The sequence below is a fragment of the Ascidiella aspersa genome, chromosome 2, assembly GCF_963924565.1.
Source record: "Ascidiella aspersa chromosome 2, kaAscAspe10.2, whole genome shotgun sequence".
Lineage (NCBI taxonomy): Eukaryota > Metazoa > Chordata > Ascidiacea > Phlebobranchia > Ascidiidae > Ascidiella > Ascidiella aspersa.
Genome location: NC_139448.1, coordinates 21,483,968 through 21,556,056, shown reverse-complemented (window position 1 = coordinate 21,556,056; position 72,089 = coordinate 21,483,968). Strand labels below are relative to the sequence as shown.

Below are 72,089 nucleotides of genomic sequence, written 5' to 3'. Positions count from 1 at the left end.
GCGTCTGGTGTGAATCTTGCTTTAAACTTAAATCTATTTCTGCTATTTTTTCCGAATCAGAGGCTTTATGGAAAAATTTTGTAAGAGAACTTCGAGAGGAGTTTGGTATTTTATTTAGGTGTTTCTTGGTTTTTTCATGTGTAGAAATGTTGCTGAGCTTTGGCAGTATATTCACTTTGCACATTACACAGTATCCACTTTGCCCGTCATCTGCACATTTTAACCACGTGTAAGATTTTTCCCAAGCTTTATTGTATTTTCTTCCACCTTCATAACTATTCTTCCACTTAGGCATTGTAAAAGGATAAAAGTATAAATCTAAAACACATTGACACCAGCTGCAGTTACAGTAAATACTTGCAGTCAACTTGGATAACCACAACAATAAATGGCTCTTGTCTCGAATTTTACCACAACGCAATTATTTGGGTTTGGGTGGGTTAAACAATATTATTAAATAAAGAATATATAAATACTTGACCCACCCACACCCAAACTCTAACTCGCGCCCTAACCCAATATTATGCGTGATTTAATATTTGTTTCAACGCTGTGGTAGGATTTTAGACCAACGCCGGTTCGGTTAATATAATCTATTATGTATTTTGAAGAGTAAATTAAAAAAAGCCAAATTTAAGGCCAAATCTAGAAAAAGGCCAAATGCATAATTTCTAAGGCCAACAGACTTAAAAAAAGGCCAATCTGGCAACCCTGAGCCGTAAGCTAAATTTACGCACTTTTGGAACCTTTCAAGATGGCGAAGAACCCTTCTAATTGGCTTCAATTTTCAACCACTAGTTGCGCCATCCAGGTTTCATAGAGATCAGTGGTGCAGCTGCAGAGATTTCGCAATTTCCTGAAAGGCGTTTATAGTTGCAAATGTAACATTCTATTTTAAAACGCGTAACCTACGCTACGGGGTTACCTAAGGTTGACCTTAGGCCAAATATTCAGCCAGGTTCTGCCACAGCGTAATTTAGTATTACCCTCACAATACTGGCAGTGGTACATTTGTATGCTTGCAGAATATCGTTTGACCGCTTAAAGTTCTTGGCGCTTGTCTAGAAAACCACAACGACATTGTTTTGGTTAGGGTGCGAGTAAGCGTTTGGGTTTGGGCACCCGATCCGTTAGAAATCAGTGCATTTCTAAGCAAAAAGGTCTACGACAATCAGGGCATCCAATGGCAGAAAAGTCTAGACTTTTAGACCTTGAGGTCCTGGCAATGCACTGATTTGGACCTTTAGGTAAACTCCCGGCGAAGATAAATTAAATATATTCATTAAAAGTTCAGAAAAGATAACAAAAAATATGAGATAGGATTAATAACACTTGACCCACCTAAACCCTAACGCTAACCCGAATCCTAACCCAAATAATGTGCGTTATTTTAATAATTCTTTAAATGCTGGGGAAAAAAGCCCAAACTCGGATGGTTTCTCGTCCATTGTATTTAAGATTATTACGTCACAAATTGAGGAATTGGGGCCTGAAGCGTTATAATTATTAAATTATCGCACATTATTTGGGTTAGGGCGCTGGTTAGCGTTTGGGTTTGGTTGGGTCAAGTATTGTTAAACTTAATCTTCTTATACACATTTGTTAATGCAAATTAGTGCATTGTCCAAGACCTCAAAGTCTAAAAGTCGGACTTTTTGATCCTTTGAATGCACTGATTGTCGTAGACCTATTTGCTTAGAACTGCACTGATTTCTCACGGATGGGGTGGTTTGGGTGGGCTAAGTAATTTATTAAATAATAAGAATTGACCAACCATCACCCTAACCCAGGGGCCTGACTGTAGGGATGTTCAAAGTAGAATCCCAAGGTATTCTAGAATAATAGGTTTCGAATCTAGAATAACGAATCCAGAATAGCGAATCCTAGTATATTTTTATTAAATTATCTAACCTTGGTTTTGTTTGGGGAAGGGATTAATCTTAATCTACCCCACAGAGCCTACAATCACAGCAATAAATCGCCCAAACAATTTGCTAACATGTGTACATTATAATAAAAAAATCTCCCATATGTTTAACATTCTTAACAACTGTCATTTGAAGCAGTTCTGTAAACTGTATTATATCAACTGTCCAGGTTGTTGCCAAAACTTATATTTTTGCCAATAGTGAGTACAATGAAACACAGCACACAGAAGTCTTAAGCAATTCGGTCCTGTTTTTTAAAGCATTGTTGGGTTTTAGTGCTTCTTTTTTGACTAACATGATCTGTTATGCAGTCAAATAATGTACTGCAAAGAATACAAAGTTACTATTGACATAACGAATTCTTGACAATTACGCTGTGCATAACTACATAACCTCGCTGGATATTGGCCTTAAGTAACCCTGTAGCGCATTTTGTAGACGGCCAGCACGTTTTACATCGTAATATTACTTTTGCAACTTAACACATTTAGGGAATTTGCGAACTCCACACCAGACATTACACGTTAGTCGCTCGCCCGATAATGCTTGAGTGACACTTAATTATTAGACAAACGTTATCGCGAGACGCGGTAATTGGTCACCCGAAAAAACGCTGACACTGCACTACCAGGTTACATTTAAAGCAAGCACTATAAATTGGTCGCCGCAGCGACAGGCCAACTTACCACACGCGTTTGTACAATTAGGCGCAACAATCGGCGGTAAAACATTAAATTATATCGGTTGCAATTACCCGAAATAAATGGCAGAATTGGATTCGAATCTCATCTGGATTCGAATCCAAGGATTCGATATTCTACTTTGAGCATCCCTACCTGACTGCATTCCATAATTTGTGGCCGCCAAAGATTTACGCTAAAATTTGTTTTGGCTGAAATCCTACGCCAAAATAGGACAATTATACGCCAAAAACGGCTATTTTTCTTAGTTAATTCACCAACCCGGCGTTATTTCACGCCAAATGACGTCACTGGCATAATTTTGGGCAAGCATTTCACACCAAAGATCTTTGGCGGGAAGGCCGTGGAATGCAATCAGGCCCAGGGGTTTTTAAACTGGGGTCCATGGACCCCTTGGGGGTCCGCGAACTAGTTTTGGGGGGTCCACGAAGGCCTACTTAAAATATTAGTGTATATTTAAGAAGTAATCTTTTTTTAAAGAAAACCGTTTGATTAAAAATAAAACGGTTTTGCACTGAATCCTATTTAGACTCCATTTCACTTTCACATTTTTGAACCAAAATCAGCAGATTTATGAAGTCTATTTGTACTGTGACCAGTGTTCCCTCTAAGAAAATTTGGCGCTCTTTCACTATTGTACGTAAAAATTAATAAAAAAAAAAATTCTTCAAATACCGCATACCACAACACATATTGTTTGGGTTAGGGCGCGGGTTAGCGTTTGGTTGAGGGTGGGTCAAGTTATTATTAATAATAAACATAATATTACTTGACCCACCCTCACACAAACGCTAACCTGCACCCTAACCCAAACAATATGCGTTGTGGTATGCGGTATTATTATTTTTTTTTTTGCATAACTTTTCACGTACATTAGTGAAAGAGAGCCGAAAATTTTCTACTGCGCAAATATTTTTTGTAGTGCGCACTACAAGGCTGCGTTTGCCGCGGTAGATCAATGTTTTTCTATTGGGGCTAGGCGTGAAAATTTTGAAGATGACGTTACAAAGCGTGACGTCATGAAGCAAAGACTTGCGATAAACTTATGTGCAACTGCAATCGAGTTAAATATGTGCAAGGATATGGCAACAAAGCGGTCGCGCGAAATTTTTTTTGAATATTTGGGTTAAATTGACAAAAGTCTACCTTTTTAAAATAGGATGCCTTTAGCGCACAATGAAGAATCACGAACTATTCGCTCATTTGCTGTGAGACCATTGACCACACAGCTGTATATGTACAGAAATCGTGTAGAAACTGCAATTGTGTTAAAAATTTACTTCCTAAAAAATGCATTTCGCTTTTCACGAATTATTGTCAAACACTCCACTGCTGTGTTCGGCACTCTTCAAAACTCATTTTTTCTTTAAGCTTGGTTTTCCTGAGTAGACATTTAATTCTACGTGAGATAAAAAAAAACGTACACAGCATGGATGATGAAGACCAATTGGACAAAGTAATTTATTACGTCACAATCGTCAATGCGAATTTGATTTGGTGACTTGCTTTTAGCTACAAACTTCAACGAAACATGGCTAATTTGAAATGCTTACACTGTTGTGGCAAAAAACTGAAGATATTTTAGTTTTAATTTGATAATGATGTAAGTGCGCAAAAGCAAATTTTACTGCGCAATTGCGCACCTTAAGAGGGCACACTGACTGTGACGTCAATTTATGATGTCATTTTGGATTTTTTTTGCCGACCGTGGTCCACGCTAGGTTAAACAAAAATTTAAGGGTCCGCGGTAAAAAAAGTTTAAGAAAAAATGTATTTGTTTTTATGTAGTTATGCATTGCAGGGTTGGACTTAAGCACTCGCCCGCTCGCTAATGCGAGTGCAAATCCACTCCGGGCGAGTGTTGATTGACACCCACTCGCCCGACTGGCGAGAAATTTAATTAGTTGGTGCAGGACAACTTGTGTTAAGCACCACTACTAAGCGAAATATTACTTACGGCGAGTTATTTCCTTAAACACTAAGTTGCTAATGCATTCAACACTAGACACATAATAAGGTTAATCGATGTCACGTTGGAAGCTCGTAATAAGGACTCCCCCGTTTAAAAAATGACTTATGAGGTTGATTGTTTACCTTAAACGTTGTTACTTTTCAAATGTTTAACCCGGCCGCTGGCGCATTTGAAAAAGTTTATTGGACTGGCGATGCACCCAGCGATAAGACTTTACTTTTTTTGTATTTATTAAATTGTTTGTATTAGAAAATTATAAGCAATCGCTGAAGTTTTTGGTAACAATAAGTTTTAATAATATTTGTAAGCAGTGTTTTTTTAAGATGTTTTGAGCGACCGAAACGGCCTACTGAACACTACGATATTTTAAAATATCGCCTACTTGCGCAACTATAGCTTAGAGTTGGCAATTAGTCTACGTAAGTATGTTGTTGCGATTTCTTAAAGTTGATATCGGACGTCGGTCAAGCAAGCCAAAGCTTAAAAATAACTGTCTGTAAATCATTTAGTTCGCAATTATTGTATGTTTAGATACGAATCGAAACCATTGCAGACGCCCTTGGAAAAGTGTAACAACCCTCTATTGGGCAGCACAAAACCTCGGGTGCATGTGGTTGTTAACTGTGCGAAAGAATGGTTTAGTTGTAAATTTACAATTATTTTATTTAGTCATTATTTGCTGTTTAATCAGTTATTATAGTGTTAGGCGAAATATGGTGTTTTATTTGTGGCGCGAAGCAACCTGCGTTAAAACGTCCTTTAAGCACAGAAAAACCAGAATACGAAAAAAATAAAGAGCGAGGATTTTTAGAAAAATGGAAAACAGGCTGGCCGTGGCTACTAAGTTATTAGTATTTTATTTTCACTAAAGATTGTAAAAAATATTTCGGCTAAAAAACATTGTTTTAAATAAACAACCAGACTTATTATGAAAAACTAATAATGTTTACGTACAGAAACTATAAGACAGCTTAACTATAACCCAAAAAATGACTGCGCTAGGACAATAATTTGCACACTGCGTGCCAACAACGAGTGTTATTTCGTCCGGGCGAGTGCTGATTGATAGTCGCTCGCCCGCCTGGCGAGTGCCAATTTTTGCTTAGGAACAACCCTGCATTGCAGTTAACACAACTGCTTCAAATTGCAGTTGTTTAAAATGTTAAACTTTCGGAAGATATTTTTTATTTACAATTTTGTGATTAATACCCACCCCCTTTATTTATTTATTTTTTAAAGTATAGTTAAATAATTTGTTAAATAATTATTAAAAAGATTCAAAATCCAGAATTTGGAATTCATAATTTGAAACCTAATAGTCAAGAATCCCTAGGATTCTACTTAAAACATCCCTACAAGTAACATATAAATATATGGGAGAATAAATATAATAATATTAATTGACCCACCCAAACTAGGGTTCCTCTTTTTCCCGAATTTTTAACTCCCGTGAAAGAACCAATTGGAAGAACGCATATCAATGAGAAATTTTTACACATTACTTAGAGCAAGGGTCTCAAACTCAAATTGCTCTTAGTGCCAAATGTGGACGTGTCAAATGCCAAAGGGCCGCAAAACCAACAAGAACACAATAAAAGACAAACACAAGTAGGCTGAAGATTTAAGCTAGTTATATGGGCCGTTTTTGCTCAAATTCTTTTATGGTTTTTTTGGTTTGTTTCAGACCGTTTTTTGTCCAGAGTTTATAGGAAAACTATAATTTGGAGAGACTTCAAATGTCCATACAAGATGGAGGCGTATATGTAGATGAGCCTTTAAGGGTTTAGAAGTCTATTTACCTAGGGGCCTTAAGCTGAGGGTACAAATTGCAAACAAAATAGACGTCATCGCAAAATTGTTTTTAGCTCTGTACTCCTGGCAATATTTCCTAAAAAAGGATCTGGTTAAAACGAGACCGGTTATACCGACTGTCTCGTGTTAATATGCGACAAAGGGGCACTGTTAAATCAGCGAAACACATTCCGCCAAGGGAGTACATTCTGCTTTGAAACGCCAGACACAAGTATGTCAATACTTACAGCCGAAACCTAAACATCTTCCCTGCCATCGACTGTTATCTGCAATTACGTAAACTGTCCATTATGTTTTTGTAAGCCTATGGATTTGTGTATTTTTATTCATTAATGCATTAGGCAAACCACAATATAATCCATTCTTTGAAATGTATCATGTTACTCCAAAATCCCGTACTACTGTATGTAGTGGCTATGGTATGTTATGGATTCTACACTAAAAGCTAACATTGTATAACGTTGTGGCCCTAGTATGATTTAGCTCGTTTTAATGGAATTGTTGTGCAATTCTATAAGATTTACAAAATTAAACTTTGTGTCTCATGCAGCTCTTTGTTAAAAACTTGTCTATTTTGGTTTAAATGTTTAAAAAACGATTCTCAATTGAAAAATTATTTTTTCAAATTTAATGTCACAATAATATGTCAATTGCAGTCTTAGGATTTTAGGAAAATCATTTTTAAAACAAAAATACAATTTATAAGTGTCTTTCATTCATTATGTCACAGTTGGGCGCACAAACGTTTGATGTCTTTTTCGCAGCTGCAGTCTGGGAGTTTATACTGCTCTGTTGTGAAATGATCTTTGGTTGGCTGCATTATATTGAAACTGATGCCTGACCGCCCTAAACAGACACCGCGTAACGCAATATAATTTCTGTTTATTACAAAACTGCAGTGATGTGGTTCTAGTGACCTCCATGGGAACGAAAAATACGTAATGAATAGCGAAACATAATAATCAAACCGAATTAGGCTACGATTAATCAGAACCAGAACCTTTTACATGCTTGCGATTACCCAACAACGTTTATTTATTGCTTCACTACCATAAAAATATAATTATTTGCAAGGATTAGGAAGAATTACAATTTTGAATTTTAACTGGAAAAATTAATTACACAAAAACTGTAAAACTTTTCGCTTGCAATGGTAGAATATAATGTGCAATTATAAAATGAAATCAGTTTTTTTGTGGTTTTGGAAATTTTGTTTCCTGTTTTAAAAGAACTAAACGAGTTTGCCGCAATCTATTAAGGCACTAAATGTTTTATTAATGCACAGAGCAAAATATTTTCACTTTTAGCCAAAACACACACTTCAAAGAAACATTACAATCTCCATTACCAGGATTATCATTTAAACCGCAAAGGCTGGCATAAGTTATGTGAAAAGTCGAATATTGGGCAAGATCCATTATAAGTGTGGTACAACTTTAATATGTGGTACAGCTGTTCTGACTATAATTTCGAGCCATAATAGGTTGAAAGGAAAATGTTGTGGAGGCTGTTTCGCGCTAATAAATGACAAAGGGGCACCTTGATTGCAGCGAAACAGATTACGTCAAAGCGTTGTATTTTACTTTAAAACGCCAGAAGCCAGTATGCCAAACAAATACAGACAAAACCTCCCTGGCCATCGGATGAAAAAAAAAGTCTCCCTGGCCATCGGATGTCATATGCATTTATGGAAACTGTTTAGTATGTTACCATAAGCATTTATATTTCGCAGTATAACCAGTTCATCGAAATGTATAACGTCATCTTGAAATTGTGTGCGCATTCTAAATTTTTATCTTAATAAACAAATACGGAATACGGTAAGAAACAGTCTAATGAATTCTAGACAAAAATCTCACAGTTTTAAGAACGAAATGCAATTTTTTTATTGTCTATATTGGTAAAAGCAGTCATCTATTTATACAACGAAGATGATATAATGATTTTATATTCACAAGTAAACAAAACAAAATCTGTTGGGGAATACTATTTACTAGGGTTGCCATATTTTTTACATAATCTCTGCTAAACAACATGATGGTTTAAGGGGCATGAAAAGGCCGGAAACCTCATAACGTTTTAAACTTTAAGAAACTTGCTGTTGTCACGCAAAACAGACCGCTTATTTGAAAACGGATTTTGTTAATTGTGCCTCAAAAGTTTTGAGGGTCTATATTCTGGTACTCATAAAGTTAACCTTTAAAAATTGACATTTCCGGCTTTCATTCTTAAAAACTTATGTTTATTATGTAATTTTGGTTTATAGGTTTAAAATTATGAGCGGTTCCTATTTTTTTTTTTTTGACAGTAATAGGTTTGTTTTTCAGGCCTAAACAACCCAACAATCGCGTGCTTTTGTGGGAAATTAATACAAAAAGTTAATTTGAGTTTAGATAAAAAAAGATGATGAAGAAGGTTTTAGATTTCTGTGATTTTGGCCCAAGGGTTGGGGTAGCATTTTTTGAAAGGCGTTTGAAAAAAAAAATTTCAAGAATATTGTTTTGTTAATGAAATATTTGCTCCCGGGTGGAGAATGTTAGTTTTGTTTATCGTTTATCTTTGGTTTCGGGGGAATCAAAAATATTTTTTTAATGGATTGCAGGTTTTTTATTAATAGGGGGGAAATAAGTTTTATTTGGTTTGGGGGGGGGGGGGTAAAAAATATAGTCATTTTTGTTTTGTAAAAATATTTGCATCTACGTCAGAAGTGAAGGCAGGAAATCTTCAGCCCATATTTGTTTTTGCTTGCAGAAACAGGACAAGAGAAAGTACAACTTAATGTAAAGCGTAAAACGAATAAACCAAAGTATAATACGTAATACCTCAAAAACTAACCTGGTAGAACTCTATTTATAATGACCCAATTATTGAATCACCCATGAAAATAAGGCCCTGAAAAATACCCCATGACAAAATATACAACAACCACAACCCGTCTAGTTTTTTTTGTTCTGAGTATAACTGGCAGTGTTTTTCATGGACAAGGACCTCAATATTGGGCTTCAACTTGTCAGCGGAAACCAATATCTTAGAGTTGCTTGCAGATGTGGACTGCTGGCCAAGAAATTTATTTGTTTGCAAATGCTGGTTTTAATTGTTTTTTGTCTCTTACTTTGCATCATCCCTTGACTTCAAGGAACCTAGCGTAGACAGCAATCAGACTTTTTTTTAAATATTAATGTTTATATTTTATGAATATTACTATTCAGTCATATTGGGCCTTAAAATAAAAGTGTGTCCAAGTGACTTACATAGGGTGATAGCTACGAGTCTATTTTTATGTGCCCTAAAGGGTATTCCATGTCAAAACATCAAGCCCTTGTAACCACCCGTCTCAGATTTTCATGATATTTACGTTGTGCAAAATATAGCACAAAAAAATAAGTTTGAGAAAAAAATTTCAATCCGTTAGAAAGTTATGGCATTTTGAAATTTTGCCACTTGAGGTGGTTTTCGGACACACCAAAAATGGAAATTTACATTTAAACTCTGTAATTTAAGTAAATATGGAAGTAAAAGTATGTTTTCTACCATTTTTGGGGTCAAGGAATTCATTTTTCGAGTTAAACTTGCATTTGGATAAAGTTTAGATGCCTTAATGGGCACTTAAAAATAAAAAAAATGTTTATGTTCCGAGCGGAATGGTGAAAGGCTGCAAATATTAAGAAACCCAATTTTTTATTTGTTTATACTTTATAGCAAGATCTCTTAAATAAGCTCAAAATGAATCTTTAGACTTGTTGGAAAAAATGTTATAGCCAAAATGGAACTCATGCTATTTTGGTTACAATTCCCCTGATAAAAGTATATATTACAGGGTTGTTCCTAAGCACAAATTTACACTCGCCAACCGGGCGAGCGCCTCTCAATCAGCACTCGCCCGGACGAAATAACACTCGCCAAATTTGTTGACACGCGGTCTGCGAATTTTCGTCCTAGCGCGGTCATTTCTTGGTTTATCGTTAACCTGTCTTTCGGTTTCTGTACAAAAACATTAGTTTTTTCTAAAAGTCTTGTCGTTTATTTCCATGCATGGATGACCAAATCATTGACAAAATAAAATTTACGCTTAAAACAATGTTTTTTTGTCGAAAGATTTTTTTACAATCTTCAGTTAAAAAATAACACTGACAATTTAGTAGCCACGGACTGTCTGTTTTCCTTTTTTCTACAAATCCTCGCGCTCTCTTTTTTTCTTTATCTGATTTTTCTGTGCTTAAAGGACGTTTCACGGCAGGTTACTTCGCGCCGCAAGCAAAATGCCACATTCGCCTAACACTATAGTTACACTGGTTGAACAGCAAATAATGTTCTTGGTTGACCGCTATGAACTTTAAGAAATCGCAACAACATAATTAGGTAGACTAATCAGCTGTAGTTACACATTAGGCCATACTTTAAAATACCGTAGTGTTAGTGGGACATTCTCCCTCAAAACATCTTAAAAACATATTTTTATAAGAAAATTTTTGGAAAAACTGCAGCAATTGCCTATAATTTTTTTATACAAACAATTAAATAAATACAGAAAAGAAAAATTCTTATCGCTCGGTACATCGCATGTCCAATAACGTCTTTGATTGTTTGCCGGTAAACGATTTTTTAAAACGGGACAAAGAGTCTTTATTACGATAATACAACGGGACAAAAAGAGTCTTTATTACGGGCTTCAAACGTGACTTCCATTAACCTTATTAATTGCGTAGTGTTGAAGTATTTGCGCCTTAGTGTGTAAGGAAATAACTGGCGCTAAGTAATATTTCGCTTATTAGTTGTGCTTAACACAAGTTGTCCTACACCAACTTTTAAATTTCTCGCCGAAGGCACTCGCCAGTCGGGCGAGGGGGTGTCAATCAGTACTCGTCCGGAGCGATTTGCACTCGCATTGGCGAGCGGGCGACTGCTTAAGCCCAACCCTGTATTATCTGCGCTTTTGTACTTATGAAAGCCCTTTTTATATTTTGTATGATTTTTTAGAAAGGATTAACAGAATATGGCTCTTCAGCAGACGTTAAGATGAATTTTGCCGGAAATTTGTTTGAGCAACATGATTCAGCTGAACGAAATATTTTTTCTGAAACTATATTATTTTGGCCCACATTGTTAGAGCTGTTCAATCCTTAAGACTAACCACCCTTTTTGTCCTAGATTTTTATTTACTTCATTGATACTATCTGTCTATTGCTTCAATGTTTTTTTAAATTGTTACTTGGTTACCTGCTGCAGCCTATATACTGATTTGTGAACAATTGAAGATGGAACCTGCTTCTGTGATTTGCTGCATCGGAAAAGCTACCAGGGATGGCTGTCACAAGTTGACATACACTAAGACTAAGGGACTGCTTAACATGTTGGATATTGATGAAGAAAAAGGGAAGTGATTTTGTGGAGAGCTGGGTTAAGAAGAAATAAGCACTCTGCTAAGACTGTATGTAAGCATCACCATGCAATGTTTTATGAGTGTTTTAAAAGAAAAAAATTTCTTGCTGAAAATATGGAAAGGAAGAATTTAAAAACAAAACCGGCATGGAAATTACATGCCACATGCTACAAGCAGCTTTTAAGTGACACCTGTAGTTCTTCTAGTTGCTAAAGTTTAAAAATTCTAGTTGCTGAAGTTTGAAAATTTTGAAAATCGATCGGTTTCAGGAGTCACAGTTACGCCATTATAACGCATTGGATGACAGCAGTGGCGTATCCAGGGGGGGGGGGGGGTTCGGGGGTTCGGACCCCCCCCCCCCCCCCTTTTCGTAAGTGACAATATCGTTTTTTGATGGTTTTTGTCAGCGTTTAAACTCACCGTCCGAAGTGCGTGTTTTTTAATGTGATTGGCTCGCGCGTCTTAAGCTAATGCGAAACCAAAATCAAACGCAAAACGCCGTTTTTCGTTTCTTGTTTGGTTGACCGTAAACGCAGGATATTTTTTCTCTCGCATTTCCTTATTCGTTCAGGTTGGCTGATGAGCAAGTGTGTGTTCGACAATTAACAACAATAAATCAAGCGGTCTCCGCCTTTTTCTCGCTTATAACGTCGAGTTAGGCGGTGCTGATGTTTCTCGCAGTTTGCCATTTCATATACTTTTTGACTATTTTAACTACTTACGCAAGTGCGAAAAATTTTCGCGCTTGGCGCGAATGACTTTTGTACGTCCGTTTTGTTTACATTTAATGCTGTCTTTTGAACAGCGCTGCTTTACCGTTGCGCCGTGGAGGGCTGCCAAGTGCGTCGCGGACAAATGGAAAACGTATTCAAAAATATTGGACATATTTACTCCTGAAGTTAACGATTTACTCCTGAAGTTAACGATTGCACACGAAACGGTATCATTTATGACGTTATCACAATCGCTATTTTATGGCGTCATATCCGTCACTATTTTATGACCTCATTAACGTCAGACGAAAAAGCGGGGAATTCCCCAAGTTGAAAATTTGGGACCCCCCCTTTTAAATTTCTGGATACGCCCCTGGATGGCAGCTTAAATGGAAATGATGTTTCACCTTTTAAAGCAAATAGCTTGTTGTTTGCTTATGTTCTTGGAATAGATGCTTGTGATCTTAAAGAAAGATACACTGGCAATACTATTTCTCTGCATGAAACACATTCCAATGATTTAATGAAAATGCTGTTTGACATCAAGAATTAAACTATCCATACCTTTTTACCAGACGCGTTGTCTGCTGTACCTCATCTTTATAAAATATTTGTACTTTTTTCTTGGGTTCAATTTAAATCATATTTTGCTGCTTCTTTTTGAGGAGCTCAAGTGTCCTCATTTTTCTTCAATTCATCTGCGACACGAATCAAATATTCAGATACACCAAAATATCTTTAACTTTTTTTATTGACCAAGATTGTAGGGTTAATGTTAGCACCTGTATTCTTTCGTGATATGGCACTGTGGATAGTTTCTCCTTCAAACAGCATTTTCATTAAATTATTGGAATACTCTTCATGCTGAGAAATAGTATTGTCAATCACAAGCATCTATTCCAAGAACAGAAGCAAGCAAACTTTGCAAGCTTTGTTTGGTTGCGTGAAGTTTTATTTACGCTTTACTTAGTCTTGCATATTTTGGCAAGCTATGTGTTTTAAAAGGAAACACCAGTTGCATTTAAACTGTTATTTAATGTGTTTTACTTGCATAAGTGTGACACCGAAAAACAATGAAGATGATTTTTTAGAACTTAACGCAACTAGAACTGCATGTGTCGCTTAAAGCTTAAAAGCCTTAGTGTATGTCAACTTATGACAGTCATCCCTGGTAGCTTTTCCAATGCAGCAAATCCCCGAAGCAGGTTTCATCTTCAATTGTTCACAAATCAGTATAAGGCTGCAGCAGGTCACCAAGTAACAATTTAAAAAAACATTGAAGCAATAGACAGATAGTATCAATGAAGTAAATAAAAATCTAGGACAAAAAGGTTGGTAAGTCTTAAGGATTGAACAGCTAACAATGTGGGCCAAAATAATAGTTTTAGAAAAAATATTTTGTTCAGCTGAATCATGTTGCTCAAACAAATTTCCTGCAAGTCATCTCAATGTCTCCTGGAGAGCCATATTCTGTTAATCCTTTCTAAAAAATCATACAAAATATAAAAAAAGCTTTCATAAGTACAAAAGCGCAGATAATGAATACATTTATCAGGGGAATTGTAACCAAAATAATATGACTCCGACCACCAAGACTCCGACCACTGGTTACTGTTACGTGCGGGTAACATGCGACAAGCTTGTTGGCTAGTTCTGGCACTTCAGACAGGAATGCGATCATTTTATGCACAATGTGTGAGGTAGAGTTAGAGTTTGGAAAAATTAGAAGTCAGGATTGGTAAAACAGGAGGAAGAGTTGTAGGAAGAGTTTGTGGATGAGTTGGAGGAACAGTCCTACGAAAAGTTAAAGGACAACAATTGTTGAGGACAACAGTTAGAGGAGTAGTAAACAGTTAAAAGAAGGCATCAAATTGTGCTCACAACGAGTAACGGGTTGTCTTATCACCATCGATAAGAATAAAAGACTTATAGTGACTTTTAGTTTTTTGTCATCTCCTTGTTCGCGGTGATGTCAGCTAGGGCGGACCGCGCAAAACCAACTTAAAACTCATAACAACTTGTGAAGGTTTTGATAAGAGTCTGATTGCAGGATCGGACAGTTTGCTCAAGTAATGTGTAAAAAAAATCATAATATTTTTGCTAGATAAGATATGTCACAATAAGTAATTACTTGAATATCATTTGTCTGTGACTATCATTACATAAAAATAGCGACTTTAAAACACAGACCACCTTTTAGAAGAATCTACTTATTGAGAGAATTCTACTTGTTGTTACTCGACATCTGATATTAGCGCAGACAGCTAAAAAATGAGGAACATTAGCTGCGCTCAACTCAGTTTTTAGAGAGAAGTAAAGGAAGACTTAGCGGTGCCAGTTGGAAAATACACACTTGCTAATCAGCCAACCTGAAAAACTAATGGCAAATGAGAAAAAATATCCTGCATTTGTGGTAGACTCTTCGACAAACAAGAGAATAAAAACAATGTTTTGCATTTATTTTAGTTTCTCAATAGTTGAGCCTCTTCAGGCAGTGAGTTAAACCCTGACAGAACGAACAAAAACAATAACATCACTTTCTAAAAGGGGGTCCGAACCCCCGTACCCTCCTCCCAGGACTGTCACTGTTTGTATGGTATGTGACAGGAAGCACTCATGCAGATGGGCGATGAACTTAAAAAGTGCTCTCATGAAATTCTTTAAAGCGTCCTTCGAATACTTGCAGAAGTTTAGATGTGTCAACTAGCGCCGTGAGATTAAACTGTTAAGAGGGGTTACTTTCTGTAAATGCATCTTTAAATTCTTCAAAATGGTATGTGACTTGTTACAACATCCATGCTAAATAGCTCCAGCTTTTTTGACATAAAACACGTCTTGTTGAAGTGATAAGATTCTATTTCCAATGCCTTGCATTTTCATGTTTAACTGGTTTAGATATTTAGCACAAAATAATATATTGTCTACCACAAATTTTCTTACAAAGCAATTCTTAAAAATATATCATTAAGAGAAATACCTTGGCAAACAAGTTCAAGCAACCGCAATATGATGGTTTTAGTTGATATAAATTAATTGAGTATATATGTTATGAAAAATTAGAGATAAAGTTTTATTTATATAAATCATGCAACAAAAAGCCTACTTAGATTTTTCTGCAAGCAGTTATCATAAGGTCCATGTATGGCTTGCAAGCCACAGGTTTCTGCCTCTGGTAGGCACCTTGACCAAGGTTAACAACATCAAGCAATATAAATCCTTTAGCTAAGGCTGAGAATAGTTATTTTTTTACTACTTTGAATTGTATATTGCCATATTTGCTATTGCATTTTGTGCATAAAATAGGATAAGTCCTTGTATGATATAACACATGGAAGTGACATGGTAAAGTATACCAAACATTCAAATACCATTCCTACAAAAAATCCTCTAAAAATTTACTCCATAATTTCGCCAATCCACTTTTGATATCATAGATGTATATAATTATGTCGATATAGTCCAGAAAAATAATGTTTTTTAAATAACTCTTAGTTACAGCTAAATCAGTTAAGTCTTGTTGCAACCTCAAAAACAAATCCAACATTGGAAAATATCATTTAGAAATCGCTAATAAATATCTGAAAAACAAATTATATCCCCTACTAGTGGCAATAATGCTATAACTTGAAAGTTGTTTATTTCGAAAGATCAATTCTGATCAATCTTATTGACAGTTGAAAATGCAATTGTTTCGGCTTTAGCAAGTGTACCAATTTGAGGTAAAACCGCATTAGGTAATGCTTTTGGGTTTGGGGGATTTTATATGAAATCACTGGCATGTTACTGCTCAAAATAAAGGCAGTTGAAATCATTTGGTAAAAAGCAAAAGTATATTAGGTAAATTTGCAAATGGTGTACCAACTTTTTTGTTGAGTGGTATTCGCCCAGGCATGTTCTGTTTGGTAGAGACTTGCCTAGACTACCAAGTGCAATTTTAACTAACAATCAACCCTGCACTATTTGTTTTAGATAAATCTTTCCAGACTTTCTGCAACTTTGGATTATTATCAAAGGGTCTTTACTTGCGACATTACTTTAAGTGGTTAAAATGCATTGTGGACATCACCCAATCCGTTAGAAATTAGTGCATTTCTAAGCAAAAACGTCTACGACAATTAGGGCATCCAAAAGCAGAAAAGTCTAGACTTTTAGCCCTTGAGGTCGTGGTAATGCACTAATTTGGACCTTGAGGTAAACTCCCGGCGTAGATGACTTGAAAATATTCGCTGAAAATTCACAACCAATTACAAAAAGTGTGAGATGGCATTAATAACACTTGACCCACCCTAACCTAAATAAAGTGCGTTAATGTAATAATTATTTGAATGCTGGGGAAGAAAACAAACTTTTGTTGGGCATAAGATAGTTTCTCGTCCATGGTATATAGGATTGTTACGTCACAAGATGAGATATTGGGGCCTAAAGCGTTATGTAATTATTAATTCAACGCACATTATTTGGGTTCGGGTGCTGGTTTGGGTTTAGGTGGGTCAAGTATTATTAAACTTAATCTTTTTAAGCACATTGTTGAGTCAAATTAGTCCATTGTTCGAGACCTCAAAGAATCTAAAAGTCAGACTTTTTGATCCTTTGGATGCACTAATTGTCGTAGACCTTTTTGCTTAGAAATGCACTAATTTCTAACGGATCGGGTGTGGACATTGTAAATAAAAGTTCAAAAAAGGCAAACTTGTCCCGGATAAATGCATTTTGTTTAAAGCACAATTCCTGTTTAAGTCTTTACAATAAAGGCAAAAAATTATACTGATACTTTTTTTCCGACAAGGTTATAGTTCCAAATTTTAAGATTGATAAGGCCTCAACCTGGTAAAGGTAGATAATAGCAAGTGGGAGATATTTAACAACTTAGTATCGTCAGTAAATGATTTATGAGACACCCATATAAGTGGATTGCTGAATATCCACATCATTTTAGTTAAATAAATAGGTGAAATTTTTTAGTTATGATAGTTACCGCAAAATTATTCTCTATAAGCATATACTAAGACCACAGCTTTAGTGTGCAATTGTCGTAATTTACTGACCTTAAATCCAGCTCGTATTTTAGCTGGGAGAAAAAGTGGATGAGAATGGCTCACTTTTTATTATTTCATATTTAACACATATAACTAACTGCACAAAGTTTCAATGAGAACGACCGCATACTATAAAACAGACAATATGCTGCTTTAACTGTGTTAACCTACGTCATAAGAGACTCTGTTTACAATATCTATTGTTTTGTCACAGTAAGTAAAGTTCACTAGCACCAGTGTTTGTTTTATACTGTTTGTTTGCTTTAGCATGGTTATAAGTACGAAAAAGTAAATAAAGAAAGAGTGAAACATAAGGTTGCCCAGCTTCAACTTCTTGTAGCTGCAGCTACTGGTATATATTTGAGAAAAAATACTGCTAACTAATCTTTTAAAGTTAAACAGAAAATTTAGCAAAACCGAACAGTACCGATTCACATTTTTGTCAATAATAATCATATCCTGGTTACCTGGACAACAAGTTTGAGTTAAATGTTTGGTAGACTTAGTCTTAGTAGTGCTAAAGGAAAAGTTCAGTGTAGATGCAGTATAAATTTTAAATTCTGCAAAATGCTGGAAAGCAACTGTGACCAATTCACTCATTTTAAAAAGCCAATGCTGTTGGATCCACAAGTTTGTGCTCAGTATGCCAAACTAACAGTTGCAGAGCAAACGCTTCTTCCGTTTCCAACTACATATTTAGTTAAATTTGGTTTTAGTGCCATTGCAGAAATTTTGACCAAAAATGAGGAACACTTGACATTTGCCAACACGGAGATCTTCAGGCAAAACTGACATGCTTTTCTCCTTAATTTTTATTGTTTTTTTGAAAAACATGATAACACTTTGTAAATACGTTATGTTAATTTTTTGTGAGATAAATCATAGAAACGCACCTCAGGCATCATATCCATATACTGTGGAATTTGGCAATATTCCTTTTGCGATTTTTTGGGGAGGAATTAACGGTGTTTGAGTTTTTAAGGGATGAATGTGAAAAAAAATGTTTAAGAACCACTGCTCTAAAGGTTTGCTTTTGCTGTCTGTTAATTGGTTATCTGAATATTTTGTTTCCTATTTATGACGTCATTACAAACGCTATTTTATGACATCATGCCCTTAATTATTTTTTAACGTCATTATTTATTAAAGTCAGAAGGAAATGGAAATTTGGGACCCCCTTTTTTGGATTCGCCCGTGCTGGCAGTCAGTTTAAATTATTTGCAGTGAAATGTGCGTAGCTTATCAAAATCACATTATAAACCAAGTATAACAAAAAAACAATAGTGTTTTAAAACATAATAAAAAATTATTGCATATAATATATACATTTATTCTAATACATGGCAATCGATATATGGGCCCTAGAACATTTTGTGAGGTCACTGAGTTATTTATATTATGTATTTGTTATTTTCTATTATGTAGGTATGCATCAGGATTCCTACAAAATACCTTTAAAAAGTCTTGTTTAAAAAATTTCAAACGTTAATATGTTTTATTTTATGTATGATTTCTGTTTTGTCACTTTCTGCTATAATTTTCTCCAAGCTATTAAAAGTAGTTAAATTTGAATGTACCCATTAATTCATTAAGGATGTTCAAAGTAGAAAATCGTATCCAATTTTGCCGTTTATTTTTGGTAAATGAAACCGATATAATTTAAAAAATTTTACCGCCTTGGTTGCGCCTAATTGTCTGTACGCAAGTGGCAAGTTTAGATAAGGTCTTGGTGCGGCGACACTTATATAGTGCCTGCTTTAGGTAATGTAGTCAGCGTATTTTCGGGAGACTAATTACTTCGCGTCTAACCACCTAATAATCAAATGTCAATCAAGCGTTATTGGGCGATCGACTAACGTGTAATGCCAGGTGCTGGGTCTACAATTTCCTTAACTGAGTTCAGTTGCAAAAGTGACAATCCTCATAAAAAGGATGGGCCTTGGACAAAATGCGCTGCAGGGTTACTTACGGTCTGTTAACTTTAGGCCAAATCAAGTATTGGTTTTGGCAATGGTAACGCTGTATTCTTCGCAGTGCTTTATTTGACTGCCTAACAGATCAAGTTAATCAAAAAAAGTAGAACTGACACACAGCAATGTTTTCAAAAACAGGACCGAATTGGTGAACAGCTCAAAATATTTAATAGTGTAATATGCATTGTACTCACTATACTGGCAAAAGATATAAGTATTGGCAACAACCTGGACAATTGGACATGTATCACAGTTTACACAACTGCTTTAAATGACAGTTGTTAACAATGTTAAACATTTGGAAGAATATTGTTTTACTACAACATACACATTACACATGTTAGCAATTTGTTTGGTGATTTATTTCTATGACTGTGGGCCCTGTAGAGTATTTTAAGATCAATCTCCCCCCCAAACAAAATCAAGGTTAAATATTTTAATAAAAATATAGTAGGATTCGATATTCTGGACTTGTCACTCGTTATTCTAAATGTGAAACCCGATGTCCTAGAATATCCTGGGATTCTACTTTAAACATCCCTATAATTCATATAATCCATGTTTATCTTTTTTACAAATAGGGTTTAATAAAAACATTGCAATTGGAAAAATGCAACATTCATCCTCAGCATTTTCTGATGTTGGGTTGGCTAAACCCATAATGATTTTTAAGATGACAGAAGATTGTAATATAGATAACCATAAAAATAAAATTAATCTTGGAGTTGGAGGTAAGTACAACGCTTTCTTGTTTACCTTAACCTGGTTTAATCCCTATCCGGTATTCAAAATGAATAATTATTATATATGGTTATTGTTGTGTTCTTGGAAGGTTTATTACTTATGAGCACCCAAGTAAAGTTATACCCAGAAAATTATGCACTGTTAAATTTGTTGCAGAATGCAATCACCAGTCCATCATAGGCCAATTTACATACATGCATGCATGCTCCAGGTAGACTTCTTGAGTTAAAGAAGTTTAGCAACCAGACAGTTGCAGAGGCTTACAATCTCTCTTTGTTCATCCGGGCTTTGTTGACTATACTCGGCCTCTTCAATATCACTCTCTTTGGCTCTATTGGAAGGGAGTTAAGTGTCTATTTTTGTGGGCCAAAAATTTATTTTGGGATATATTTTGTTTTCGCTGTTATTAGATATGCCAAATATTTATTTTCGGAACATATCTTGTTTTTGCTGTTATTCTTTTTTGGTTGTTATGGTTTGCTTTGGAATGTTTCAGACTGATTTTTGTCCCAAGCTTTATAGAAAATGTATGCATCGTATAACTTTCAAATTTTCAGACATGGCGTACAGTGGTATGAAGGTGTGCACATGAGGTTTATGAGTCTGCTACCCTAGAGGCATTTGATTAGGGGACAAAATCCTGAAATATTTTGACAGGGTTGGGGTTGGCGAGTGCTGATTTACACCCACTCGCCTGTCTGGCATTGGCCTCGGCGAAAAATATAATTAGTTGGTGTAGGACAACTTGTGTCAAGCACCACTACTGAGCAAAATATTACTTAGCGCCAGTTATTTCCTTAAACACTAAGGTGCAAACACATTTAACTCTACACAAATAATAAGGTTAATCAAAGTCACATTCTAAGCTTGTAATAAAGACTCTTTGTCCCATTAAAAAAATTGTTTACTAACAAACAATCAAAGATGTCATTGCTCCAGTGGCAAATATTTAGGCGGTTTATTGTTTAACTTACACGTTGTTAATTTTTAAATGTTTAACCCGGTCGTTAACGCCTTTGGAAAAGTTTTTTTACTTGCGATGTACCCAGTGATAAGAATCTTACTTTTCTGTATTTATTGAATTGTTTGTAGAAGAAAATTAAGCAATTGCTGCAGTTTTTGGTAACAATATGTTTGAATGCACATGTCTTATAATAATATTTGCAAGCAGTGTTTTTTAAGATGTTTTGAGTGACCTAAATGGCCCACTGAACACAACAATATTTTAAAATATCGCTTACTTGTGTAACTACAGCTGGAATTAGCAATTAGTCTATATGTAAGTATGTTGTTGCGATCTCTGGAAGTTTATAGTGGCCACCAAGACAAAGCTTAAAAAACAGCTGTCTGTAAATATTTTATATCGCAATTATGTTTACATATGAATCGGAACCATTGCTGACGCTCCATGGAAAATTAAACAACCCACTATAGGGCGTCGCGCAGCACAGAACCTTTGGTGCATATGGTTGTTAACTTGGCGAATGAATGGTTTAGTTGTAAATTTACAATCATTTTGTTAGTAACTGTAGTGTTGGGCGAAATGTGGCGTTTTATTTCTGGCAAGAAGAAACGTTCTTAAAGCACAACCAGAATACAAAATAAAAAAACACAAGGATTTTAGAAAAATGGGAAACAGGCAGTGGCTACAAAATTGTCATTGTTATTTTTTTCAATAAAGATTGTAAAAAATATTTCGGCTGAAAAACAGTGTTTTAAGCGTAAACTGCTTTATGGGTCAATAATTTGATCATCCATGCATGGAAATAAATGACCAAACTTTTATGACATGTCAATCATAACCCAAGAAATGACCGGGCTTGGATGGAAATGTGTTGACGGCGTGCCAAAATTTAGCGAGTGCTGATTGATAGCCCCTCACCTAGCTGTCAGGTGTAAATTTTTGCTTAGAAACAACCCTGTGAGACGTCATCGTTTTAGCTGTCTGAAGAACTTTCAACACAGAATTCGTTCACTTTTGCTTGCTATATTTAGCTTGTGAAGTGACTCGCACCATGCTGCGCGTTTTATTCTCACTGGACGTGTGGGACTTGCCTTTTAGAAATAGGCTTCTCTTAGTAAAATTACTTATTGCTCTTACAAAACAACATATTTTACAGCCACAAATCTGGACGCAGTGTACAGTGTACACCTCTCTGTTAGCACCTGTTTCACATGTTGCTCCAACCAAACATATTAGCACCAGGCCTGCACAACTTAAAATTGGTTAAGTGCCACAGCACGGCAAATGCTAAAGTTGAATGCATTTTTTGGGATGGCGTTAAACTTGAGAACACTGCGCTTTTGGTTTAAATTGGTAAGGTGGCGTATTAAGCACATAAAAGAGTTTTGCATATTGCTCGAAACAACACATTTAGAGTCTGTTTCAACAGAAATTTCACGACCAAGGCTTGTTAGTAATTTACCGAGTAAAAGTTGGAAAAGCTATAGCAAATCATAGGCATTAAACTATTTTAAGAGAATGATTAGATTTCCTTTTTAAACATGTAAGCTGGCCAAAATTTAATCACATGGCCATACGGCGTATGCATTATATACGTAAATTATATTTATCAAATGAATTTTTCAATCATTCCCACAATACCTTGCGTATTTAAACTTATTGTCAAGGTATTACATAGAGGGCAAAGGCCATGAAAAGGCAAGGCCATGTTTTGGTGTTTCACACATCGTAGAACACAGGGAAGCTTTGCTAGAAGCTTCATTAATATAAAGTTTGTGATCTGTGTCACCAGATTGCAACTTAAGTCAAAAAAATATGGAAAGTTTTCTTGAAGGTAAAGCTTTTAGACAAGTGTCAGTTTGTCACTGTCTCCGAGAATGGGATTTTTGTCCCATTGCCGCCAAAAATAAAAATACCGAAATAAATAAAATATTTTGATTGCAAAATGATTCTAATAATAATTTTACAAAGTCTTTACCAAACTAAACTATAAGAAAATGAACCCTGGCAACCACCCGTTTCGCATCTGAGCCATAAGTTATGGCAGGGTTTCCCAAACTGTGGTCCGCGGACCATTGGTCGTCCACGACGACTGCACAGGTGGTCTGTGGCGATATAATAAACAGTTACGCATATACGTTGTACAGCAGGGGTCGAAAACCTACGGCCCGAATGTAATTTATCCGACCCGCAGCCTTTTCGACAAACTAGACACGAGTCCATTTCTCATACTTTTTGGATAATTTTAACTATGTGCTAAAAAATTTCGCGATTTGCGTTAACAATCTTTATACATCAGGCTTGTTTACGTTATGATGCTGTCATTTGAACTAGATTAGAGCTTCTTGGGCTGTGGAAGACTGACTGCCAAGTGCCAAAGTGCGTCGCGTACAAACGGAAAACGGATTCAAAAATATTGGACATACATTTTTAATTTTTAGTTTTGAAATGTCATAAAAATTTGCAAGACATGCCGATATACCCCCAAAAAAATCGCGCTCGCTTAGCTCGCTAGGCGTGCCCGGGCTTAAATAGGTTAACACACCATGAACTAGATTAACCATTAAAAAGGGTATCGCGTTTTTCCAAAATGGTTTTGTTACACTTTTCAATATGAATAACGACGAGTGGACTCGAATTTTAAACCAAACAAACGCATTAAACACTTTACTGCCTTCTTAAAAGTAACTAAACACGTTTTTAAGTGCGAAAACATATCAGAAGCCCGCCTGATTTACAGTTGTTCCAACGTTTCAGCCCGCGACTAGAAAAAGGTTGTCGACCCCTGTTGTACAGTATGTGTGCTCTTCAAAGATAATTAAATTGCCGAAGTTATTCACAACTTATTGATTTCGAAAGCATTTACTATCCAGTGTCGTAAATCTTACTTGTTGCGTTTTGAATTTATGATGATTGATGATTTAAGTAGAGTGAAGAAATCCCATCTGTCCCATTGATGTTGTCAGTTTTGCAAATATATATATAAAATCTGGTTTTATTTATTTTTTGCTTTGTATTGAGTTCCCTGAAAAAACAGATTTACAAATAGTGGTCCGTGGTCCAAAAAAGTTTGGAAAACCCTGAGTTAAGGCGGACAATTTTTTGGCCCATATCTGTTTTTGCTTGCAGGAACAAATTGAGGAAACTATACAACGTATATACCAAACCACAAACCAAAGTGAAATTAATAAAATTTAAAAGTAACCCTGTTAAGTAAAGCTATTTATACCCCATTAACACTTTTATTTTAAGCTGTTTTGTCCATTGCTTAGAATTTCACTGATGAAGTATTGGCTTCTTGTTGGTGTCCGCCGGTACTGTTTAATGCGTGCTTTTTTGGCGTTTTTGATTTATAATCAGAATGACTTTATAGCAGTATTGACTTAAGTTGACTTGAGTTAAGTGCACTTATGTGACTGCTTTCAAATAACATGATTTGACATAAGTCTTTTTAGTAATATGAATTGACTTGGACGTTAGACATTAAGTCAAACTATTTGGGTTGAAATAAATTTCATTGTATCAAATGAAACATTTTATTATAAAATTGAGCTATTTTCACGATTTTTAAAAACAATTTGCTTGCTATATGTTATTTTTTCCGAAAAAAAAAAAAAAAAAAAAAGCCGAAATTACACTGGTAAACAAATTTTTACTTTTTTTTTAAACAAGAACGTGAGTGTTTTATCTTAGATGTATTTTTCATGCTGATTTCGAATATAAGTTTAGTTTTGCTGTAGCACATTACATAATATCGTTAAATTTAAATTTTCCGACAACACGCATTGAAAACAACGCACAGTTGTTACACATGGCCCGTACAAACATCTAACATATAATTTTTTTACACCATAGAACTTTTATGATGGAATTTTCAACCATTTCCCTTTTCTAAAATCCTTGGTGAGGGGGTTTCATTGCTTAAAATGTCGTTTTTGTCGTCACTAACTGAACCAAGGTTTTCTGGAAAGAAGTTCAACTGAATGTGCAGAAAATGCACTATAACCCATCTATATGCTAAGCTAAGCAGATCATCAACACCAAAAGAAAAATAAATCAATTTGCAGTTTCTAAAAAGTTAGCACAGTCACTAAATGCCAGCAATTCCACCTTTTTTATAATGTGTATCGATTGGAATTTTACTATCAAGATTCCTTTCGTTTTGCTTGAGTAAGTAGCGAAAAAATTTTTGTGGAGAAATACTAAACATGAAACTACACCTTTCTATTCCTCGAGCAATCAAATTTTCTAAGATGCGTAACGTTTGTGACATTAGCCATTTACGGTTCTCTTATAGCAGTGGTTCTCAAAGTATAAATCGCGACCCAAACATGCAGGGTGAAAAAATGGGTCGCTCTATGGAGTCTATGGGGATTCAATGCTGCGCAAACTAACTTTTTTCGTTCAATTTTCAAGTATTTTTAATTCATTCATGACTGAATTATTGCATCATAAGTGGTTTTCTGAATGTTTTGATGATGGCAGCCAGCTACAGTAGCTGTTAAGACTGGTGTAAGCGGTAGCCACAGTTGCTCGTATTACACACATATACCTTAGAATTCTGTTTAACTAGCGTTTTTTTTTCAAAGTCACTGATGACCTTTGATTAGAATGGAGAATATTGTGTAATATTTATTGGCAATTTGAGGTCCCGAGCAGAAACTCATCCATTTCAGTTCGAGCTATCGGTTCGTTTCTTTTAATACTAGCTATATGTTTTGTTCTAGGTTATTAGTTGCACTTGCAGGTAGTATTGTTAAAAGTTAAAATCAATCATTTGTTTGTAACAAATCATTTTTTCATAGAACAGTGTAGGCTACTACATCTGGTTGTTTGTGTCTTTTTCTATTTCATGCATGTCACAAAAATAATTTTTTTTTAATTTAAAGCTTGGTTTGTGAGATGTTTAGGGATGCTCAAAGTAGAATATCGAATCCAATTCTGCCGTTTATTTCGGGTAATTGGAAAAAAAAAATTGGGTTCGTTTCTTTTAATACTAGCTATATGTTTTGTTCTAGGTTATTAGTTGCACTTGCAGGTAGTATTGTTAAAAGTTAAAATCAATCATTTGTTTGTAACAAATCATTTTTTCATAGAACAGTGTAGGCTACTACATCTGGTTGTTTGTGTCTTTTTCTATTTCATGCATGTCACAAAAATTTTTTCATTCATTGGAACATTGTGTGGTATAGGTCTCATTGCTTAATCTGACAAATGTCCAACCTAATGATATCTGTGATTCATTGCTTGTCGTTGGTCACTCAAATTGGAAAAAAATATGTAACAACTTTACTGATTAAAGTTTGGCATTGCCGATATTTATTCATTGGGATTTTTTCTGCTGTATTGCTACAAGAACTTGTTTAGACAACATGTATACTCAGCTCGGATGCTGTTTTTACATATGGAAATAAACTACTTAATTACAAAAATCAATGATAAAAGATGTTTTTTATATTGTTTTTCTAGAGATGTCAGTGAAAAAACAGGTAAAATGGTCTTCGAGTCACATTATAGTTGGATTCTGTCACAGTGCACAATTTGCCCATAATTATAATACAGCAATACATTGAAAAAATTAAAATCCAAACGTTTCAAAAACCTAAATGTGGTAGAAAAAATTGAGAATCAGTGCCGAAAACACATTAAGAATAAATCTAGCACATCTCTGTTTAAAATGTGCTATTGACCAGTGTTATTAAATGTAAAAGTGCCCAAATAGGTCTGTTAATATTCCCGTACTTGTAGATCACCCAAAACGACTCAACATATCGCCTAATCACCGCTTACTTGCCATTTAACAGAGCATCTTTTTTCATTTGACGTATGGGAATCGCCTAACTTGTAAATTCTATAAAACTTGTTTCCAAACGCCCAAAAATATGTAATTATACTTCTTTGATTACTAATATTACCCTGAAAAGTATACAAAAATTGTTGTTATATTTGCATATGCAATTTTTTTTTCTCGCTGAATACCTTTGTTTTTATTAACTCTTAAATTTAATATGTAATTCTTTTAAGCTTGGTTTGTCAATCAGAAGGATTTTTGTTGCAAAAGAGAAATAGAGCAATATACACAGAATAGTGCAACAGACATAGCAATATTCTTGAGTCATATTCTCCCAGACATAAAAATGAATCTTACAGACTTTTCTTACATTGATAACTTAGATTAAACTGAGATTTTGCTGTAATAAACTGATTTAATTTTTTGGTCATACATAGCTCAAATAAAACTAATTTGGGCACTTTTCTGTCTGTATGTTGCCCGGATAACATTAATTTAGGCCCTTCAAAACTTTGGTTAATAATCCCTGTCTCACGACCTATAAGTTGAGAAACACTGGTATGGTATGCTAGTAAATTTTTATTTAAGACAAATCTTAATGGTGTTTTACAGTATATAACGTATTATGTTAAATCTTTCATAAATGATGCAGAATTTTGAAAATATTGCAAAGGTTGTAACATTTTCAAACTGAATTCTTCTTATGTTCATAGTAATTATGCTTAACAATTGCTGCTACCACAAGGGAAGTAACCTTAAGATTTAATATTTGTTAGCAATTCTTAGTTAATACATGTCACTGGTTTTCTTTAGATAAAAGATTTGTAACAGCGAAGTTTTTATTCTCCATTTCAGAAACAGCACTCAACATTGCAATTTTGTTGCCTGGCAGATTTGCTACAACAGCAATTAATCTCAAATCACTTAGCTAACATATGTAATTATGTATGTTATGTAAAAAAAAATAGTTCAAATGGTTAAACTCTAAACCAGTGTTTCTTAAAGTGGTGAATGGTTCACCCCAGGGTGAATAATATTTTGCAGGGGTGAACCAACCAAAAGGGATGAATAAGGGTGAACGAAAGTTCAGGAGCATCCAATAGTCACTAGTAAACAACTTTCTGAAGTAAATCGACTACTGAACTGTTGTTTTTTGGTGCTTTTTTGCTTATTGTAATAGTTAAGTTGGTTTGCACTGAGTGTATAAGTTAGGCCTACCATATGTCCTATTTTAGGAGGATTTGTCCCCTTTTGTTGAGAAAACTGAATGGTCCTCCGAGGACGCTTAAAAATCTCCAAATGTTCTCTTTTTTCGCATTTCGAGTTAGTTGCTTGTACTTTTAACAAGACTTTTAGGCGAGAGGTTGTATTTATTTCCAAAAAATACGTAAGCCATGAAAGATGCTGAATTGTTGGTTTAAAAAGGGTTTCTAGGGGGTCTCCAAGCAATTCATAGAGGGGGAGGCGAGCTTTAAGTTATTATTTAAATTTTTTGCTATGATTCTATGATATCGTTTTCGTTTTGATTGCACACCACTCCTACAGCGCTGTACAAACTCTGTTTTTTAAACCCTACAGCGCTGTACAAACTCTGTTTTTTAAACATACCTTAACATTAAAACTGCCAAGACAAATTTGCGAATGTTCTGTTATCTAATTTTGTTTACTTTGTTGAGCACTTTAGTCTCTTTGAGGGCCATTGCATGTTTTCATATCATCGAAGGTATAACGGCCCTATTTAATTATAATTTTTCTAACTTTATAGATAAACGATAAATTCATCCCCCGTTTGAACTATTTTTGATCCATATTTTGTATAATTGGATAACAGGCTAGCAACAGGGGGACCAAATGTTTTGCGAAAAGCTTCCTGATTTTACAGTTTAGCGCCAATTCAACCAATTAAATCTTTTTTTTTTTTTTAACGACAACAATCTTCACTATTTTCAAGTTGTCTCACTGATATTTTTTTTAAAGTCCGAATTGCTTTTCGTATAGGGATGCAAGTCATAGGAAAATTACAAAGGGTGCCGCTGCTAAAAAAAGTTGTGGATATGGCACGTATTTCTCAAACGTAACAATTCTATTTTCGTTTTACTTGCAGGCAAAAAAGTGTCCTCTTTTGGGTGCTAAAAATATGGTAGCCCTAGTATAATTACAACAATTTGGTGACTTTGTTTTGTGCTTTTGTTGCTTTATATTTCTGAACTCGAGAAATTGTAGATTTGCAATGGTAAAACTCAGCTTGAGCTGATCTTAACAAAAATCGAAACAATCTACGTCATTTTGTGCTGTTATTTATAGACGAGATAGTTTTATCATATCATGAGACAAGGGTGAATGAAATCTGGAGATAGATGCTAGGGGTGAACGAAACTAAAAAAGTTTAAGAAGCACTGCTCTAAACAACTGCAATTTGAAGCAGTTGTGTTGTCATGTGTAACTAAATAAAAACAAAATAGATACTTAAAACATGATACAAATGCCAGGTTGTTGGCAAAACTGAATTTTTGACCAACATATTGGCTGCAATGCAACAAATGAACTCTTCTTTTCACATTGAAGTTTAAACTTTCACTGAGTAACAACATTTCGTTTACAGTTCCAAGATTCAGCTGAAACAAATAATACCCTGACAATTGACAAAGCCACCAATTAGGATTTTTTTCCATACTCCGCTTGAGATGCCTGTAAAAATTTGTTATTTTTGTTTCTTTTAAGTTTTATAACAATTCTCGCTAATACCAAAAAGTCCAAAATTGCCAAAATTTTTTTTTCTTTTTTTCTATACTAAAGGAATTGATGCATGTTTTTGCGAAAATAATGTCCTATCTCTAGCTTCTTTTCTCGAGATATGAATTTCTTAAAAGTGTTGTATGCGTCATTTTATGACAGTTCTAGGATTATTTGTGTTCGTTTCATATATAAAGTTACGACCTCATGATATATTCAAATTAACGACTTAAGACCAGCTTATCAGCGTACAAAGTGTGAAACCGTCGAAAACGAAACATTCTATTCGTGTTGAGAATTTTGGTTAAACCGCCCTAATTTTAAAAAAAGTAGTTCTGGTGAGTGGTTTGAAAGTGTTGTAACTTTCTCAAAACAGAATGATTCAATTATAAAAAAACTGTTCTATACAGTACTACTTTAACGAGAATAATCAATGCTTAAAACAGGCAATAAGAAATTTAACTCACTACTTTTAGTGTGTAGTTTTTAGTGTGTACTTAATATTCTGTTCTGTCAACAAAAACAAAAGGTGTGACAAAAATTTTTTTTAAACAAAAAAAATTAAAATGCGTTTTTCTCAAAAACCATAAATTTGGACTTACGACAGTTTTTGGTATTAGCGACGAATTCATTTTAGTATCTAAGTTAATCTAGTCTTTTGCTTTTGCAGCATACAGGTCAAAGGAAGGTTTTCCATGGGTTTTGCCTGTGGTTCGTTCAGCAGAAACTCAAATAAAAGCAGATTTATTTTTAAATCATGAGTATCTTCCTATCCTTGGCCTCAAAGACTTTTGTGAATATGCGACTGAACTTTGCCTGGGAAAGGATTCACCTGCTATTATTGAAAATCGGGTTAGCTAATGTTGTTTCATAAAAGTCACATTATGACATGAATTAAAGCAGTCACATAATTCATTTTGGCATTACACATTTGAATTATGAAAATTAAAACGAATCCATCATTTCAACTTTTACAGCATATATAAAAAGGGTAATTTGGTAAACCCACTATTATACCCAACATTTTGTAACAAAAATTATCGTTTTTGTCGGGGTTTAACTCACTGTCTTTTCAATGTAATTGTGTCACGCCTCTTAAACTAATGCGAAACCACAATCAAACGCAAAGTGTTTTTTTGTCTCTTGTTTGCACAAGGGCCGACAGTAAACGCAGGATATTTTATGTTTTCGTTATTCGTTCAGGTTGGCTGATTAGCAAGTGTGTATTCGAAGACAGTTGACAGTGCTAAGTCAGACCCTCTTCATTTTTTTCTCTTCAAAAACATTGAAAAGGCAAGCTAATGTTTCCCTTTGTTGACTGTCGGTGGAAATATCCAATCCAATGGCATTACTTTTAACTTAAGGAGATTCCTTTAAAGAATGTCTTACTGTGACTGTTGTGTGCAGACGCCATTTTATGTAATGCCAAATCATTTTTACTAATCAAATTCTATGACCACATGTTTAGTGTGCAATTGACGCAACTTATTTTCCCTCAACTGCAGTGTATTTTAGCTTGACTTAACACACAGTCCATGCACATGTGCACTAATTGTGGCATAATGACACCTGGAAAAAATCATTATTGTTTAGTATTGCAGGTGGCAAGAGATGTTGTAGCGACTTATTAGTTGTATTTCAGGCACCTATTTTAATATCCTACTTAATTAGTATGCACCTATAACTATAGCCGCTATGAGTTCTATATTCGGGTAAAATATAAATCCTATTCTGTCTTTAAGAAAATTAGTTACCACAAATTTACTGCTTCAGAATATATTGTGTTATATGTTATAAATGAGCGCTATTAATTATCACCAAACAAGAAGTATTACTATTGGCATATTACAAATCCACTTATAATATTTTTATCAAATCATAACATGTTACTACAAGACCACGAATCAAATCGGGCATACACAGAACAAAGTTGCACTCAATTTATAGCATGAAATCACCATGTTTTTGTGAATTACTCGTACACCAAGCTGTCTTATTTTTGTCCACCTATTTTGACATGACCGCCATTAATGACCAGCACGCGCAATTCAAACAAAACAGGGAAAGACAATTACTTCAACCCTTCCCGCCTTCTGGCGTCCACCTTCCATGCATGAGTGACCAGTACAAACAATAATACATTTCTTTTGCACGCTAACCGCAAACAATCGCGTCCTAAAACGCTATTTAACAATTGGTAATAATTCCTAATGAGAATAAGAACTTTGAGATGATAGCCATACAGCAATTAACCAATTTAGGTGTTTACTGTGTTGATAAACACGTAACAGACGTGCTTGTAATTTAACATAATCCCTTTCATGAAACTTGGTAAAGTGCATGGCTGATAGTCAAATTAAAATTTTATTAAAATTAATTAAAACATATTTTATTGTATTAGTTTAGTTATTTTGACTTTAATTAACGTCATTATTCGTTAACGTCAAACAGAAAATAGGGGAACTCCCTTAGTTAACATTTCGGACCACCCTATTTTTATTAGTATTTTTAGATATGCCCCTGACTACAAGTCTGTGAAAAACTTGCTCACTAAAGTTCTCAGGCAGAAAGAAACCGGAAGCAACCGGGTAGTGCGGCTTTAAAACTATTTCTACGCAACTCACAACTTTGATATTTCTACAACACGTTGCCTTGTCCAAGATCTGCTTTCCATTAGATCACCTTTCAGAAAGCGATACTTTTCTTCTGATATCCTGTTTTGTTTTTAAACTTTTACCTTATCTGTACTTCTTTGATATGTTTTTGACTTTTTACTAATTTTATTATTACTTTGCTTTGTAAATGTATTCTACTTTACTTATAGGAACGGATGAAACCAGTTTAAGCAAAGATTTATTTCTTTAAAAAAATGTTTTTTAATCTTTGAATTTTATTGTTTAGTTATTGACAAGCGGAAACCTGATGCCAATGGTTTTGGATTCCAAAACGATACACCATTTTGTATATATATTTATTTATTTAAGGAGGGATGTTTTGCATAAATGTTGTTGTCCAAGAAAAAATGTTAGATAATAGTCTCTGTGACACCGACTGTTAGCATATTATGTAACATTCGCTTCATGAAATTTGTACCAGTGACATTAAAATAGCAAATTGACATATAAATGTATCATCAATTTGAAGGGGCCACAACAGCTAGTTCTTCAGTTTTACCAAAATACATGCAAAAACGTGAAAACTATAAGCAGAATGTTTAATGTCTTTGCTTTTATCAAAGATAAATAAATAAAATGTAAAATATCCAGGTTTTGATGCTAGGCTCTTTAATGGAAATCAATAACTTTTTAGATGTAGCGCATGTGCACACCCACCTCTTTGCTTAAAAATACTTATTTTAATTTTTTACTGTTGCATTTTGATGTGATTAATGCTGTCCGTATATAACTAATGCAGTTGACACAACAGATTTTTGTTAAAACTTAAAAAAAATATCTTCTGTCAGACATGACCTTTTCAGGTTTGCAATGCTTTCAGTTTTATATAATGGTTTACAAGTTCTTACATAGTAAATTTCATATTGCATATGTTGGCGCAGAAAAAATAATATACCTGCTCTGTATTTTAAGATTGTCCAAACATGATATGTTTTATGACATTTTCTGGCAATAGGTCAAACAAACGCTTAGCACAAAAAAAATTGCTGCTGTCCCAACCAGCATATATAAAGTACAGATTCAACAAGATTAGCCGGCCCCTTTTGAGGGTTTTGCAGGCCACAAGTTGGATGCCTGCGTTGGAATAAAGATTTTTCTGGAGACTTTTTTCAGTGAATTCTTGGTACCTTTCCTTTCCTATAATCAATGAAATAAAAAACTCCAGCCCATTTCCTAAAAAAAATATTTTGTTAATTATTACTATGTAAATGCATTTTTCTGCTAGGTAAACTTTTTTCGGATTTTATTACGCCTTCCCCTGTTTTAGAGAATTATTCCACCATAAAGATACCATTCAAGCTAGCTATTGTATGTTCTGCATTGCTAATTCATAAACTATACAAAAGAACTATACAAAGAACAATTTCTGTTTACTCATTTTGCGTTTCACATACCCATTTTCAAGCAAAAATCCTTGATTCAATATACTGTAATTTTAAAACAACTTTTCCAAGAGAACATGCACTTTTAAGGCAGAAATGTTTGTGAATCAATGACATTTATTTACAGTTTTAATGACTAAACAGCTTACCCTGACTGCATCTAGTTTTTAACAAATATTAAAAACATATTATTAAGTTTAAAACTGCAATAGTAAGTTTTAGCACACACTTTTACAAAAGGTTACCGAAATAAACTGACCTAATCAGTATTAAAAAAAAAAAAAAAAACGAAAAAAGAATCACCTTACGGTGAAAATCAAACTCCAGAATTCTGGCGAACTCGGACAGTCGCTCAACTGACTGAGCCAGGCAGGCACAGGTGGAACTGGTCCACAAACGTCCATAGCGTTGTTTCCAACTAGCGTTCATCCAGGGCTTGATCACAAAATATTTCACATTGTGTATATGAATTCTCAGTTGTAAGCTTTAGACACGTCCACATATTCAATTTCTGGTTTTAAACCAATTTTTTATTGTTTTTTTAAACAACACACCAGGTTTTCCAATTGCAATGCATGTTGTTTGTAATGTTTTATAAATGAAATTTTAGCCCTACCACATTCTTTTAAGTTTGTTTCATAGTCCTTGCAAATGCTTATATAGTACAACACTAAACAATTTTAATAAACAAAGTCTTTTGTACTGTTTTAGGCCAGTGGCGTTCAAGCACTTGGAGGTACTGGTGCTTTAAGACTGGCAGCAGATTTTTTAAAGGGCCATTATAATAAAACACAAAATCCAACTGCTGTCTATCTGTCAAATCCAACTTGGGGTGAGCTGTTGTACAGACAAACAAACTATTCTTTAGATTTATAATAAATACTGATGTATAATTTATAAAGCCAGAGTATGGTTATCTATATGTATATATATATGTATATATATTGTCTTGAATACTGTTAAATATAAAACTTAAATACTGTTAAATATAAACATATTGTCAATAATTCTGAGTTATTGTACCTTTGAACTAAGTAATACCTTACAATAGGCCTATTTAATTATGCTGAACATCAAAATAGGCATTTGCTTTATAAAAGTTACGTTTAAGAAAATAATTAGGTTAGTTTTAATTTTAATTGGACATTAACAAACTATTTTTATATTTATCACAAAAAATGTACTTATGATTAGGCATTCTCTTAGTTATGTTTAGCCTGTAACAAAATCTTTAATCAGCCCTGATGTACAAATACAAACATACAATGTCAGCCTAGGGTCCTAGATGTACAAACTACAAAGTTTACTTCATCACTAGACAGAAGCTACCACACTGAACAGTTTTTACTTCTTGGTACAATCTACTCATTGCTTACGCTATTGAATCCAGTTTTAACATGATCTGGCGAAATAACTCCGTAAGATAATCATTAAAGTTTTTCACTCTTCAGCCAAAGTGTCCGAAATTATAAAAAAAACATTCTTGGCTATAAAAATAAGAAAAACTAAATGCACACCTCAAAAAGAAGCATGTTTTTTTCAGAAATAAGCAGAAAGTATTTTGTGAGAAACTGTAATGTAAAATAAGCACAGAATGGCAACCACCTGTATAAAGAATAAATATGAAAATAAATTTATATTCAGAGGTGATTTGCAAACCATCAAAGCTGTTTTTAATTTGGAACACTTGCAATTTTTATCTAATGTTACTTTTCGCTTCTTCGTCCTAAAATAATTTTTTTAAGAGTACCCATTATTTGTTTGCTGATTAATATTTTTTTGTTTCCTCCTGATTGTTTTTGTATGTAAAGTTATAATACAAATAATAAGTTTAAAAATAGACCTGAATTTTGCTTAGTTAAACAAAATGTAAGAATTCAAGCTGCTGACCTCTTCCAGTATTATGTAGTATGTTGTACCTTGCCGCATAAAAACATCTTCATTAGTGTGCTAAACAATGCAAAATATTGTGTAAATTAAAATTGCATGTAAACTACTCATATACCCCTTTACACCTGGCTTAGCACATCATGCGTGGTACCATGAAATAGAGGCATTTCGGCTTTACAAAACCTGAATATATAATGATTTGAAAGTTGGACATAAATTATGGTACTTTACTTCAATAAACTGCACTATATTGTACTTCATAACTTTGGTATTTGTGTGATTAAAGTCTTGGTTATTTAGTCTATATATATAACTGTTTTTGTTGTTGTTGATTTAGCGAAGTGTGGCGGTTTATATATCTCACAGGATTATTAGCTGAGCATAACAATTAATGCCAAAACTTACAAGACTGAAAATATATATTTAATAACGTTATAAAGTCTTATAAATATACAAGGTACAAGTCTTTTAAAAGACGCTTCCACTAAGGCTGTATCGTTAAAAGGTGTTACTAATATTGTGAAGCATTTAGTTAACCCATTTTAAACACAATTAGCAGCGAACAGTGAAAGGACAACTAGCACCTTTGCCCTTGGGCATAGGTAAAATTTTATGCCTTTAAAAAAAAAACTCGACAAAGATGTTACCCTAACAATATGATTAACTATGTATTTGGGTTTAACAATATGTTTAGGTTACATGGCAATTGCTACATTCATTTTTTATATTCATAGGATTTAACACAAGACTGGCAAATTTTCATAGACATGCTACATTGTAATGTACAATAGTGTTGAACAGCCCACATCATTATGAATTCTTACTTTTTGTTTAACAACACAAAATTCTGTTAAATTTTGCAAATTATCATCACACTTATTGCAGCGCTAAATCCTTAAATTTGTCGGGACAAAGCCTGTATTCCTTTTTTACCAGTTATATACCTTGTAAATGCTCTGTTAAACCTTGACCATGCTGGAATTTTGTCTAGTATAATTATATTTAAGGCCAGCCATTCTTAAATGATTTCACATTCCAATTATACTTCTGCGTAGTTTGGTATCCAGCAACATTCATTACCACAAGTTATTAATATGTTTATGAACAGCTAAACTAAGTCACTGAATTTGTTAAAATATTTTTATTATTTTAGGTAACCATTATGGAATATTTGGAAATGCTGGTTTTACAGATATCAGAAGTTATCGGTACTGGAATAAAGATGATTGTTGCATTGATTTTGGTGGTATGTTTTTTTTGTGATGACTTTATTTAGAATTACAATGTTTTTAAAAGAATGTTATTAAGAGAATAGTAAAATGTCTGTCGTTTGTTAAAAATATAACATAACATCTTTCCTTTAAGCCAGTGGTTCCCAACCTGGGAACCCACTGGGTTTGTCAGGGGTGTCGCCATGCACTATTTGGTAAAGATAATAAAAAAACAAAAAAGAAACAACAAAAATGACAGTATAGACAGAGCAAAGTCACACTCTTGCCAACAATTGTTATTATGCTGTAACAAGGGAGAGTTTCTACATCTTTGGTTGTACCGTAAACACGTTTTCCAGGAAGGGATCTAGTCATGACCCGCCGAATTCGATTTTTAGCTTGTTTTAAATTAGGGTTGGGTATTTGACCGGTCAAATACTCGTCAAATAGGTCAAATAACGTGAATGAACAACTAACGATAATAATCAGCTTGGTTTGGAAAAGTAAGTTGCCTGAAAATTTTATTGCACGAAAAATTTTCTTCTTCTGGAGCGTGGTGATTTTTTGTTAGGTGCTTCGCGGTCCAAGAAAATTGTCTCGCGGACCCCAGTTTGACAACCACTGCTCTATATACTGTAGTAATATTTACCACTACAGTACGACGACCACTAAGTTGAGCCAACAAGTTTATTAACAAAATTTAAGAACAAGTAAATGTATCACTGAACAAAATATTTTTACTCCTCATCACAACTTTTGTCACTATCTGAATTTTCGAAGTCATCACCAGTATCTGAATCAGGATCCATTGGAGACAAGGGATTTGGCTCTTGTGGTATGCCCCAACCGTTGATGTTTTAAGTCTGTTGCGATTTTTTGTGTGGATATTTCCCCAGACAGACCAGTTGCGCTCAGCACAAGCAGAAGTGAAAATAATATTTCAGCTACTTTACTCAAAATACAAGAAGGGGCAAGGCCTTTCCACCATGAACTAGGTTTGAGACGGTTTGCTTTGACTGACGAAATGGCATTCCACAATATTTTTCTGGCAAATATTGCCACTTTTAGCTCTAAAATTTCCAATTTGTGCAATTACTTCATTGTTGCATGAGCTTCCTTTTAAATTTGCAATGGAGGTAATAACATTACATGCTTCATCAAACTCTTCATCTGTAAGCTTCTGGCCTTGAAAATCTCGGGTCAAGTAAGTATGCAGCATTGTGTGTTGGTGTCACTACTTGATTTTTACGGAACAAAATTCTTGTCTTTACATTTTCCCCTTCCAAGCATCTCAATGGGCTGGAATGTACAGCTTCATCAATGTAGACAATGATTGTAGTTACGTCACTTTCTAGTTTATAAATAGCATCAGCAATTGGCTTAAGTAAATTTAAAAGTTTTGCATTTTTGGTCCAAAAGACATCATTATCTAAAATATTATTCCTTACATCCTTGGGACATGCACTGGATACTTCATCTTCTACAATTGCAGATTGCAGGGCCTTTTTACAGGTTTGCAGATTTCGAATACAGGTTATCATAGATGCCCAACGTGTGTTACAAATTCTACTGAGTGTGGAAGAAATTGAGTGCTTCATTAACTGTCGTTTGAAGATTGCTGCTGGAACTTGCTTGTTTTTAAAACATCTTACAATTTTATTGACACTTGAAGTATGGGATGACACTGTTGTGAAATTTTCCACATCTTGTATAAAAAGTTGTGAAGTGTGTGCAGAACATCCTTAACATTGGATATGTGGAAGCTCTTCCTTTATTATGTGCCAAGCAGCTTTCATGTCTGCAGCATTGTCTGTTACAATAGACATAACCTTTTCAGAACCAATCTCATGTATAACATTTTTGAATTGATATGGAATATATGTTGCTGTATGGCGATGTTCTGTAGTGCTTTGGATTTATTTCATCTTCTTCCTCATCTAAAAACCGTCCAGATAACAGCTTGCGAGATGGCAAACTATACACTGGTCTTAGCTTCTCAAAAACTCCTTTACATATGGATTTTCCACAATGTGAAATGGCATGTTGCTTGCATACACTGCCCTCGCAAATGATTGGTCTAAATGCTGTTTTGTTAGTGGTTTCATTCGGTCTACAAATCCTTTAATACTACTTTGATTTGAAGCTGCAGATGCAGAAGACACTGACATCTTTTCACTTTCTTCTTCTTCAAATTTCATTGCTGCTAGTACTGGCTATATCTTGTGTAGATCCTGGCTTTCCTGTTTGATGATGCATAATGGTTTCTTTTACAGTAGTTGGACAGGAACTGCATTGTGACAGTAAATGTTTTACCATTCTGTCCACATGGGTTACATACTTTTTAGCACAAAACCGACACTGTGCTTTAACTTTGCTGCCCCTTTTAATTGTGCTGTAAAATTTCCAAATAAAGTTCTTTGGTTTACCCATAGCTTTAGCAATAACAAATTCTGTACAGGTAAAAAAATTTATTAATGCTCAGCATAATCAATAAGTTACAAGCATATTTCCTGTTAAAATTTACTACTAAGCTACTGACAAAAGGTGACTGCACTGTAAGTTACAAGCATATTTCCTGTTAAAATTTACTACTAAGCTACTGACAAAAGGTGACTGCACTGCAAAGCTGAGTTTAAATCAAATCTGAACTGCAAAACCAATGATTCTATTACTTCCCTTCTATTCCTTTCATGACAAACACAATTCACCACCATTGTGATGTCACAGCAAAAGAAAGCCAGTGAGCTTACACTGTGGGGTGCAACTCAAACAAGTAAACAAACAGACTGGGAGACTCAAAAAAATGAAGTACATTTATTCTGAAATAAACAAAATAAATCACTTTTGCTATTACAAACACTCAGTTATTACCACAGCACATATGTTTGCATTAGGCCACCATTTTATATTTGAATTCTTTAAAAAATGTTACACTTAAGATTATTATAAACTTATATCACAAAGCAATGGCCGATAAAATTTACAACATTTGCTTCCGAAATGAGTATTTGACCTGTCAAATAAAGTGTGGTCAATTGACAGGTTTGCCAACCCTATTTTAAATAATAAAATGCAAATTGCATTCGAGCTTCGCATGAATCTCTTCTGTCTTTCTCGCAAGTTTTACGCAATTTTTTGGCATCTTTACAAATAAAAAGCATCCTCTTCACTGTGGCACTCTCTCCAACGAAACTTGGCCGAATATTTATAAATATTTTTGCGCTTTGGTTGAAAGTATTCCGTCGTAAGTATGAATGCAATTCCAACCGTTTGCCTAACTCTGAAATATACCGATTTACATTTTGCCAACCTAATTTAGTTAATGCCATGTTGTTGTGTGTTTCACCCGATTTATATCGTCTTGGCAATATGGCCGTTGTATACCGCAAAGCCTCTAAAAGCAAAATAAGCATTGTAGTTTTTTGTGCGAAATTTTACATATTTTAATCCTAACTTTGGGTCAACGCGCCCAACAACTTGATAAACACCAATAAATCAAGCAATGTCCTCTAAATCTAAAACTTTCTACATTATAAAACAAGTATAGTCACAATTTTTTTGGGCTTTGCCCGTTGATATTTTTTCAACTTAGTGTTTATTTTATTTTGTGTTAGTGAGCAGTTATAAATAGCATTACTTACCAGGGTTACTTTAAATAATATTAATTTCACTGTTACATGTTACACCTTGTGTGACTTCTGCCTATATTTGGTGTCTTATGCTTTACTTTGGAATTTACCATGTGTAGTTTCACCCGATCCGTCAGAAATTAGTGCAGTTCTACGCAAAAAGTTCTATGAGAATTAGGGCATGCAATGGTAGGAAAGTCTGACTATGCAGTGCTTTAAAGATTTATTTTTCGTATAGCGCCATTTTATGACTTAACTTTGTAACGTCATCCCTATAAATTAATTTAACTTTAGTATTTTGCTTGCTGCAGCGGTTGTACAATTTTAGGTTGTGCTTGCCTGGTGTTGATATGCTTCGTTGGCGCAATATGTAAAACAGGTGCTAACAGAGAGGTGTACACTGCAACAAGATTTCGCATTTAAGAGCAATAAGTTATTTTACTTAGAGAAGCCTCATTCTAAAAGGCCAGTTGCATGCGCGGTTTACCTCCCCACAGACGATAAAGCGCAGTACGATCCTAGTTGCTTTGTTGCTTTGCGAGCTGAACAAACCAAGCGATATGAACTAATACTGTATTGAAGTGTTTCTGCCGCTAGATAGGAGTCAAGAGCTACAGAGAGCTAAAGCGGTAACATCACAATATTTTAGGTTTTTTTGTCTTCCAATCCAAGGCCCATAGGGGTGCAGACTCATAAATCTCTTATGCACACCTACATCTGAAAATACAAAAGTTCTACGATATATACTTTTTCTATAAAGCTCTGGACGAAAATTGGTCTGAAACATACCATAGCAAACAATCAAAAAATATTGGTAAAAACAAGATATGTCCCGAAAATAATTTTTCGTCCCATATAATAACAGCAAAAACAAGATTTTTTTATATTTTACAAGTATTTAAATAATCTTAAAACTGGAACTTCATAAATATATCACTATGCATCACCCATAAATATAACAGGATCAGTAGCGTATCCAGGGGAGGGGGGTTTGGGGGTTCGGACCTTTTCGTAAGTGACAATATCGTTTTTGTCAGCGTTTAAACTCACCGTCCGAAGCTGCATGTTTTTTAATGTAATTGGGTCATGCGTCTTAAGCTAATGCGAAACCAAAATCAAACGCAAAACGCCGTTTTTCCTTTCTTGTTTGGGCGCCGTAAACGCAGAATATTTTTTCTCTCGCATTTCGTTTTTCGTTCAGGTTGGCTGATTAGCAAGTGTGTGTTCGACAATTAACAATAAATCAAGCGGTCCCCGCCTTTTTCTCGCTTATGACGTCGAGTTAGACGATGTTGATGTTTCTCGCAGTTTGCCATTTCATATACTTTTCGACTATTTTAACGACGGGAGTGTGAAAAATTTTTACGCTTTGTGCAAATGACTTTTATACGTCCGTTTTGTTTCCATTTTAATGCTGTCTTTTGAACAGCGCTGCTTTACCATTGCGCCGTGGAGGGCTGCCAAGTGCGTCGCGGACAAATGGAAAACGTATTCAAAAATATTGGACATACTTTTTTATTTTTTAGCTTCGCAATGTAATAAAACTTGCAATAAATTTAAATTCCGTTATACCAAAAAAAATCGCTATCGCTTCGCTCGCCAGGTGTGCCCTCTCTTAAAAAGGTTAACAACACTGATTTTGGAACTAAAAGTGGCATTTTTATGTTGTGCTAGTCGAATAACACCCGGGAAAACTATCTCATTTAGTATTGCAGGTGGCGAAAGACGTGCTTGTAATTTAGCGTGGTCGATTGCACACTAAGCGGTATTATTTATGACGTTATCACAATCGCTATTTTATGACGTCATATCCGTCACTATTTTATGACGTCATTAACGTCCGACAAAAAAGCGGGGAATTACCCAAGTTGACAATTCGGGACTCCCCCCACCCTTTTAAATTTGCAGTTGTTATTCATACCAAAGTTCTATGTACCTACTAAATTTGAAAACACCCTTTTAGGAATGGTTGAAGATCTGCAGAATGCCCCAGAATTCTCCATTGTTGTATTTCATGCTTGTGCACACAACCCTACTGGCATAGATCCCACACATCAGCAATGGATTTCTTTGGCCAAGGTAAAATTTGTATGGAGCTTAACAGTATTTTGGTACACTTACACATATGTTAAACTATTTAGATTTGCCAAAACAAAAAGCTATTTCCTGTTTTTGACTGTGCATACCAAGGATTTGCATCTGGCGACCCTGATTCAGATGCTGAGAGCATTAGACACTTTGTCAAGGAAGACTTTGAACTGCTTGTTTGTCAGTCATTCTCTAAAAACTTTGGATTGTACAGTTAAGTTATATATAGCTTATTGTTAGTTAACTAGAAAGTTGCTCTTCCGATTTTGAAAAACAGTGCTTTAGTCGCAAGCAAACAACTAAAGTATATTGGTGGTGCATCATTTCAGAGCACACATTCACACCTTTCTTTAAATAAGATAAAAATAAAATGAAAATATGCTTACTGTCTTCTGTAGCCCGATGATAAATGTTTGCAAGAAAAAGCTAACCCAGTGGGAATTTTAAATTTTGGGTAGGAAAAGTGGATGAAAATGGCTCACTTTTAATTATTTGATGTTTAACACATATAACTAACTGCACAAAGTTTAAATGGGAACCTTACTTACTATAAGACTGAAAGTACCCTATATGCAGCATGTGAAGACAATTATGCTGCTTTAACTGTGTTAACTACGTGATAATAGACTCTGTTTGGTCACAGTAAGTAAAGTTCACTAGCATCAAGTGTCTGTCTGTTTTATCCTGTTTGTTTGTTTTAGCATGGTTGTAAATACGTAAAAGTAGGCTTGCCATTTTTTAGAAACGTAAATCCGGGACGCATTTTAAAAATTGCAAATAAACTTAATGTAGACCTAATACAAAATAATTTAATGCAAATAATTAACTTAACAGGGTTTGCGGTTGTTTTATATTTTGTCAGGGGGTATTTTTCAGGGTCCTAGTTTTAAGGGTGGTTTGTCTTAAATTTAAAGTAATTTAAATTGTAGCCGAAAGTAATGTCTGTATTGTGAATAAATGAGTTGGGTAAATACCTTCTACAATTAAAGTAGGATGCGGCCCTCGTGAATGCAGCAAAAATGTTAGGCCGTACAATATTGGCAAAGGCGCTGTGTCCATAACAAACTCATATTCCTTGGACCAAATCATTCTCAAGCATAAGTTAAACAAAATGCAAGATTCCATCAAGCTGGCCTGTTAAAACTTTTACATATTAGGTTGTATTCTGCGTCATTTGCTTGAGGCGCGTGTTGTTGCCGATGATTTGAAAAGGTAATTTATCATGTTACTAAAAAGTGATGTTTGGCTTGAGTGCTAACTAGTGTGTAAAGTCGTAAAACATTTCAATTTTTTCTAAATAAACATTTTAATTTCTCTAATCGTTAATTGTTATAAAGTGTATAGGTTGGTCGTCCCTTGACAAATTTTTTTGCTTATTGTGCCTGAAATGGGTTAACTAAATGATTCCCCACAAATGGAGTCGCATTCTTTAGCCTGTGTGTAAGCAGCTTTTAATCGGATAACGTGTTATAATTTATCGCATTTATCAGCGTGATTGTGAAACTTCTAATTGTTCGTTTCGCAAACTAATATTTTACATTTGTTAAAACAAAATTGCAAATAATGTGTGCTTATTTGAAATGAAACGACTAAATACCCTACGGCTAAACACGTCAAACATCTTTTACGTAATGAAAACCAGTGACATACATCGATAGGGAACCACTCACAAAGGGAAACCTTAAGTTGTATAGCAGCCATTGTTCGCATTGCATGATATTCAGCAATAATCCTCATACCATACTGCGTACAACGTAAGTAAAATCTCGTTTGAAACTGAAAATTGGTTCCTATTAAAACCACCGCATTAAATGCGAAATTTTCCGAACTCTACCTAACTTTTGCGCGGTAACAGACATCAAGAAGTTTTTAAACATATAAGTCTTAATTCGGAAACATTACAACTTATTTCTGTTAAGGCAATCGATATGTTATGACTTAAATTTGATTTGTAATGCTGAAAACCCGCAACATTTATTGGTCCAAAATTACGAACAAACGTTAAACTTTAAGTTGTAACAGCAATTGTTTAGACTTCATAATACCGGCACCAAACTGCGTTATACGTGAAAAAAATCCTTAAAAATAAAAATTGCTTAACGGTGACCGGTTTGCGACGGCGCTGGCTTACCTTCCTCAAAAAGATATCTCCCAGCACCTGCCGGATAACATCCATTTATTTTTTTTTCATTTGTACTCACCAGACAAAAAATGAATCTAGTCCCAGCAACCCCAAGAAAAATATTTCTTAACACCCGCTGGAAAATAATTAATTTATGTTTGAAAAATATGCTTGGCAGCCTTACCAACCAAAAATGAAAAGTATTACTTAATTTTGAGAAAGAATTGCTAAATGGCTAACTCCAGAGTTTTACATTTTTTAATTTTTTTTCTAAATTTGAAAAATCTGGGACAAATTGGTTAACCGGGCGGGACACCGGGACAAGGCCTTAAAACCGGGACGTATGGCAAGCCTACGTAAAAGTAAAGTAAAGAAAGGGTGAAACATAAGGTTGTCCAGGTCCAGTATATATTTCACATTCTGCAAAATTCCAAAGCAAATGCTCGAGAGCGACTTTTACCAATTCATTCATTTAAAAAACAGCTAATGTGGTTGGAGCCACAAGTTTGTGTTAAGTATGCCAAATTAACGGTTGCAGAGCAAACACTTCTTCCATTTCCGACAACAGATTTAGTTGAATGTGGTTTTAATGCCATTACAGATGGTCAAAACTGACATTTTTTCACCTCAATTTTCTGTTTTTTTTAGCTCATGGTTCACAATAACAATAAATAACGCTTTGTAAATACGTTATGTATATTTCGTTCGGTAAAATTGTTCTCCTTGCACATCATATCCTTATAGGTACTTTGAAATTTTGGCAATGTTCTTTTTTTGGATTTTTCGGGGAGGAATTAACATTGTTTGAGTCTTTAAGGGAGGAATACGAAAAAAACTTTAAGAACCACTGAGCTAACCCAATTTTCAATGCACCAAAGTATTCTAATTTTTTTATTTTATTTGCTATGTAAAAAGTGCCCAAATTTGTTTATTTGAGCTACTTTAAAACAAAATGAGTTTTGTTTCAGCCTGGCAAGAACAAAAAAGTGCCCAAATTAGTCTCATCTGGGTTGCATTCAAACAAAAAAGTACATAAGTTAGTTTTATTCAAGCTGCATTCAGATAAAAAAAATGCCCAAATTATTTTTTTTTAGCTCCTATTGTGATTTAGATTTTTGAATAAAAATAAGCTCCAAGTTTCATTGCAATTCTGGTTGTGATTAAATAAAATACTATCTACATAATAAAAGAGAAAGTTTGTGAGATGTGTGTGGCAAGATGTTCGCCCATTCATTTTACAATATATTTGTGTTACAACACAATGGAAATGTTACGTCACACTCAATGAGATTTACAACATGGTACAATGTTACCAAGATTGTGTTTAAGCATGTATCCCAAGCCCCAGCGTTAGTTAATTTAATATAGGTATATTGAGAAGTTTTTGTGGACCCCCGGTTGAGAACCACTATTATAAACTATGCTAACAAACGTGTGCAACGTTCCAAGTAAAGACTTAAGTTTAACAATGCCAAATTTTGGCAGAGTTCGCAAAATATCGCGTTTGTTGTCGCAGTACGTAAAATAAAGTCCAAGTTTAACGTATCCACGCAAAACTTTTTTTCAAGCGCAATTACCTGCCGGGAAATAAAAAAATAAAAGTAAGTATATTTTCCTTAGTGAAAAACTAAAATTTTAAAGACTATTATATTTAGGAACTTATTGATACCTGTTTACGCGTAAAATTTGGGTAGAGTTCGCAAATTTACAAAGAATTGAATTTTTATTTTTAAGCCGTTTGTTAGCGATAGTGACTGAGGCTAAAGCCTAATGACTTCTTACGATGTGTTTACCCACAAAATACTTATCAGAGTTCGCGAAATATTGCGTTTATTGTAGTAGTTAAAAGTAAGCATTTTTTTTTTCGATGAGGATTTTTCTTACGTTTGATACTAAAGTTTAGTTCGCAAATTTACGAAGAATTGAATTTTTATTTTTAAGCCGCTTGTTAGCGATAGTGATTTAGCGAAAGCCTAAAGACTTCCGCAATACTTGAGTTCGCGAAATATTGCGTTTATTGCAGTAGTTAACAGTAAGCATTTGTTTTTTCAATGAGGAATTACGTATTTGCTTAAACAAAATGAGGGATTACGTATTTGCTTAAACATGACGCTATCAAGCAAGTCTAAGCAATTTCTGCTGCAACCTAAAGTTTTACGTTTGGGAGTTATTCTCAATTGACAAACGCCACGGGTTTTCGTTACTTAAAAGATGTATTGCATGCTTAGCCAAGTGTTGTGCGCTATAGTTTACCGACTTCAATCGCATGATTTGAAATTTCTATTTAGTGACACTTAGTTTAAACGTTGAGGCATAAGCAAATTTGTTATGACATTTAGAAAAATATGCTTGCATTATTTATGTCATTTACGAACATCTTACGAATAATCAAATATTCTATTTAACATTTAACCTGGGCAACGCCGAGTATTTCGTCTAGTTTTAAATAAAACACACTTTGTAGTGTCTAAACGCACATTAAAATAGATGGCGGGAAAACAGTAATGTAGGTGATCTGCGGCAAGCATTAGCAGTTGTAAGCATGGGCGTATCCAGAAATTCAAAAAGGGTTGGGTTCCGAATTTTCAACTTAGGGAATTCCCCATTGTTTTTTCGTCTGACGTTAATGACGTCATAAAATAGAGATGGTAATGACGTCATAATCAAGAAAAAAAAATAGCCAATTAACGTCCAGCAAAAGCAAACATTTAGACGCAAAGCTAACACATGCATTATCGACAATCCTGCCAGGCGCCAGGTGCGAAACCGCTTTGCGTGCAATTGTTAACTTCAGGCGAAAAACTAAACCAAGACCGTTATATATCTATGATTGATTTTGGTAGATCCATGTACAGGACTAGGCTAAATTACAAGCACGTCTTTCCCCACCTGCAGTACTAAACGGAGATAGTTTTTCCCGAGTGTTTCTTCGATTAGCGTGACATATAAAACTACTTCGAAGAAATGGTATAACTTTAATAGTGAGTTAATCTAGTTCAGCGTTTGATAACTGTTTTCGGTTTGGGCGCACCTGGCGAGCGAAGCGAGCGCGCTTTTTTTTTGGTATGACGGCATTTCTTTTAAATTTCTTGCAAGTTTTCATTACATTGCCGAAAATGATAAATGTTAAAAAATATATGTCAAATATTTTTGAATACGTTTCGGTTTGTCCGCGACGCACTTGGCAGCTTTCCACGGCGAAACGGTAAAGAAGGGCTGATCTAGTTCAAAATACAGCATCAAAACGTTAACAAACCGGACGTAGTAAGATCATTTCGCGCAAAGCGTAGTAAGATCATTTTTCGCACTTACGTAGTTAAAATAGTCAAAAAGTATTTGAAATGAACTCGTATAGTTTGTCAAAGAGGCGACGGGCCCGCTGAATTACAGTAGATTGCCGACCCCAGTCTTACACCAACATCTGATATTAATGCAGACAACAAACAGCGAGAAACATCAGCACCGTCTGCGAGAAACATCAGCAACCTTAAACAAGGTTTCGTGTTATCAAATGTCGAAAATTCGGAAATCTGCACTGCTTGTTGGTGATGTTAAATGCGTCATTACGACCCTCAAAACTTATAAATCACCATGATAAAAAGCATTCTCGAAGAAAAAAAGATGCCGCCACAAATTCTAGCTAATTTTTTTATAATCGAGGGGGGCCACGAGGATTAAAAGCTTTCTACGGGGGCCACGAGACATAAAAGGTTGAGAACCGCTGGCGTTTCATCTGTAAAGTTCACAGAGATGCGTATTGTGTACAGTGCTCTTACCCTCCAACTATTGATTTAGTATTTAGCTGAACTTCCAAGTCCATAATAGCCATCTATAGATATATTTGAATCACCTTAATGCTACAGTAAATTACTACAATGACAGTAGTCAAAGAATTTTTTTTTTATACCCTATTACGCCTGGGCAATGGCGGATATTTTGTTTAGTATTTTATTGTATTTTGCAGTTCTGTTTGACTCTCTCTAAAAATACTATATCTGTTCATTTATTTTTCAAGTGAAAAAAACATATTATTGTAAAAAACACCATGACATCGAACAATGTGTGAACTTTTTTTGTCTGCTTTCATATTGAAACTTCTAAGGATTAAGCCTTATTGAGGTCCCATATGACATTACTTTGTGACGTCATCTTATGAAAGGCACAAAAAATTTCTAATCCTCGCTGTGTATGGTGTATGACTGTTCATACTATCTACTAAAATAATTGTTGCCCCAGAAGAGTTTAGCCATAACGCCATGCAAGCGAAGGGATGATGCTATTCAAGCAAAGGGACGAAACATGGTGATTTGCGATTATACCTGACCAAAATGACTCCAAATATTAAACAGCTGGCTGATCACCACGCTTATTCATCTTATTGTAGTAACACTATTTACTTTGATTCAGTGCAGATCTAGGGGAGGGGCATGCATTAGGCCATGCCCCCAAAACTATAGATTTGCTAACTCTTACAATATGCATACATTTTTTCCACCTTTATTCAGCCCTACTAAGTTGTATTTTGGCTTCATATTTGCGCACAAGATAAATATTAATAAATAAAAACTAAATCTAAAACTTAAAACTGGATATCCCTATAAACAAACTGGTTCACATTTAACAGTAACATAGCAGGTAATTCTGTTAGCTTTGTTTCCAACATATTGGGCGGTATCTAAAATCTACATAAGTGCTGCAAAGATTATGGGCCAGTACTCTTAATACAAGACAAGAGAACAAATACATTTTTTGCATGAAAATCTACAACATGGTAATTTTATGCTGCCGTACTTAGGGCTTACACAAATTTTTTTTATATTGTACGACAACACGAAAAAAAAATACAGTATGGCTTCTGATGGATGAATAATTGTATGACAGTGGTGAAAAGGTGTTATACTGGTGATGGGATGGTGATAATACTTGTCCTGTATTCATGGGAAACAATAGTTGGTTGACTCATTCTGCAGTAATTTATGACGAAAAAAATACCCAAATTGTATGCATCAACAGAAATGTACAGGATTTTACAGTTATATTTGCAGAGTTTTAAAAGTGTGCTGTTAGGGGTACTTCTAGGGTGCTAGGGGGTACAGTAGAGGTGTTTTAGATATGTAATCCCAATGCTTTGTGGGCCATCTGTTTACATTCAGGAAAATACGTTATGGAACGTAATTTAATTTGTTGTGATATTTTGCTGGGTTTATTCAAGCACTACAATGACAATTAAACAGCACTTTATTAATCACGAGGCCTGAAAACAGCAAAACACACTTTTTTTGAAGAATCAAAATTTAAAAAAGGTTGAACAAGATTTCGTTTTATTGTCAAAAGTATCTTTTCTATTAAAAATCAACTGTAGTCTACCATCATTACACTGTCCAGCGGCCCTGATAACGTCCTTTCATAGTTTAAATATCTTGGTGGAATCTCTCGCCATGTTCCTTGCTGAGGTCCCCAAGATTTTCTTTTCTTTCTTTGTTTCAAGAAATGAAGATGAGAGCGTAAAAAATTAGGTTTTAATGGCATGGGACATCCCAGCTTTTGATTAGTGTTTTCACTATCTTCTATTCCAACAGCATTAAACAAACCATTTACATCTCTGCAATAGCAAAGATCGCCAACTATATCAAAGTAAATAGAGAAGTCCAAGTGCCTCTTCTTGTACGCAGTTGTTTTGCAATCATCACCCAGCAAATTCCGCTCGCTTAATCGTGATGGTCATACCTCTTCTGCGGATTTTGTTAACCGGAAGTCAGAACAGGAGGTACCAAACTTGTTGCTTGTGTACATTCCTCATCACAGTCTCAAGTTGTGTTTAATGTAGAGTTTTCACATTTAGCATCAAGCTCCAACTAAAATGGCAAGAGCAAAAACATAAACTGTACTGTAAATTTATAAACACACAACAACTACTTCTGCTTTCTGGTGGATTTGGAACTGGTAAAGTTTTACTGTGAGGAACAGGTGCAATGGTATACTTAACAATCGTCATGAAAATGATGGTTTTTGGCTCTAAACTCTTGGAATTGCTAATGGCATGACTGTTCCGGAACCCCTCGACCAACCTTCAAGATTAGGTTGACATTCCGGAATCTCTCAACCAACCTTCAAGATTAGATTGACAGCTGCCACAAATTACATGTGGAGCCTAGGCCTAATTAGCCTTTCCACGTCGCCAACTTGAAAGGTGGCTTTTTCGGCCACTTTTAGCGGTCAATTTACATGGCCGCTTAGATAAAGTGAATGCTGTTCGCGCCCGAGTTTGTTCTCATTCGTGCTGTTGTCTTAAGGATTTTCACAATTTGTTGTATTTTGCATAATATTTGTGAATATGAAAGAACCTCAGACCTTCCAGATTTTATAGAGATATATTTAAGCAGACTTTATACCTCAAGGTACAGGTTTCAGTTAAAGCTACCAAATTATGTGAAGTTATTTATTTTGAAGGAGGACATCAATAATGTTTTTGTTTTCCCCAGAAATTGCATTGATCATCTTTCCATTTTCTTGTGAAATCTTTGCTCTATCCTTTTCACCCTCATCAGCAATTAATTTTATCAATTCGTCCAAAGACTTTTCTGATTCATTTTCTATACAATATAAAAACAATGATTTAAAGTTCAATAGTAAGTAAATTTGTTGTTTCGGACAAAACTAAGAGTTTTACTAAATAAACAAAATAAAACTCAAATTCTACCTGTTAGCCCAACTGACTCAGCGACTGCTGTGGTGTGCTGGCTTCATCAGTTGCCAACAGAGCTTGAGATGAGAATTGATGTTCCTGAGTTTGAATTGGTATCAATTGAACACCCTCACTGGCGGATGCCTTAAAACAGAAAGACACTGCTAAACTTTTTACAATATAACATAATTAAATAACCAAAAAGTTAAAATTTAGCAATATATTACCTGAATTTTTTTTAGCAATATATTACGTTTAAAATTGCGATAAATCGTACCATACTGGTAGGACAGGATGCTAATATTCTGTTTATTAGTTGGAAATATGGCCGAGACATTGCTTTGGTTGATAAGGCACAACATTTATTTTAACCACCAAAAGGTCAAATTGCAAGTTTCTTGATTTTGTTTACATTTGTTATTTATTTGCAACCTGTTTGATAAACTGTCATTAAAAATAAGCAAACAAATTGAAAAATCTTCATGCACTTACTTTGAGGAGGAATATCCTTTGTAATTTTTATCTCTTTTGAAATTGGGTCAAACAAAAAATCGGACATTTTTTAAATTCATTTTTCCAACAAATTATTCTATACAATTATAAGATTACAGGTTGCTTGTTCTGACCATTTTGCCCTAGAATCCATGGCAAGCTAATAAAGAGAATTAAAGTTAAGAAATAAAACACTTTTGTTTTGTAACAAGATAATTAAAATACAGAACAGTTGCTAAAACAACTCTTTGAAAAATAGGCGCTGGTCTAGAATCCTACCACAACGCACATTATTTGGGTTAGGGTGCGGGTTAGTGTTTTGGGTTAGGGTGGGTCAAGTATTATTATTAAATAATGAATAAAATGATTCACCCTAACTCAAATTTTGTGTTGTTGATTTCATAACTGTAGTAGGACTCTAGACCAGGGATCCCAAACTGTGGTCCGCAGACCATTGGTGGTCCATGACGACTGCTCAGGTGGTCCGTTGCGATATGACAAGAAATTAAAAAGTTACACATATACGTTGAACAGCCTTGGTCGACAACCTACGGCCCGCAATGTAATTTATCCGACCTGCAGCCTCTTTGACAAACTAGACACAAGTCCATTTTTCATACTTTTTGACTATTTTAACTAAGTAAGTGCGAAAAATTTTCACGCTTTGCGTTAACGATCTTTATACATCAGGTTTGTTTACGTTATGATGCTTTCATTTGAACTAGATTAGCGCTTCTTGCACTGTGGACTGACTGCCAAGTGCCAAAGTGTGTTGCGTACAAACGGAAAACGTATTCAAAAAAATTGGACATGCATTTTTCATTTTGAAATGTAATAAAAATTTGCAAGAAATGCCGGTATACCCCCCAAAAAAATCGCGCTTGCTTCACTCGCTAGGCGCGCCCGGACTTAAATAGGTTAACACACCATAAACTAGATTAACCATAAAAAAGGTTATCGTGTTTTTCCAAAGTGGTTTTGTTACACTTATCAATATGAATAACGGCGTATGGACTCAAATTTTAAACCAAACAAACGCATTTTGTCCTGCTTAAACGCTTTACTGCCTCCTTAAAAGTAACTAAACATGTTTTAAGTGCAAAAACATATCAGAAGCGCGCCTGATTTACTGTTGTTCCATCATTTTAATAGCATAATTCTTCGTTTCACAGAGACCCTTCTGTGTTTGGTTTAAGCCCGCGACTAGAAAAAGGTTGTCGACCCCTGTTGTATAGTATGTGTGCTCTTCAAAGATAATTAAATTGCCGAAGTTATCCACAACTTATTGATTTCGAAAGCATTTGCTATCCAGTATCGTAAATCTTACTTTTTTTGCGTTTTGAATTTATAATGGTTGATGATTTACGTAGAGGGAAGAAATCCCAACCGTCCCATTGATGTTGTTAGTTTTGTAAATATATAAAATTTGTTTTTATTTATTTTTTGCTTTGTATTGCGTTCCGCGAAAAAACAGATTTACAAATCGTGGTCCGTGGTCCAAAAAAGTTTGGGAAACCCTGCTCTAAACCAGCGCCAAAAAATATTGTTTGTAAGTTGTTGACAAAATATAGCATCACACACTTACCGGAGTGATTTAGAAAATATAAAACACCCCTAAAAACAGATAAACATACTGCAATTTAACTCTAAAACGACTGTGGGTTCTTCAACAAACGTATTTTTTCCCATAACAATGCATGTGCTGCTGACCTCTCCAAACACGTTGTGGCAGCTGCAAATAGCTTTGTCGCGCAAACAATGCTGATCTTTAAATCACAGCAACATGTGTTGCAAAGTACAACATCCAAAATAAGGTGAAACTGGCACACAGTATCGTAAAACTGTTAACTATACAATCAATTTTAATTACAATACACCTTTTGTCCACCCCATCCGTCAGAAATCAGTGCAGTTCTAAGCAAAAAGGTCTTGGACAATGCACTAATGTGCATGAGAAGATTAACAAATGTGCATGAGAAGATTAAGTTTAACGATACTTGACCCAACCAAACCCAAACGCTAACGAGCGCCCTAACCCAAATAATGTGCGATATTTTAATAATTATAACGCTTCAGGCTCCAATACCTCAATTTATGACATAATAATCTTAAATACAATGGACGAGAAACCATCTTATGCCCATCAGAGTTTGGGCCTTTTTCCCCAGCATTTAAACAATTATTAAAATTACGCACATTATTTGAGTTAGGTTTCGGGTTAGTGTTAGGGTTTAGGTGGTTCAAGTGTTATTAATCCTATCTCATATTTTTCGTTATCTTTTCTGAACTTTTAATGAATATTTTTAATTTATCTGCGCCGGGAGTTTACCTAAAGGTCCAAATCAGTGCAGTGCCAGGACCTCAAGGTCTAAAAGTCTAGACTTTTCTGCCATTGGATGCCCTGATTGTCGTAGACCTTTTTGCTTAGAAATGCACTGATTTCTAACGGATCGGGTGTTTTATCACTAACCTTGCCTTTGCTAAAAATCATAATTAGGTAGAAGGTGAACTGGCAAACCGAAAACCTTACGACACACACACTAAAAAGCCACCTTTCACAAAAGCCACAGTGGCCTGGACCAACTCTGGAGTAGGGCCAGTGAAAACAGCTTTTTCGGAGGCAAAGGTGGCCAGGCCACCTTTAAAGCGGCCATGTGGAAAGGCTAAATGTGCATCCCAAAATACAGTTTATATGCTGTCCAATACATGGCTTCTTCCGGTGAATTTTTGCATTGTCTTCTAGCCATCGCGACTTCCAAACCAGAAAAATAGCCCTGCTACAAAACAGTAGCCCTACTTGATGGCCTATACTTATACTAATGACGTAAATGCTTGGCTGGTGAAGAAACTAGCTAGCAAGTAGATTTCACTATTCTAACCTGTCAATTTGCACTTCCTTCACTCCCTCTTGGGAATTGTGTACAGAAAACCTCAACTTACAAAACAATAATCCTGACAGAATATTCAACGTCATTACTTTTGTGTTATTGCTTGTAAAGTGCATTTTAGCCAGGATGGCTAAGCGTCACTCACATAACTAGGCCTACTGATCAATGATAGAAAAAAGCTGATTACATTTTTGGAATCAGCCTCAAAATTATCCAGAAACAATAAAAATATATAAAAAAAAAAATTGCAAAATTTTGTTACGTAGTATTATTGGTGGGGTTAAAAATTGGGTTAGCGTTCAAATGATTAGGGGAGATAGTGATAAAGGTGAGGTTGGGTTGGGTTACGGATAGGGATGCTCAAAGTAGAATCCCAAGGTATTCTAGAATAATAGGTTTCGAATCTAGAATAACGAATCCAGAATAGCGAATCCTAGTATATTTTTATTAAATTATTTAACCTTAATTTTGTTTGGGGTAGGGATTAATCTTAATCTACCCTACAGGACCCACAATCACAACAATAAATCGCCAAACAATTTTCTAACATGTGTACATTATAATAAAAAAAATCTCCCATATGTTCAACATTCTTAACAAAGTTCTGTCATTTGAAGCAGTTGTGTAAACTGTAATATGTCAACTGTCCAGGTTGTTGCCTAAACTTATATTTTAGCCAATAGTGAGTACAATGCAACACTGCACACAGAAGTCTTAAGCAATTCGGTCCTGTTTTTTCAAGCATTGTTGGGTCTTGGGGCTTATTTTTTACTAACGTGATCTGTTATGCAGTCAAATAATGCACTGCAAAGAATACAAATTTACTATTGACTTTTAACGAATTTTTGACAATTAAACTGCGCATAACTGCATAACCTCGCTGAATATTGGCCTAAAGTTGACCTTAAGTAACCCTATAGCGCATTTTGTGGACGGCCAACACGTTTTACAACGTAATGTTACTTTTGCAACTTAACGCATTTAGGGAAATTGCGAACTCCACACCAGACATTCCACGTTAGTCGCTCGCCCAATAACGCTTGATTGACACTTAATTATTAGACGAACGTTATCGCGAGACGCGGTAATTGGTCGCCCGAAAAAAACGCTGACACTGCACTACGAAGTTACATTTAAAGCAAGCACTGTAAATTGGTCGCCGCAGCAACAGGCCAACTTACCACACGCGTTTGTGCAATTAGGCGCGACAATCGGCGGTAAAACATTAAATTATATCGGTTCCAATTACCCGAAATAAACGGCAGAATTGGATTCGAATCCCATCTGGATTCGAATCCAAGGATTCGATATTCTACTTTGAACATCTCTAGTTACGGATTGTCTAACGGTTGTATATGCCTTATTCTGGCCATTTATGACCTGTTCCGGTTTAGTTGTTATTACGATTATTAGGTCCAGTCCTATTTTGGTCTTATGATGAATTGTGTTTTATTTCAAAGTTACTGTTGTTGTAATTTCTGTCTTATGGCTTGATTCCTTTTGAGGTCATAATGAAAGCCACAAATTAGAGCTTAACTGGCCTTTAATTTAAATAGAATATGCTTAAGGCCTTCCAAAGACTGCTCAGTCTCCCCCAGGGACTGGGAGCCATTGTATAGCTTTAAAGTGTCCAGGTGTGCAAACTCAAGCAGCAGACGATCACGATGGATGAAAAGTTTCTTAGAACACTTAGCTAAAATTAAAGTTGCATCTGAGGACTAATCTGTATAGGATTACTTCAGGGATTTTAGGATTGCAATGTTGCTTGTTTAACTCACATTTTGACAGCATTAATTAGTTTCATTACCATGTTTAATTAACTGTAAATATCAATAAATTGCTGAGAAAGTTGTAGATTTTGTGATAATTTTGTCATGAACTTTAGTGAGAAGCCCAATGAGTGTGAACTTATCTGGGATCTTACTGTGAAATTTTTTTTTTGTTTTGAATTCAAAGTTTAAGTCCCATACTGAGTTTTCTTTAAAATTGTTATTAAATATTTAAGATGAAAGAACTGGAAACCTGATTGTTGTTCTACGGAACTCAGATGTAATTTCCAGATCAAGATCTCAGCTTGAAATCATTATTCGCAGAATGTATTCAAACCCACCAAACCATGGAGCAAGAATTGTGGCAACCACATTGGGCAACTCAGCTTTGAAACAAGAATGGTTAGTTGTTGTTTAATTAAATTATAAACATAACATAGTGTTTAAAAAATTTACCATTCATAATTTACTTGCACTATCAAGTGGGATTCTATGCATTAGCCTAACTTATGTCCGGAAATATGTGAAGTTAAAAAATTTTCAACCTTTAGAGTCTTTTTAGACAAAAATGTTTGTATAACTAAGCATTTGTTTTATTGCAGTCTTTCATAGGGGAAAATATTTGTGTTACTAAGCAGTTGTTCTATTTAGGTCTCGAAAATGCCCAACAGCAACAATTTTACATCAGAATTTTGAAACCCATGATATATTCCTAACGTTTTTTTAACAATTAATACTGGTTAAAAGTCTTACACTGAAAGCCATTGCAGACTTGTATGTAAGCCGTAATCGTTTGTCAAAAAGCAGCTTCAGAAGGGCTAGATTTCAGTTGTTAACACATATATGTTCATTGGTTAAAGTCTTTTCACAACTTTCGGGTTTTAAGAAACTGCTTTTAGTTGTTGTTCATTATTGTAAACTGTTAGTTTTTTTAGTTTATTGGCAACATCCTTATCTCTTATTTGGAGGATTTTTCTTAATTTCTTGCAAATCCTATTGTATATTTTTTTAACTAGTAAATTTTGATTTGTTTCATTATCTGTGATATGAAATTGATTTTCGAAAAGGAAACACCTTTTTTATCTTCATTTGTTTTAGTGTGACGAGTGGTCAGACAGGTCAGTACTCAGTGGCATGTTTCTTTCTTCTTCACCACTAAACCAGTACTAGTACTTCGGATATTGAACGGTACTCAAATTATTAAATCGGCAAAGTGTTGTCAAATATTCTTGTACCCTAGCTTGGTATAAAATGTTTGAAAAAATAGTAGGTCGATGTACGGGATTTTTTACGGAAATTCCAACATTATGCCGGATTGCAATTTTGAAATAAAAATCAGGAAAACAGGTTTAGAATAAGCTAGCCTACTTGTTTCTGTTGATATATAAGTTTGTTTGAAATTTTAAAAATTAACTGAAACTGCTTTGCCCATTTAAAACTGAGTGTTTCTGCATGAATTTTTTAATAGTTATGCATTATACCAACACGGAATGAAGTCCCTTGACATACCTGCTGACAAACTGTAAGTAAAAGACCATCTTGCCATGTTAAAAATGGTGAGAAGTGTTAAAAGCAATACCACTAATACTTAAGTACATCAACACATTGATGCTCAAATGAGTAGCTGGACATAATCTCTTATATATTAGAGAAAGTTTGTCGGCCGGTCAAACGTCCACCAATGTTTGCCACTCGGTCGCTGGCATGGTAGACAGACCACAGCATTGTTGCCTAGCAAAAGGTCAAAGTGCGCTCGCTTCTCAACGGGCGCCTGCGATATAATATATATATTATATTGTAAAACTCTTAACATAACTGCGCAAGACTTTTTTCTAAATTTAGGTAGAGTTTGCAAAAGATCTCATTTAATGCGGCGGTTTTAATAGTAACCAATTTTGGTGAAATTGCCACAAGTAATTTTTAAATCATTGGTTATAAAGCGAGATATGAGCACACTGACACGTTATTGGTCAACATAATATGTGTAATGGTGATCAGTGTTCCCGCTAAGCGCACTTTTTTTTTCATGGAAGTGCGCAAGCAAAAAAAAAAATTAAAAGTTGTTTTTTTTTACTTCCTCCAGTCGTCTCCTGAAGCCCACATTATTACTATTTTGCAAAGATTATTACATATAATACCTTTTGTACCCCATTTTTACGGACAAAAATGTGCCCAAATTAGTTTTATTCAAGCTACGTACAGACAGAAGAGTGCCCAAATTAGTTTTATCCGAGCTACGTACGGGCAAAAAAATGCCCAAATTAGTTTTATTTAAGCTACGTACGACTAAAAAAGTGCCCAAATTAGTATTTTTTTAGCTACGTACGGCACAAAAAAGTGCCCACATTAGTTTTGTTTGAGCTTTGTACAACCAAAAAAGTGCCCAAATTAGTATTTTTTGAGCTAGGTGTTACGTGTTTATCAACACGTTAAACACCCAAATTAATTAATTGCCACAAGCTAAATCTTAGAGTTCATTAAGTTATTTTATGATGTGATAAATAGGGTTTTAGATTACGCGTTTCAGCTTTTGTTTGCCAAATATGTTCTTCAGTTACATAATATCATATTTAATATGTAAAGTTTTCCTTATTGTTGTGTGTAAAATTCCTGAGTTTTCCTGCTTCAGTTCGTCTCGTTTCAAACTTGACATGTAACCTTTAATCTCGTAATCTATAACTGGTCTTGAAGGCGGTGTTCTCACGTTCTGCAAAACAAGCCCCTTGTTTTGCTGGCGTCTGACTCCCGCTGCAAATTGACCTTAGAATGGCCGCTGTAATGCCTAGCCATGTTTTTTGAGTGCCGGCCAGTCTTATTGGCCAAATATGACGTACCTTTTGTGTTCTTTTTCTTCCTACATATTGGCTATATACATGTCGTTTCTTAGCGGCTTTGGGCTTTTTCTCTAGAGAAGTCTTTTGCAAAGTCTTAGCCGACAGTCACTGCAGTAGGAGGTGGCTGTCTGTCTCACATTAACTTGAAAATTAATATACGTTCACTAATGCTATTTCATAAACGTTTTACCGCACATTGTAACAATATACTTGTGATTGGTATTCCAGTTGTGGTTTTGACAGGTAGCATATCTGACCAGAAACCTTTGAAAACAACAAGAACTCGCGCGGTTGCAACCCGCCGGACAACTGTATGGGGTCAGGGGCCAGGCCCCAGTGTGCAGGTCGCGGCGGGGCGCAACACTAGGTACAGAAAAAAAGTGCCTCAATTAGTTTTATTTGAGCTACATACGACCAAAAAATGGCCTAAATTAGTTTTTTTCAAGCTACGTACGACAAAAAAGTGCCCAAATTAGTTTTATTCGAGCTACGTATGAAATAAAAAGTGCCTAAATTAGTTTTACTCGAGCTACGTACGGAACAAAAAGTGCCCAAATTAGTTTTATTTAAGCTACGTACCGTTAAAAAAGTGCACAACTTAGTTTTGTTTGAGCTACGTACGGACAAAAAAATGCCCATAAATTTGTTTTATTTGAGCTACGTACGACCAAAAAAGTGTCCTAATTAGTTTGCTTTGAGATATACGTGCGAAAAAAGTGGTTCTTAACTAGGGAAGGCGCGCTCACACCCAAATAAAGCGCCGGCAAATTCTCAGGGCGTCGCAAGTTCTGCTATAAATATTTTATATTTTGTGCAGTAATTTTTATGGTTACATGTTACGCCTGGTATGATTTCTGCCTATATTCGGTGTTGTATGTTTTACTCTGAAATTACATGCATGTGTAGTTTCAGCCGATCTGTCAGAAATTAGCCGATCTGTTCAGAAATTAAAAAGGTCTACGACAATTAGGGCATCCAAAGGCAGGAGAGTCTGACTTTTAGACCTTGAGGTAGCGGCAATTGGCACTAATTGGATCTTTAGGTAAACTTCCGGCAGATATAAATAAAAAATATTGGCTAAAAACTTAACTATGAGATAGATTTAATAATACTTGATCCACTCGAACTCAAATGATAACCAGTTCCCTAACTCAAATAATGTGCAATAATTTAAACAAGGTAGTGCAGTTGACTGGAATCTAATTTTTGCATAGAGTTTAGAGTAGACACCAGGCCATGGTTCTCAGTAGGCCTAACTGGAATTTTTTTGCGATACGCGCAAATCTTTTGTTTTACAACTTTATTTATTCCTAATTTGGAGATATTTTTAGTTCAAGGTATCTGTATTTTGCACTGTATGTTTTTTTGTCTTATAGAAAAGTACTTGCTTTATATAAAAAACCTCGCGTCGGAATAGCTTTAAACTTTTTTAAACATAATTATTGCAATTACCTGCGATATGCTTTTATTTGCAAAAATGAACTTTTCATGCTGTTTTTTTAATTCCTAAAAGGTTGGGACTTTCCGAAGATAAAACTTTTAAGCTCATTTTTTTGGTAAAACAGTATACAATGCAAATTACAATATACCCCGAAAATGCAAAGTTGCGTGTTGTGTCAACTAAAGGAGTAGGTTAAATTTATGTCAATATGAACAGGAAAGACGTGAAGGCCAAATTTGTTTCTAATCAAAGTTATCACTTCAAAAAATGGGTAACCCGTTTAAAAGTTAAAAATACTACTGCTAAAAACTCTGTACTACGCGCGATAATTACCTCGACCATTAGGCGGTTACACGCTTGACTAAGTCCAATCAAAATCACGTCTCAAGCGAGCGCAATTCTCCAAATAAAGAGACTCATTTTTATGTCTTGGAGAAATTAATTAAGATTATTGTGACGCCTGTCATGCTCTCCCGGCATATTGCTCCTCTCCATTGCAACAAAAGCATCTGTCGACAAAGCTAGCAAAAAATAATTACAGATTATAGAACTAGCGAACTAATTAGGTAAATTGGCAACTTTGCGGATATTAACAGACTGAAAATAGTGAAGACCAAAAAAAGAAGGTCTCCCGCTCCCGCGTATCCAATTTGGGCACTTTGCGCACTTATTTTCGGCTTGTGCGCAAAATTTGGGGCACCTGTGCACATGGTAAAAAATTAGCGGCAACACTGATGGTGATTAACAGAGAACAACTTAGCCAACCGAGATTTATTTGGCACCGCGATTACATCTTTGTTTAAAATATGACGCCAATCGCTTAATTGCCGCTTTCACACAGGCCGTTCCCATATAAGGTTTTACTCGTATTCTGGGACATAATATATCGTGCTTTTTTCAAAAGGCTACATATTATTGTAAAATACCCTATTTAACCTGGGCAACGCCAGGTATTTCATGTAGTGGACAATATTAGTCTAGACCAGGGATGGCGAACCTTTCAATTACGCTGGTCACAAACACAACATTAATCCTTACAAAATGCTGAAGTGGGTCATATATTTAATTATTTGGTAATTTTGTGTGAAACTTTGCTGCTGCGTTTAAGTGTTATTGTGTGGGTTGGTAATTCAAGGTTTTTGGACGATTTTCAAATTCGGATTCCAACAAATATTAATAACATAAATAGTTAATAAATGCTATAGAATTTTTATGGGAGTTCAGCAGAAAGCTTTTCAGCGTGGTCACAGAGTATTTAAAAAAATTTTGTCTGAGAGCTCTTAATTCCCACCCACTTTACGTTTTACAGTGATAAACAAAATGCTTTCATTTGTCTGCTATTCTGCATGCATTTGGTGAAGTACAGTTAATGTAGGCCTACTGGTCACCCCTTAAACACTTTTGCACAACCCACAGATTTGGCAGTGTGATGATTTAAATAGTATAGTGCTATTTAACGAAGAATGTTTTTTACATTGATCGCTTACTGAAAATAATTGATAACATTTTGGTATTTCTAGACAAACAAGTGGATCAATAAAAATCTGTAGTGGGTCACTTCGTGACCCGCCGGTCAGTGGTTCGCCACCCCTGGGATAGACCTACAGGCTACACAATGCAGTTATTTAAAAAAAATAAGGAAATATCTACAGCTCGCTTTTAGCATATAAACAAGGTTAATTTGTTTGTCATTTGTATATATATATATATGTACCCCTACTAGCCATATTTGAGGTAATGTGATTACATAATAGTATAACATGCTAATTATGGTTTAGGGATTTTTCATGCCATCTAGGAAATTTTTGACATAGCTTTAGGGATTTTCTGGTTTTCATTTGTGACAGCCCTGGTTACGTCATTTGCTGTTTAAATTCATCAGCTTTTTCGGCAGTCACGCCTTAAATTAAGGTAACGTTTTTTGTGCCCAGACAGTGTTTTTTAAGTTCAATTTTTTTTTTTTTGTCCCAAATAAAGAAAAAATAACAGAAAAATTATTTAAATTTTGGATATACATATTTTATTGGAGATGGTCATCAAATTGCTCAGTGTGTTCAAACAGTAGCCTACCATAAAATCTGCTCCTTTAATGCAACACCATAGTAATTGCTCATCCAAGTATGATAAGCCAAAACCGGTCTTTTTTAAAAACTTTCTGAAATAACAAAAACTAGACCAACCTGGAATGTTTTTACAACAACTCGTTCTCAAAATGCATGGGCAGCCGTTGCATTAAAAAAAAGCTTATGCAATTTGTTACTTTCCTATTTTTTTAATAAATGAGCAGCTTTTTATTTATTGGGGGTAAATATGATATTTATCATTGTTAAAAGGGTAAAACATACTAAAAAGGTTAAGAATCCCTGTCATAAAGCATAACATCTTAAAATCGAAAAATGGTAGTGGCAAGTTGGATTTTTGCATAACATCGTTAAAGTTGAGAAAGTTTAGCGGCACTCACAGAAGTGATTGTGAATAATTGATTTCACACAAAAATGTATGGTTGTTTCCCACATATATATTGGATCTTATTTATTTTTGAAATCATGAATCTGAGCAACACTCTGCACTATCATTGGCGGGAATTAATTTTGGTGTCCATTTTAACAAAACTGCGAAAGCACTTTGAAAAAAAAAAAAACTGCGAAGCACTTTGTTTCGTGGAAAAAAAATGCAGCGCTCCTAGGCACTTAGATTGTTTGTTTTTTTTCTTACAACTACACAATTTTGGAACAAAATACACACTTTTTTAAGTAATTTTATTGAAAATACCTAATCCATTATTTATGATAAAATCGTCATTTCACTATTCACAAACGTTTCGGCAATACCCCATGCCATCATCAGTGTAAAAATACAAGTGACGATAAAAACGATAACACATTCACAAAAGAAAAAGGACAAAAATAAAGGAAAATAAGGCCATGTATAGGTTGACAAGTACCACTAGGTTTTAAAAAAAAAAATAGGTACCTAGGTAGTATCGATGTTAGGCTATGGTTTATGATGTTCAATCATCAGATACTCAGCAAATATAGAGGGTATCTGTCATGCCCTGAACCCAATATTTCCGATTGATTGAAATTAACATTATGGGTAGCATCATTGAGTAGGTGTTTACGAACCTCAGTTTTAGGCGACGAGTGATGTTCTTTGATAAGCGCCATAAGGTTGCATTGCTTTGATGTATATCTAGTTGCAGCTGTGTCGCAGTATGTACACCATGTTGGTTTTGTGGAGTAGAGTTAGTAGATCTTTTAGCGTAAGCCAGTTTTGAAGTTTCATGAACAACCTCAACTTAACTTTGTTGTTTGTGCTTTGTTATATAAAACGTTTGAGTACTTGTCTTAATAGCTACAAAACAGGTGCAACAATTGGAAGTTTCATTATGTTAAAGCGCATTTCTGTAACAGGCGTAGTCTTCAAATCCTTTTCATTGTGGCGATTATTAAGGAATTCCGAAATCGCATGTACTTGAATATCCACTGCCCAAGAAAAATTCTTTTTTGTGGCAAATTAAGCACCTCAGCAGCTTTGTATCTTTTGAACGCCTATTGGTACTTGCTAACCTATACATCGCCTTCCTCTGTTATTTTTGTTTTACACTGATGATGGCATGAGGTATTGGCGAAACATTGTTAAACAACAAAATGGCGATTTTATGGAATACAATGGCTTTAGTAGTTTTATTGAAATGTTTTGTGTGTGCAGTGTATTACTTTGAATGGCAGCGCTTAAGTATGTTTATATTTACTTAAAAAATCAATCACATTAGAGGCAATTAACTTGGCCCGGTTGGTTCACATCGCAGATCCAGGGGGTACCAGGCCATGCTCCTCCACCTAAATCAGAGGTTCTCAACCAGGAAGACGGTCTTAAGTGTTTCGAAAAGATTGCGGAGCATTGTTTCCAAATAAAGCAATTGATTAACTTAAAACTTATAAACGCACATTTTAATAGGCATGGTTTTTAGGACCGTACATAATTATAGAGCCCAGTTACAAATCTGAAAAATTATTCAGCAAACGATTTGTACTAAATTAGACCATCAATGCCATTATATTGAGCGATATGTGAATCTCTGTTATGTGCCTAATGCGCCAAATATTTTTAAACGAAATCCAAGCCCCCTTAATCCAATTTAAAATAAACACCTACAAGTTACAGCTGTTTCATGTTCTGTCTATATTTCATCCTGCTAATCCACCATTATAACACTACAGACACTTTTAATATCCTATGTCATAATCGTTGGTTAGTAATCACTAGGGCCCACAAGGAGTAATCACAAGGATGAGATGAAAAACTTATATAGTTTGTTGGGCTATTTTACTTGTCTTTATAGTGAAAAATAGTCATAAATGGCTTTGATATAAATCAACTAAAAAAATTGAGTTTAATTATTATTGCAAAAGAAGGCTAAATTAAGAAGGCTAAATTAAATTATTTATAACTTCTTTCTATGTTGGTTATTTAAGGTTGGAAAATGTTGCAACAATGGCCACAAGGATTAAGGAAATGAGACAGCTGTTGCACTCCAAACTGAAAGCAAGTGGAACACCAGGAAATTGGGATCACATCATTCATCAGAATGGGATGTTTAGCTATACTGGATTAACAGGTGCATGTAAATCATATCACATATTACTAGTAACTAGTTTTAGCTAGCCCTTAAAAGTACTTTTATACTTGCACTAAAGTCAACTTTTTTACGACTTGAATTAACCTAATTTGTTGTTTTAAAAAGTAAGTTGTTGTGAAAAAAATTTAGATTACACTTAAGTCATTTATTTAATGCCAAATAACTTGAGTTGAAATTAAGTGCTTACATTTAACAATTTAAACAAAAAATGGGTTATTAATCTCACATTTTTTAACTAATTGATTTTTTTTTTTTGTTTTTTTCAATTGAGTTATAGCTCATGAATAAATAAGGTTAACAAACTTTTTTGATTTATTTATTTAGCACTTGATTTTTATGTAAATGGCTCGCCAGAGTTAATTAACTTCCTAAGACTTGATTTGGGCAACTAATGACTTGTTTACAACAATGCTAAACAGTTTTAACAATAGTAGCACTGTTTGACCACAAATTACACTCCAGCAATACAATCAAAATTAGATTAGCCACTAAATCGTAATAATACTTACATTTATATAAGACCTAAACTGCATTGTTTTAATGACTTTAGTGAATGTTTTCAAATGACTTGACTTTAGTCTTTTGGGCAAACTGACTTGAATTAGTTTAGATCTTTAAGACATAAGAATTGAATGCATTTTATTCAAAATTGGTTTATTTCGTTTTTTGGTGTTTGGTATGCAAAATGTCACCCACATTGTAACACAATTTTATAACTTTAACATTTAGTTCTAAAACAAAATGCTGACTAGGATTTGACTTACTTTGGAATGACTTAGATTGGAACTTGAACTTGTTCAAAATAACTTAACTGGGACTTAATTTTAAATGGCTTTCTGTGAGTGAAATGACTTGTTTACAACACTGCTAACCTTCCTTGTTGTGAAAGGTTTTGGATTTATTCTGACGTGTTTAGGTCATGTTTAAAATTATAGTTCTTTCTACATTTTATTGTCGTTTTCCAAGGGCTTTGGGACTTTGATTTATATATATGCCCAGTACAACCCGTTAGAATTGTTACAAGCAGGGCTGCGGAGACGGTTAAAAATAACCCAATTCCGACTCCGGTCAAATGTGCAATTTCATTGAGTCATGAGTCCGCCCAGACTCTACAGCCTTTATTCCGCCAATTTACATAACTAAAATAATTTGAATATACAGTACAACCATCCACTTAAAGGGGTGTCTTATAATAATTCATTTACTCACAATACATGTTGGAAAATATTCCACTATATTCTATTCCACATTTACTATTTCCAGTTGGCGGCCATATCAGCTTTGAAATGTGGTACTGGGCATGTAGGACTCTGGACTGTGGTAGTTTTACTTGGTCTTATTAGAGTCCCGAGTCAGACTCCAGCAAAACAATCCGACTATGCAGTCCTGGTTACAAGATTACAAACACTTCTGAAAACACATTAAAAACAAACAACAATATTTACATTTTTAAACCCTATATGCATTTCAAGCTAGATAATTTGCAGCAAAGTCGACATTTAGGTTTTCTAATAAATGTTAAATAAACTGTTTATCGCCTAATAGACTTTGAACTTAACTCTTCGAAAATAAAAACATTAGATAAGAAACAACTACTCCAATTGAATAATGAACAAATTTTACTATATCTTCAAACACACACCCTGTGATGTTTAGTCAAAACTAATTTCACCATCATTGAAAGTCGTATCACAAATAGAGTGCAAGAAACTGACAGGTTATAAAATTTTACGTTATCAATTAGGCTTCAATTAGCACACAAGTGTCCTGAAGTAAAATGTCATTTTTTAGAATATTTAAGTAATATAAAAACGCCATTTTTAGCAGAAAAAGTCGTTCTACGCATTTAAATACCAAATTTAAGAATCTGAAACCATTAGTCACACAACTTGGCAATTGACGAACAACCATGAGCAGCAATTTTTAAATATTACCCCTCCCCCAAACAAAAAGTACACCCTCAAAATATAGACCTCATATAAAATCAGTTGAGAAACACTGTTCATTTCCTCACATTGGTCATTGTGGTACACAAACGCTAGGGTTGTCCAAAAAACACTTTATTTGCTGAATTTAAATGGGTTAGGTTGAGTCTAAAAAACCCACAAACCAAATCTGAACACCTTTGGTTTAGTATTGACCGTGTTACGTCAATTTGAAAATAAAGATGTAGGTTAAAGCATTTGAAAAAATAGTGTGAAAACATGCACTGGCACTCAAAAAAACTTTGTGCTAATAAAATCAACAAAACTAGAAAATGGAAGAAAATTTATTACAGTTTTAATGTTAAAATTGACAAAAAACAGAATTTGTACAGCGGTAGGAGTGGTGTAGAGCTCGCGCCACCCAAAAAAAGTGTTTTTAACAACCCTAGCGAACACCAATATACCTTTATATGGTTAAATATAAGTTTGCCACTAAATTAAACAAGGTTTCGGGGGTCAGTAAATATTATATGTGACATGTGGTGTTACGTGCTTAATTAGCACTACAAAATTATCACCGGTTGCTAATTACGCCGACTGTAAATTCGCCTTTGTTCTTAAATGTAGGACTAGGAATTAGGTTTTCGCATTTCGAGACCTGTATAATTGTATATTAACATAATATTTTTGTGCGCTCTGGTGTTCGCCGTTAATTGGACTCTAGACATGTTTTTTCCTGTCTCTAAACAATTCTGCAAATCTCACGATCATTTATCGCTTGTTTTCCGCCGCGGTTTAACTTCTCACGAAAAGGTCCGCCCAATGTTATCTTTCCACGAAACGGCCGCCCTGTAAGGCAGGCCTGGGGTTTCCGGGAGCGCGTCGGTTCCCGTGAAAAGGAGTTTTGTTTCAGCGTATATTACGAGCGGCTGACCGCCTACAGCTCAATAGACGTCTGGGTGTAGCCTTGTGAAATTATCGAGTAAAACGTTAAGTGTCATCCGTCATCGTCTTCGACACTTAATTACGTAGGAGAATATGTGGGCCTGGGCTTAACTTAACCTATATAATATGTTTTAAAGTCTATGAACTCCAAAAAAACAAATAAAACTTACACTCTTAGTCTTACAGCCGCAGAACTACTTTGAAATCTCCTGTATTTGTTTTCCCAATCAACTTTTATTAATAAATACATCTATTTTTTTTTCTAGAATGTGAAGTGGAATATCTGGTCAAAGAAAAGCACATATACCTTTTGCCATCGGGACGAATCAGTATGTGTTCGCTGACGGAGCAAAATATTGATTATTTTGTTCAGTCTGTGCACGACGCTGTCAAGTCCAGTGGAAGACTTTAAAACCTAAAATTTTAATTTATTGTAAAAACAAATATTTGTTGCAACAGGATAGTATAATTTTTTAAATCTTGCATTTATCTTTGACAATATAAATAAATATTTAATTATTTGAGTTTTTCAAGTGTGTCTATTTTTTCACAAGCAGACTAATCAAATAAAAAATATTACCTAGATACAGCCTTTGAAGCACTATGATGTTTTACTTCTAAGAATTATATTGGCTGAAAATTTATTTTCTGGACATATCTTTTTTTTAAATCATTTTATGAATTGTTGTGTTTTTTTGTTTTGGTTTGTTTCACACCCGATTTTGAGTAAATGCTGTTTCAGGGGTCTGTCCACCTTAGTGAGATTGGAATGCAAGCATTTTTCTCACAATGTGCACACATTTTCAGATGTACAAATTTGATACCACTTCTTCTAAATGTTTTCCTCTTACTCTTTATCCATAAACTACTCTTGACTCTTCTCCACTAACTGTACTCCTCTAACTCTCCGTTTCTAAATCTATTTCTCTTACTCTTCCCGCAACTATTTTTACAATTCTTTTCCTTGACTCTCCTCCAATGTTCTTTTAAATCGTTTTCCAACTCTTCAACCAACTTATCCTCCAAACTCTTGCCCTCAGTTGGTAGAGCGACGGTCCCGGCTTGACCGGAGGTCGTGAGTTCGAACCTCACTGCAGGCTAGTTGTTTTTCTAGGCTGCCCTGCTTGTATCATTGATGGACAGATTCGCTGAAGAGTCTGCAATGGCTTTCGGTATACTGATGATATGTAAGCCGTAATCGTTGGTCAAAACGCAGGTTCAGAAGGGCTAGATTTCAGTTGTAAACACACATGTGTGTGTTCAGGTTTCATTGGATAATGATATGGTACTGTGAATCCCCTTCAATTGAAGTTGCTTGTACTAACTGATTGAGCAAGCATTGGCGTATGGTTGTTTCTCGACTCGTTCCCTTCTGAGCCTGCATAACTCAGTTGGTAGAGCGACGGTCACGGCTTGACCGGTGAGTTCGAACCTCAATGCAGGCTAGTTGTTTTTCTAGTCTGCCTTGCTTGCATCATTGATCGACAGATTTGGTGAATAGTCTACAATGGCCTTCGGTATAATAAAGACCTATCAAGAAAATATTAACAAGAAAAGGCATAGTGGTATATATAGAAGATAGAGGGTGCAAGTGAAAAACGAGTGGCTCTCCTCGAGGAAAAAATATGCGACTAACAGGCTGGCTTCCGGCGAGAAAAGGGTTCAGGAAGCTAATGGGCGCACAATTTGGAAACTGGTACAAACGTTTTGTATTAATAAAGGAAGTGTGGGTTTGACCACAATGAAAGAGTATTTATTGCGACAACGGTTAAACAGTACTTAAATGTAACTTACGATACATCAATTTACCTCAGTACGTAGGCTACGCGATCTGGACTCCTCAAATGAACAGTAAGACTGCTCGTTTTTGTTATAAAATGAAATCCGTCATATCATTTATACCAGATGGCGTTAATTAAATTTCATAACAATGCGGTTCTGCCACGCAAAAAAAACAGGAAATTCTAAGCAATTTACGAAACACGAGAATAGCAATATGTTGACAGTTTGATGAATTCACACAGACTGGTGTGACGCCGTCACAATCCAACCGACTGTTTCAATTGAATAACCGGAGTTTCAACCCGGTAACAATATGGAGCGCAAACCGCTACAGAAGCCTCGCTGGTGGCCGCGAACTAATTTATCAATAGAATGCTTTATCGAATACTTAGCAAATTGAGTCGAGGCAATATAGGCCTACATTAGAACACTTTTTGGTCGCTACAAGCTCTTCCACCAACTCTTGTTCAAACACTTCCTATTTCTTCAACTCTTGACTCAAACTCTTTCAACAATAACTCAAAAAATTACATTGTTCAAAACAAAGCCACGTCCGTTGTTGACCTAGGAGCCTTTAGCTGGGTGTAGAAATTGTAAACCATATGTGACGTCATCGAACAATAAATTTGAGCTCTCTACTACACTCCTATCTAGCGGTAGCAATATCTCCTAATCCGAACTTGGAAAAAATAAAACCAGATGTAGCGAACTGTTGTAGTGGTGGGTGATAATCAGTCTCAATTAATTGTCTTTTGTGCCTCGGCGTATCAACCTCACGACTACAAGGTAGATACTGCATTCAAATTGAATTGTTCATTGTCTAATGCTTCTAACATACGAGCACCCCAATTGGTTCCTTGAGTAACAGACAAGAATTTATTCGATACTGATCTTCATAATAATAAATTGAATGATCATAATTCATAATCCACAATGATAAAGAATCTTATAACGCAAACTTATAAAGGGTTTACAAGAGATCTGTATAAAGAAAGGCAAGACGTACATACGCAATAAAATAGTTATTTGTTATATTATACTACGTAGGCATTCACGTGACAAGGGCGGTTCCAGCTAAGCTTTTTCTCTCGACTCTTTTATACACGGAAATAATATTTTTGTCCCAATATGGCTAAAACAAAAGCCCTTCGATCGACAAAGCCACGTAACGGGCCAAACGCATATTCGATTCTAAAAATACCAAATTGTTGACAATATTGCGAATTTCAAAACATGCGTTAACATTAAAACGGATGTACATATGAGCCGGCGAGGCCTGACTCAGTGAAAAATGGTGTCTTTGCAAATCTTGCTACATCGGCAATTGATGTTTTTTACAGAAATCTTTCCATGACGAAACATTAAACGGTAATAGGTACAGCAATAAAACAAAAAATTATCTGTGGTAAACAACAATGTGACGAAATGTCGCTACAAATTATTCCGCCGCTAAATTTTTTGGCCAGGGTGCATATAAAACCCTGGCGATTTGTTTTAGGTTTTATTCTGTTATTGTTGTGAAATGCTTGTGGACATGTTGGACGCGAAATTGTTCGATCACTTAATGCATTTGCGCAATTGTTTTTGATTCGATTCCTGATTCCTCGAGAAAGTTATCTCTTAGGTGCCTGTACTGGCAACCGAGGATTTTCATGTCAGCGTTCGCTGATTTGTTAAAATTGTTGTGTCTTTGACACGCCAAAGCATCATGGATTGAGCTTTTCAGGAAATTTGTGCGGCAGCAGGGGAAGTCCCTGTTCGGTGCTTGCAATTCTAACATCACTGGAAAGCTTCAAAGCCAGAAGTTATTATATTATTATACACAACTTATAATTGTGTGTTGATATGTTGGATTGGAGTAACATACAGAACAAGTACAAATAGCAAATATTCTCCAAATACAATATTTTCAAATATTCTCCAAATCGTATTTAATCGTATT

The 72,089-nt window shown here is 35.0% G+C and overlaps 1 protein-coding gene across 1 annotated transcript; it reads left to right on the top strand.

The window, feature by feature from the left end:
- Positions 1-19,546: 19,546 nt before the first annotated feature.
- Positions 19,547-68,889, top strand: LOC146164308 (aspartate aminotransferase, cytoplasmic-like). The gene is made up of 9 exons (XM_083382526.1): positions 19,547-20,246; positions 30,418-30,599; positions 34,516-34,636; positions 36,848-36,940; positions 42,498-42,613; positions 42,676-42,835; positions 56,815-56,980; positions 65,332-65,474; positions 68,632-68,889. The coding sequence occupies exons 1-9, from the start codon at positions 20,126-20,128 to the stop codon at positions 68,775-68,777; spliced, it is 1,248 nt and encodes a 415-aa protein (XP_083238652.1). The 5' UTR covers positions 19,547-20,125; the 3' UTR covers positions 68,778-68,889.
- The last annotated feature ends 3,200 nt before the right edge of the window (positions 68,890-72,089 follow it).

Coding starts and splice junctions, on each gene's coding strand:
- LOC146164308 (XM_083382526.1), top strand. CDS start 20,126: ATGCAACATTCATCCTCAGCATTTTCTGATGTTGGGTTGGCTAAACCC. Junction 30,600..34,515: donor CTGCTATTATTGAAAATCGG/GTTAGCTAATGT, acceptor GTACTGTTTTAG/GCCAGTGGCGTTCAAGCACT. Junction 36,941..42,497: donor TTGTTGCATTGATTTTGGTG/GTATGTTTTTTT, acceptor ACACCCTTTTAG/GAATGGTTGAAGATCTGCAG.